This window comes from Pectinophora gossypiella, chromosome 23, assembly GCF_024362695.1.
Source record: "Pectinophora gossypiella chromosome 23, ilPecGoss1.1, whole genome shotgun sequence".
In the NCBI taxonomy this organism is placed as follows: domain Eukaryota; kingdom Metazoa; phylum Arthropoda; class Insecta; order Lepidoptera; family Gelechiidae; genus Pectinophora; species Pectinophora gossypiella.
The window spans coordinates 3,093,407-3,165,495 of NC_065426.1; the positions used below are offsets into that span (position 1 = coordinate 3,093,407).

Sequence of the window (72,089 nt, forward strand, 5' to 3'; positions counted from 1 at the left end):
CATAATTTCCCTCCAATTTTGACAGTCCATTGACGGAGCGCCGGCGGTTTATTTTTTCGGCAACGAGTCGCGTGCGTTATGCCGCGGTCGGGGCACTTTTGACGCGGCCGCACCGCTTGGCGTGAGCTTGGTTGAAGGCGTGGCGAAACCCCGCCCCATTGCTTTTCGCGTCTGACGTGAGCCCCCAGACAGGGGGAAACTTCGATTTTGGGTCAGCTGTTAAGCGTCCGTTTTAAGCTTTAATTTGTGGCATTACGCCGCTGTTGCGAACCCACCATTTAGAATAATGACGTCGTAGATTTTGCGCGGAATTGAAACGGTTATTTCGCTTTTCGATTACAGCTTTCAATGGTTGTCTTGGTTTAAGAAATGATAATAACAAGATGGAAACCACTTTATTTTACACCTCTGGTTTTTACTTTGTACTTACCTACCTACTCTACAATATCTTCAAATGAAATTCTTTTATCATGAATAATCATGTTAAACAGGTATCGGAACTTTATTTAGAAAAATATTCATCGTACCTAATAAGAATTCAAAAAATATGAATATGCAATAAGCTTCAGGAATTATCATTTACAGGTTTTAGTTTTATAACCAAAAGTTTTTTTTTTAATAAAGCTCTATGTAACAATCTTCACGAATATTACACTATATTTAAATGCTACTAAACATAGATACGCGATACCAATCACCAGAAATTCACAAATAAATACCTCAAACACATATAAAACATAATGACATCTGATATTTCGTCCAATGGCGGTTCGCGAAGGGCGTGGTTCGCGTTCTCCCGCGAAAAGTGACGTCAGAGAGGAAAAGTCAACAGTTTTCCCGCGCTTTCATTGGCTGACTCGTGACGTTGATGGGATGAATTCATATTTGGAACTTGGGTGTAGGTATTTAAAATTGACACGTTTATTTTCGGTAAATACCTAGCTACCTATGGTTTAATTATTATAAATAATAAGTTTCAATTGGGTAAGTGTTATGTTAAAAGCCGGTGCTATTAAGTACCTTTTAAATACATTTTTATTTTGAATTAAAAAGCCGTCATTAATTAAACGCGAATTCAATAAGTATGTTTGAATACATTTTATAAAAGTGGTAATTTAGTAAACTGTATGTAAGTACTTAGTGGTATCTCGAGTAGCATTTACTAAGTATAAATACTTAATGGATAAAATTACTCGTATTAGCATAACTTTATTTTCATTTCAAACTCATTTGCCATCGCGTTTTAAAGACCTAGTTATAGCATAGCAACATGCTACCTTATCACTTTTACAAATTCCACGCAACCCTGCAAAATAAAAGGTACCTAGGTAGATATTTACTGGAAATTTTATGCTCCACCAATGCGCATTCAATTTATTATAAAATCTCATTATTTCATTCTATCGTGTTACAGAACTTTCCCAATCCTAATAAAAATTCATGACATGAAATCGTACAGCTCAATACACGGAAATCCTTTTGCGAAATCCCTTTGAAAGGAACCCCAAAAACTACCCACAAGTCAATCGCCAAACTCTGTTCTGTGAAACGGCTTTTCCACCCACCCCCCTGAGGGGGAAAACCCCCACAACCTTTTCCAACCCCTATTTGCCCCCGAATTACCGCTCGTCCCCTTAACCGCGGTCTTCAGTGACAGTTCAATACAGCACAGCGACCAATCGTGGCAAACGTCGCCCGGTATAAGCCAATAGGATTAACGATACACACGTCTCGTTCTAACTCCCGTAGAATTATATATCTCCGTCTACTTTCCTCTTATGGATGGTGGATTTTTGATTCGATTGAGATTGAATTCTTTATTTGAATTTTCTTTTGTTTTTCAGTTCGTTGAGCGGTGTTCGTTATTGTTTATCGGTTAAGTACCAATATTTGAATGTTCTCCCTATTTAAGGATATTTGTTGTTTTGTATCCCTTTAGATTGGAAAGGTAATTTTAAAAACTCGCATGTGGTTTATACTATTTATTTTCTTATTCATTCAAAGTAGGTAAAATGAAAAAGAAAATTACTATATTCCCTTCATCACAGCACAGCACAAGTCGTAGGAAGCGCACGTACATACCTAACACCAAAATGTAGGTAATTGTACTTTACATTTTTTCTTATTGCAGTCGATAGACACATAGCTCACGACTTTATCCTAATTGGGTTAGTCAGAGGTACATCCATCGCAAAATGAACTAAGTACCCACACTTCACCAAGCTGTATGTCATTATGCGTATTTACGTTTCTGGCGGTAGAAGAACGTAGAAGCTCAGTGCCTGATTCTCTTTAATATAATCCTCTCAGAAGACGCCCTGAGGTGAGGTATGCTCCCAACTGGAGCTTTTGTAACGGATGAGATCCCGCTCAGCGCTCCCCATTTGTCCGGCCAAGTAGTTAATGCCATCTGAGGTAGACAGTAAATCACGTCAGAAAAGTTAATCACTTAATAAGTAAAATAATAAATCGGCAGCAGACATACGTCATAGCCAATGCTTATTTTAATCCAGTAGGGTGAATAGAAGTAATTGGATAATGGACTCGGCAGGCGTCGCGGCGGGTGGCCGCCATGTTGTAGACAGGTGACGTTTGTACTGTCATGGCGGCGGATTTGGCGGGAAAATGATTTTTTTTTTTTTTTTTTTTTTTACGTGACTTATTGTAGATTTGCCGCAGATGGCATTAACTACTTGGCCGGACAAATGGGGAGCGCTGAAGGCTCTCACCCGGTACAACGTTTAAGACAACAGGCCTGAGGGTGCCCAGTTGGGCGCGAACCTCGGCTCAGGGCGTCGTCTGAGAGGAAGAATATTTGAAAGAATTAATCGACCCTAGTGGGTCGATAGCGATAAGCGCTGAATGAGGGAAATCGTCGACCACGCCGGCGGGGTCGGTATCGGGGTCCTGAAGTGTTTGGTGTCGCGAGCTGATTGGCTGCCTCTATGGCTAGAGTAATCGGGTCGTCGGGATCGTATATTACGTCCTTCGGACGCCGATACTTTTCAGTACCGTCCCTAAGCGGGATGTATTCGGAAGCCGCAACTACCAGGGGATTTGGGTGGTGCGGAGCAGAATCGAAAAAACGTTTGGAAGCTAATTTGAGCCATTGGGCAATGGTTGGCAGACCTAGGTCAATGTGCAGATTTTCATTGCGAAGGAACCACGGAACTCCCGTGGCTTTCCGCATGAAACGATTTTGTATTACCTGTAGACGGTGGATTTGAGAGGGACTCGCATGAGCGAAAACTACCCCTGCATAGGTCATGATCGGACGGATGCAAGTCGTGTAGATTTTGACCTTATTCCTAAGGGACAATTTACTTCGCTTGTTAAGGAGACAATGAAGACGGCCCATTACAAACGCGGCGCGATCGCGCACACGTTTGATATGGGCCTTAAAAGTAAGACGTCTATCTAAGACTACGCCGAGATATTTGATTTGCTCCTCCCAAGGGATCGGCTTGCCAAACATCTTAATGATTTTAAGTTGACGGCGTGACCGTGGGGTGTTATAATAGCCCTTTGAAAAGTACACCGCTGCACTTTTCTCCGGGTTTACCTCGATTCTCCATTTGCGAAACCACTTGCCCAAGGCATTGGCCGCGCGTTGGAGGAGCGGGAAAATGAAGATCCACTGTTTTATTAGTGGAAATAAAACGTTATTTGGTTCTCATTTGCAGTTATGTTGTTGGCAGACAGTCTCACGCAAACATAACTCACCCGTATGTGGTGGGCAGAGCAGGTCGGCTTGCTCCACACCTGATAGGTAATGAATTTTCATCAGGGGCCTTTGTGGCGGCTCAATAATAACCCTGACACCAGGGTTAATGGGGTTGGTACTCCACCTCACAACCCATATAATTGAAGAAGACCTATCACCATCCAGTTCATCATAAGTATCCATCATAGGACTTCGTGTCAAAAGTAGCTGTAAGTTGTCTTCCGATCACTATAGCTCTGTAAAGCCAGGAACCCACGCCCAAACGTGAGTTTAATAAATGTGAATATAATATTATTATATATTATGTAATTTATGTGGCAAAACAGCCTTCATGGTGCAGTGGTTAGAGCGTTAGGCTCACGATCTGGAGGTCCGGGTTTGATTCCCGAAAGGGACATTGTCAAAATCACTTTGTGAGACTGTCCTTTGTTTAGTAAGGACATTGCAGGCTTGCGAATCACCTGATTGTCCGAAAAAGTGAGAAATATTCTTTATAAATCCAAACCCCATTGTTTAACTATTGTGTCTGGAAATCTCGGTCTTAAGAGGATATGGCAGATCGCGCAAGAAAGGATCGTTCGCCGCCAATCAGCTAGCCTGGCTGCTGGCTCACTCGACAGTCGACTATTCTGTTATAATTATAAAAAACGGCCTCCGTAGTCCAGTGGTTGAGCGTTGGGCTCACGATCCGGAGGTCCCGGGTTCGAATCCCAGTGGGGACATATCACAAAAATCACTTTGTGATCCCTAGTTTGGTTATGACATTACAGGGTTTGGCCAGGGTTGATGAGGTTGGTAATTCACCTCACAACCCACACGATAGAAGAGAGAAGATTACAGGCTGATCACCTGATTGTCCGAAAGTAAGATGATCTGTGCTTCGGAAGGCACGATAAGCCGTTGGTCCCGGTTACTACTTACTGATGTAAGTATGTAGTCGTTACATGAGCCATGTCAGGGGCCTTTGGTGGCTCAATAATAACTCTGACACCAGGGTTTATGAGGTTGGTATTCCACTTCACAACCCACACGATAAGAATTTTAAAAAAAATGTCCATGTCATCACTTCGTTTCAGTAAATGTATGTAATGGATGCTCCTAGTGGTCCACTCCAGACAACGACACGGCCCCACTAGTTCATGTTTGTGGTGATGACTATAGGTCAAACTATCACCCTCTCACGTAGAGGGCCGATCATCTCAAATATCCAGGCCGGTTAGTCCATTATCATCAGACAAAAAAAACTGTCTACCTAACTATAATTACGTATATTACCTACCATTTTTAGAGAGTGAATGGATGTATTATCTGGTACCTTAGAGGTAAGGTACCTTACAAACTTAAAAAATAATTTAATATAGGTACCTATATTAAGGACCTACAAAGCTAGTTTCTCTTGCCCCAACAAGAATATTTATAAACTATTGTCTCGTCTCGTAATTCTACTGCTTAATCATTTGAATGGATGTGGAATGCCAAAACAAAGCAGATTGCGTCGATTTGCACCCAATACAATATCCATTGACTAACTAACAACGGCCGAACGATGCACAAATTAATCAAACGCTCGTTACATCTGAGTAAGTTGCTCACAGCGTAGCTTTGTGGATGCAATTGCATAATACCGGCCGGTGCATCGCGCTCTGTGTGCACAATGTAACTGTATTCCGACCCCTGGCCTTAGGTAGACCCGCGGAGGAAACACAAAATAAACCTTTCTCTACGTAGGTATCAGACTACCATAGAAAGAGTAAGCGGATTGTCAACTTCAACAATGAAATAGCTTTTCAGTACCTTCTTAAACAATACATTAGGGCACGCAAAATACAAAATTGTTTTGAAAAACTATAGTATAAGCTGCCATCTATTAACAAATTTCGTTAACAACTATTTATAAAAAAAAACCAATAGATGGCATGAATTCCTTCACAAAAGTTCAGCTATTAGCCAGTAGATGGTGCTAATAAATATAATATTCAAAAAGTACAAATTACAACACAAAAATTCCGTCATTCACAAGCCATATAATTTGTTCATTTTAAAAAAATAATATACACTTCTCATCAAAAAAATCGAAACACTTCCGTTTTCATTGTTTCTGTCCGAATTTAACACAAAAAAGAATTCATACGATGAAAAAAAATACATAAATGTATAGCTGGCAGTTTGGCCATTACAGTAATAAGCGAAAATTCTAAATTCAAAATTAGAATTTCATTTGTTTATCTTATAAACGAAATGAATCACTGTTTTGAGACAAATGTGTGTTTAGGGTTGGAGTACATTTAGCGTTTAAAAACTAAAAATTGGCGCCTATCCTTAAACTTTTTGTTTTTTATTTCAATACTGTGACTTTGGGACGTCTGAAAAAAGGTTTTTTTTCTAAAACGTATGGATACTTCGCCCACAGAAGCCGCCCAAGTTGTGGCATTGCTGGATTCTGGCCTTAGTCAGCGTGTTGTGGCTGCAAGACTGCATCCAAGCCTGTCATCTGTTCATAGAGTCTATAAACGTTATCGGGAGACTGGTTTGTTCACGCGCCGTTCAGGATCTGGCAGGAATCGGGTCACTTCTGAGCGAGATGATCGATTTATTGTAACAACTTCTTTAAGAATTCGACGCTTTAACGCTTTTCAACTGCAGCAGCGGCTTCGTGTTGTACGAAGGGTGGCTGTAAGTGACTCTACAATTAGAAGAAGGTTGAAGGATCGTGGACTGGTACCGCATAAGCCAGCAAATGGGCCGAAATTAACTGCAGACCATCGAAGAGCGCGCCTTAACTTTGCACGTGAGCACCTAAATTGGTCATACCTACAGTGGAGCAAAGTTCTCTTTTCTGATGAGTGTAAAATTATGCTGTATGGTAACGACGGAAGGAACAAGGTCTACAGAAGAGACGGAGAACGCTATGCACAATGCTGCATTGAAGAATAGGTCAGCTATGGTGGCGGTTCGTGGACGGTTTGGGGAGGAATCAGCGCCGACGGTAAGACAGAGCTTGCTTTCGTGTCTGGGCCACGTCTGCCTGCACTAAACTGTCATCGGTACGTCGAAGAGTGTCTCGAGCCTCATGTGATGCCCTATGCACATTTTATTGGCAACGGCTTCATATTCATGCACGACAATGCTAGGGCTCACACCGCGGGCGTCGTACGAGATTATCTTAACGAAGTCGATATCTCTATTATGGAATGGCCAGCAAGAAGCCCGGACATGAATCCCATTGAACATCTGTGGGATGAATTAAAGAGACGAATTCGAGCAAGAGATCCTGCCCCAGAAACACTTAGCCAGCTGCAAGATGCAATCCAAGAGGAATGGGACAATATACCACAGCATGTGATCGTGACTCTCATCCGATCGATGAAGAACCGTATGGAAGCAGTAATTAGAGCTCGGGGAGGGAATACAAGTTATTAAATAAACGTTTTTTAGCTTTTTTTTTCATTTACGTGTGTTGTTTTATCCATTTCCTTTATACTCCATACGGAATAAAAATGACTCATTTAACAAAATACGAAACCTATGAAAAATTCATTTAAATTTAGAACATTAACATTAAGATTTGATAAGCTCATATTACTCACTATTAAACGACATTTAACATTTATTCCTAAATGTACACATTTTTCTGATAATCCTGACAAAACGTAAACTTGCAAGGTGTTTCGATTTTTTTGATGAGAAGTGTATATTTTTTTCATAATAAAAAGTAAAGGGCGGGAAATTTGGAAAAAATCGCATTGCTTGCTTCCCTGCACTTCGCACCAACTGGACTTGTTAAAATTATCGAAGAATAATATTTCGGGTATGTGAATTTTAGTCTTTAATGTTTGATTTTGATAGTTATTTTTTGAATCGTTGTGGATCGTGTTCTTTATACTGAACATTAAAGAAGATTATTGCTAGACTTTCATTTGTTCCATGAATAAAGACAACACTTACTAGCTACAAGGATTAATAAAGTACCTATTTTGAAAAGTGATGATTACTTGCAAGGTAATCATAATTTAATTACTTTTACAAGAAATGCACTTACAATTACTTAAAAGAAATATTTTTGTAGACAAAACCATGAAATTCCCGGGTCAACAAACTATTGCGTTAATTGCGTTTTTTTGATTTAGATAATGCAACATCGTTATTTTAGAAAGAACCATCTGCCTTTCGGTCTTGTTTCGGTCTCATACAGAAAATATTATTGGTGACTCTTGTGATTTTTGGTTATCGCCCGCGGTGAAGACATTTTTTTATGGTATTTATTCGTTCTTACATTCGTTCTCTTGCGTGATTGATTGATTTGATTTTAATGAAGTCGAGTGATAAGCTGAATTTTTCGTTTTCGTTTATTTTGTTTGTTTTAATTTCTTTTCTACCTTATAATGACTGAAGTGAAAGCAAGTGTGAGTAAAAACAAATTTAACAAATATTATTGTGTTTATCTACCTTCGGGAGTGGTTGTGATCAGAAGTTGGTAACCTACTTTGTGTTTCAGGAAATACCGGATTTCCAGGTGTTTACGACGGTAATAAGGTATTGTTTACTGATTATCAGCATCCCTGTGCTATCCTTCTTCCTTGCGAAGCTCGTGTTATTTGATGGGATCTTGAAATTGGAACCGATTACAAGCAGCGTGTATTCGGCTGTTGTAGCCGTACTCGTTCTACATATCGCGCTAGCATTATACATCTACAGGGCTTATTACGAAGCTGAGAGGCCTCCGCCACCAAAGCCCGTCAAGAAGGACTAAGTCATATCTGTCACAAATTATTATCAAAGACACAAAATGGACAAAGCTTACATAAAAGGGGAGTTGTTACAACTCCACACTAAAGATTCTGAGGTAGTTGAAGGACGTTTCTACAGCATCAACAGTGACATGTCCAAGATATCGCTGTACAATGTGAAGGAATCACCTCAAGGCGATAAAAATGAAAGCATCTGCCATTACTATAATACTGAAGTGAGGAATATTGTGAAACTGCCCGATACAGGTGAAGTGAAACAATTGAAAATATCACAAAAAGAATGTGAGGAAATTGTAAAAGTTTCAAAACAGTATCAATATGTCAATCAAATTGATACAAAATTCCATGAGGCTGTTAATGATTTGAACGATTACGAATACATAGCTCTCAGCACAGATGGTGCTAATATGGGGCGGAAATGCAAGATGCCATTTTTAGTGCTATCTTCTCCTCACCAGATCTACATTTTTGACATCCAAGTGATGCAATACCATGCATTTGATGCTGGTATCAGGAAACTCCTTGAAAGTGAGAGTCCAAAGAAGATTGTACATGACAGCAGAAAGGTGTCAGACTGTCTGTACCATAAACACAATGTTAAGCTTAATTCTGTCTTTGATACTCAGGTAAAATTGCTTTTTATCAATATTAAATCAATACTGCTGTGTTCATATAAATTACATTTACAACCTTCATTTAACTTTTTTTCCAGGTTGCCGATATAATTATCACTAAAAACAAGACTGGCATCTTTCCTAGTACAGTGAAGCCTTTACCAGAATGTCTGAATTCCTATCTTGGTCTACAACCCAATTCTGTTGATGAAAAGGTAAGACATTCTTGCAACACATCATAATACAAATATTTAAGTTAAATTAATATAGCACACTTGAACTCAAAAGTATCTTTATTAATTAGGTAAGATAGTACACTTGAAATCGTTATTTTTTTATGTAAATATATTCTATAGATCCAATACCATTAAGAATGCTAGTTTAGAGTTAAATAAGGCCTAATAATTATTTGACTGTTGTTCCCATGTAAATGACATTGTACTGAAATGACTGATAGTGATAACTGATAACTGCAATAAAATCTTGAATTGAAATATATTATTATTACGTGCAAGTGTTACCTAGATAACAAAAATTTAAACAAGGTTACTTATCCAACAAGTTATCAATGAATTAAACTAATGTAAATAATAAAAATAATAATAATGGAGGAAATGCTGCCAGTCTTTTGGGCACTTTGCCTCGGTGTGATGCTTTGGAGGAGTTTTTCTATTTGCAGATAACTGTATCTTGTTTTGTGTTTAATAAATAATTTATTATAATGTATAGAAAAAAATATTATCACTTTGGTTTCTGTTTTAGCTGGATATAGTAGAATGCACTGAGCGCCCTCTGTCGGTGAAGATTAAAGAAAATCTTGCAAAGAACATTGCATTTCTGCATTGTCTCTCTGAAATAATCCATAAAGAGATGATGTTGCCTTTCGTCAGAGGAGTCGAATTCTACATCGAGCATCTTCGTTCATGTGATGACTTCAAAGCATGGGAGCTTTGTGGCAAACATCAACAGCTACCAAAAGACTTCAAAAGCGCAATTGAATATTAATCTACTCATTTCGGTCACATTCCACACAAAAATTAAGTTAGAGTTTTCTAGTTGAGTGTTTTACGCTTTGAAAGTTTCATCTAGTCTATATTTGAAAAACCGTAGACAGTATTAAAAATGTCCTAATAGATTGTACAACTATTTTCTCTCATTGTCTACGAAAACTTGATATATGCAATGTTTAGTATTAAGAGTAAATAATTATGTATTTTGCATTGCTTCTGCTCACAAACACATTATAAAGTATACTATTTATATCCACATTTAGAGTAGTGGTTGCTGAATGTTGGTAAACTAAGAAATAAAATGTTAAGTGGAATGAAGTACGGTAAAAGAAAGTTGGGCTCTTTGTCATACTCAAATGAAATAATTATATCAATGCTAAGGCTTCAGTTTATTGTATCTGTGATCGTCCGCAAGTGTCTGAATAGCATTGTACTATTTGAAAGTTAAGATTATTTTTGTATAAATGAGCAATTCGGAATGGATAACAATCATAGAATAGAAAAGTCTAGAATAAGAAAATTGGATTAATAAATCCAGTTATTTTTTACATTTTTCAAATCTTTCAGTAGTATATTGTAACAAGTGTTAATCGCAGCTAATCTTCATATCTAATAAAAGTCATTTGTATGTAAACCTAATATAACAGGTTTTTGAATAGGTATGTTATGTACCTATTGCATATTTTAATATTGTTTGTTATAGGATATTTTGTGAGATGGTTTTATGAAAGATAAACAATCTGTAAGTGCAATATTACTGTAGAGCCAAGCTATAATAAGCTTTTGTGACTTTTGGGAGCCTTGCTTTTCATAAATAAAATGACAGTGCTTTAATATGGCTTTTTAAATTTTCCCTGGATACAGCTTTTCTTGTAAGTATTTACTATTTTACCAAGTAGCGTACACAGGTACGTACTGTTTCTACGCCAAGTAGGTATTATGAATGAATGATGGTTTGTATAGACTCGAGCTAGATGGCGCGCCATCTTGGCGGTGCAAGCAAAGTTAGCGTAGCGTATAAATTTAGGATTAGGTAAAGAATTATGAACGGAAATCGATAAATAATTAACTTATTTCATGTATTTTTTAATGAACTCATAAATTCTGTGCGTAAAACTAGTTTTTGACAGTGAATGAATGAATGATTTGGCCTAAAAGTTGCTCAAAACAGTAAGTGTCCAAAACAAGCTAAAAGTTGTTAAAAAATCATTGCGCGAGTAGTAGCACGTATTTATACACATGTAGGTCAATGAAAAAAATGGCTTAGCAGTTCATATGTACCGTGGCAAGGAATAATTTTTAATTTAAATGGCCTTCAGTGATTTATGTCACATAAGTAATGCGTACAAATCCGTCGAAAATGAACCAGACCAGGTAAGCAGCAAGTGTTGTGTAAACTTGTGCCATTTTCTGGGTGTTGTAAATGTCCAAATCGAGCTGTCAATCTGACCCAAAATCCGGGAAAATTCTCTAAATAACAGTGAAAAGTGTTTGTTTTTGTGAAATAACATGGTTTATTGTGATAGTTGTTGGCTAGAAGCCTTTAGTTGCGGCGACTGTTCCAATAACATCTCACAGAATTTTGGCTGAGGTGAATGATGACATCTGAAGAATGCACACAATATTTTTAGAATTATGTAGATTGTGCGTTAGAGGACGAAGTAGCATGGCAGTGCTGGTTAAGGGAAACGTATTATTGAATATTTGTGACATTAAATTGGTTACATTTCAGTACAGTAAGATTCCTATTAGACAAAGTTGCTTACATGATATTTGCAATATGTTAAAGGTTGGGCCTACTTTCTGTGTAGATTTTTGTCTATTCAATGTCCTTCACAATGCAAATTCGCTAGTGTTGACTACTTTTACTCATTAACCTTTACATTTAGTTATGAAAACTTACTGTAATGTTTTATACATACAATTCACAACATAGTTGTGCTCTTATTATGTTTTAAACATATAATTATGACTTATAATCTAAACTAAAACATACATTTCCAAGCAATGTATTATCATGTATATTTTATACACTAAAATCTATATATTAATATTTCTGTTTCAATTCTGTTTATTTATTTTATGAAGGACATTAACATGAAGAATCTATCAAAGTCTTATTATTTATTTATATCCTCCTAAGGCCCGGATTTCCAGACACAATAGTTAAACAATGGGATTAGTACTACTAGTAGGGCCGTGGGCCTTAGGAGGGTAAGACAAATGTGACTTTGTTTGTAAATGTTCTGTATTTCTAAGTTGAGAAAAGCACAGCTTTTTTGAAAAGATGGAATTATGCCTGTATAAGGCTAGTATGATGTCATAATCTAGGTAATATAGGTATTCTTTGAAATCAAGCCATTTAAAACCTTGATACAAAAGTGCAGCACTGAATAACTGTCAGAAATTAACAATCTTAAGTATATTTTATTTTATTTCTTGCTTTAACATTTCTAAAATAAGCACAAAAATAATTATTCAATAGGTATAATGTTTTACCAAGCTGGGCCGCTCAACAAGTCAACAATAAAATTATTGTAATTGTTTATTATTGAGAATGTGACTGAATATAGAATTACAATTACAATTGGGAATGAAAAGGTTGAACATGTTGGGTACTATGTTTACAAGGGTTGGTAAATGTGATGAAGATAGAGAAAGGAGAGTAAAATTTGGTAATTTGTAAATGGGGAATGCATGCAGTTGTTACTTGTTAGTAGTCAATGTGTCTCGCAAGATGCAAGGATGGCTGTGCACTGAAGTTCTGAAGTATCACATAAAATATTACTCAATCTCCTGCATTCTTATTTGTATAGATAGTGCAGATAACTCCTTATCTGAAAGGTTACTCCAATGCTATTTACATTACAAAACAAAACAATTCAATGTGTAGGTATCTACCATAAAAATAATAAAGGCCAGTTTAAAACATCCTGGAACTGATCGCGGTATGTACGCCTAGGCCAAACCGTATTGCTATTTAAAGCTATTTATTTAAGACTACCTTCAAAGGTGTAGAATCTGTTTTGATATTTTAGTATATGTATGTTGATATGTATGTTGATGTTTGTTGAGAATAATATATATTATTCTGTCGAATATCAACATTAAGGAGCTCGGTGGCGCAGCGGTAAAAGCGCTCGATCTGCGATTGTTGAAGTTAAGCAACTTTCGCTAAGGCCGGTCATAGGATGGGTTACCAGAAAAAAAAAAAGTTTTCATCTCGAGCTCCTCCGTGCTTCGGAAGGCACGTTAAGCCGTTGGTCCCGGCTGCATTAGCAGTCGTTAATAACCATCAATCCGCACTGGGCCCGCGTGATGGTTTAAGGCCCGATCTCCCTATCCATCCATAGGGAAGGCCCGTGTCCCAGCAGTGGGGACGTTAATGGGCTGATGATGACGATGTTGATATTAGGTGGAAGGCCTATTTTTCCCTAAAAGTAGCAAGGAGAATGCTACACCGATAAATTAGTGATAAGAACGACATCACTGCTCAAGGGTTGATTTACATGTTTGTTGATAGATGCCAAATATTGATTTAACCGAATATTATTCTGTTTGAGTTTTAATGTTTCCTCACATCACTGATTTAACCTCTCATCCTCTCTCAACTTCTCTCTCACTGAGATACCAGACACAATAGACTTTATATTGTGTCTGGTGGAGATCTGCGTTGATGTAGCATTCTCCATGCTACTGTTTAGAGAAAAATGCAATACCTATGTATGCTTCCTACCACACAGAAATATGGATGGAATTGTTCCTATTATCGCTTCTGTCTTAAGCTGGACAATTTATATAAAAATCTTATTCTTACCATATGCTGCTTAACGCGTAAGTGTGATCGAGACACACTCCGCGTGCTTCTCCCTTCTTCCTTAGCAGCTTACGTCCATTTAAGACTTAAAGTAAGACCCAGAGGGGGTGAGGTTGGCGCCCCAACGTAATTGGTGCGGGGTGTAGAGTTATCGTTCCATATGTAGCATTATTCTTTATAGAATGCTTGAGCTTAAGCCTTAAGGAGAATGCTATCTAACAATATACGTATAACAGTACATCAATGGTAAATCAACCCATTGCATATGTATTAGGTTCTTGGTATACTTTAGGACGTTTTCTAGTGGACTTCGCTTTTGGAACCAGGTCACTGTAGGTTGGACTGATGGTGACGAAATATACATTTTGATTAGGTACCCATTTGAAAACTAAATTTTTTCAGAAGTTGATGTGGCCCTTTCAGTATTGTTTGGTGTTTAAAAAATATTAGACTCGGCATCGTACAAATATAAAATATAGAAACATACAAACAGGACCTTAGCTGGTTTTACCAAATACATATACAATAATCATACTTATAGTATTGTGAAAGTATTTTAGTTTGTGTTATAATGACATTAGACATAGTGACTAGCCATAATTTACATCGAAAATGAGCTTTAGTTATGAATAACAAGTTTTATTTTGGCTTTCAGGCTGTAGGAATTTGTGTGAATGGTGATGTCTCATAAATATTTTTGTTTCAGTCGGAACGCATTATGGAAGAAAACTCTATGGTCCGGGATCTCATCACAAAGATCCTTGATGAGACCGGACCCACAGAAGGGAGCAGGTGAGTCTACTTATTTCTACTTCCCATCAATTAGGCAAGGCCCTTATCATAATTATCAATAGGAGGCTGTATGGAATATTTCGTATAGTGTTGCCGAACTATCGATAAGAATAGACTATTGATTGTGGTCCTTGAAAATCATCTATATGGTCGTAAGGCCCAAAGTCCTTTTAAAATCCAATTCCCATTGTTTAACTATTGTGTCTGGAAATCCGGGCCTTACGAGGATATAATCGATAGGACGATACAACGACATATAGGTCGATGCAACGACATTACTTTGATCTAAATGAGTTCAAATCCCTGTAAAAATCACTCTGTGATCCCTAGTTTATTTAGGACATTACAGGCTGATCACCTGATTGTCTGAAAGTAAGATGATTCATGCTTCGGAAGGCACGTTAAACCTTTGGTCCCGGTTACTAATTACTGACGTAAGTAAGTAGTCGTTACATGAGCCATGTCAGGGGCCTTTAGTGGCTCACTAGTAACCCTGATACCAGGCCTGATGAGGTTGGTAATCCACCTCACACTATTGTTTGTTTTTTAAACATCGATCCCATCCGCGTCAGACAGAGTACTGCGGGGTGGAAGGCAAGAGGGAAACCAATGCCCTATTTTTCCTTAAAAAACGTAGCATGGAGAATATTATAAGAGCGTGGCTCTCAAGTTGATGATGATGAAACTATCGATAGTCGCCTATCGATAAGCAACACCAATTAGCACCCCCCTGGCCTGCCACCCCCTTCTCGCTTCCGTCCACATTCCCAAATCAGATGACAAATTTGTACGATGTCCTGAGATACATATGATGAACCGTATGGTAATCAGTCCAAAACCAATATTTTGCGGCCCGTATTTCCAAACACAGCAGTTCAACGATGGACTTAAGACTCTGGGCCTTACAAAGGTCCATCATTTTATAAAATACACAATCCCTCTGTCGGTTGCAACATGTCCGGAAACACAAGATGCAGAATGCATTCTGCTTTTTCTTCGTTCCAGCATAAAAGTGCTACTAAATGTTAGATTTCGATCAATAACTTCGCTGCTATAAATAAACCTCCAACATCATCTACCAATAAGCCCCACAAATCCTTGCACAATAGGGTAGTTTCTAACTAGTCAAATCAGTTACTTTTTACTAAACGTCAAAACACGAATTTACTATGAAATTTGTATGAAAACGCAACCTCAGACGTCATAGAAAAACGTGACAAAATGTCGCACTTATTATATTACACATTTTTTTATTAAAATTCATAAAATAAGTTCTTCTCTTCTTCTTCTATCGTGTGGGTTGTGAGGTGGATTACCAACCCCATCAACCCCATTATATATAAGTTAAATAGGAAAAAGGAAACGTTTTGTGACACCTTTTGATTGGCCTTTATTTAGTAATCAGAATTTCTTAATTTATCTTGGATCTAGGAAACTACCCAATTCTAAAAGGGTATTGAAACAAACCAACAAAGTTCCTGAACTTTGTAAATAAGCTTTGCAATTTCTCGAGAATTTTTTTAGCTTCACGCTCACGCTCGTTTATAAAAATAGCTTAGAAATCAATACAACTCTCGGCATCCTGGATGTAAGGAAGGACTTACTGACGGACACTTTACGATCGCGTTTCGATAACCCAACATATTATTTCATATTTATTTAAATATTGGTGTCACACTATTTAATGATAATGAACCATAAACGATTGGATTACATCCTTTATTTATTACGTTATTATTTGACGTGTGGTTGCGTTTTCATTGCTTTCATGCCTTATTCAAGCTTCATTGGTAATCAATTTAGCCTCGTCTATATTTGCTGCAGAAAACACATTAGCCTGTAGTCATACGTCATATGTCCCACTGCTGGACAGACTCCCTCCTCCCCCAACATATTTCACTGCGTAATGGTACAGGTGTTTGTTAACTATACTACATGCCAAGAAATTCTCTTACAGCTCTGTACAACCACCGGAAAAAGCTGTAAACAGTGTACCAAACCAGTATCCCAAAAATGACACCGCGACATTTCCACCGCCAAACTTTAACTATCAAAACAACATGTTTAACTTCCAAAACGACCAGAACGGATTCAATTACAATCTGCAGAATGGTTTTGGAAACGGTTTTGTCAATTATACCGACAACGACGTCGGCTTGCTTGGCGTGGACACTGTTGACGCGGCCACTGACGTCACACCGGAACAACTGAACCTTCTGAGGCTGGCGGCGCAAGAGATCGGAGGCGCCCAATTCACAAGCCCCAACAAATTCGACGACAAATTCTATAATTACTTCGAACCGAGCCAAAGAAACTCCCTGCCAGAAACAAACATGTTCCCACTGAACAACTTCAACAGGCCTAACAGTCTGAACTTGGAAATGAACTACAATTCGAACTTCGAAAGCCCTTTCAACAATGTGCAACAAAGATTTCCGAACGCATTCATGAAAGATCAGAGTCAAGAGTCAGCTGATATTCTGGCGTACTTGAACCAGCTGAACTTATCTCTGGACCGTAGGGACGATGTGCCCAATAATATGGACTTTAAGATGCACGAAATGAATGGGCATTACCAGAACGATGACTTTAATAAAATGCAGGAGCAAAAGATGTTCTTTAACAGGAACTTCCAGCCGCCCCCAAACAAGAATTTCAATGGAGATAACTTCTTCTTGAATGACATGATGCAGGTGAATGATCGAGGTTTGAACCAGAACTTCGATTTTGCGAATCAGACGCCAGTTTCGGGTCCTAACTCGATGAATTTTAAGCCGAACGGATTTCACCAGAACGAGTTTATGAGGCGCGATATGGGGCAAATGCCTCGAGAAGGGTTCCAGCCTAATGGGACTATGAATGAGCAACGAAACTTTGACAATTCCGGACGAGACAATATGCAGCAGGCTGCATTGATGAGGCAGAACCAAGAGCTGGCGAGGCAGATGAGCTTATTGATGAGGAATCGTCCACCGCCAAACCAGTTAAACGTCGATGTCTCCTTTCTACATGAGAATACACCCTTTAATCTCGGTAAGAATTTTTGTTTCGTTTCAATTCAGGTTAGAGCTTCACCAAGCCAACGAAAAGTTTAAACACCTACTTAATTTACTTCTTTTTACTCTCCTTTTGTAAAGTAATAACCATGGTTTGCTATAATAGTAAGACACTCATGATGATTATTTGTCTGTAGGTCTTGGAGCATTGCTAGGTCCCAGCCCACCTGTACCCCCACCAGTTTTGCCGTCGCCTATGATGGATATGCCTCTCTTAGCCCCGTTCTACGCTATTAGGAATATGAGGTAAGCACACATACTAAAGGTTTAAAGGCCATAAAGGAAAACCATGCCATATTGGCACGAAACCCTAATAGAACGGTCTTGAGTCGGTCATCGCCCCCTTGATTTTTAAACATGAAATCTCAACATAGGGTTTTTGAATAATGTGAGTATTTATAGGTAACACATAACACTTTACTGACTATCAATATTGGATTGTTATTTACTATTATGTGATTTTGTTCACAAGTGTGCCTCTATTTCCGTTGTCTCTCACTTTTAGCCACCCACTGGGGGAATGCTACTATTCCGAATGGACCTATTTTTTATACATGCTATCTGTACGTACTTGTATGGGGTGTAAGTGACATCGTAACGAATACTAAGGGTTTAGCTCATTATACTTAGTAATATCAAGACGGAAAATTCCACTTGATATTAACACAGAATCATGGTCTGAATTATCCCTCCCAATATTCGTTACGATGTCACTAACACCCTGTGTAGTTTTGGTAATTCATACACATATTTGTACATCCATAGGAACTATACTTGTGTTGTGTCGAAAAATTGGAAAACTACATTTATACATGACTTCCTTAGAAAAATGGGGACAATATCGCCTTACAACTTTTATTTACATTGGTGAATAATATGAACTAACATTTGACCCCACAGGGGCGCGGCAACCTCCTCTGGGATTCTCCACGCGCGCCTCGACGCATGCTACGAACAATGGCGGCAGTTGGAACGCGAGAGGAAACGCACAGAGGCTCGCTTAGCCCTGGCTTACCCCGGTCGGGCCGTGTCATCATCAAACTCTATACCTGTACCAAGACTGCCCCCGTGTCCTACTAGAGTCGACAGGCTTACTGTGGACATGCTGCGGGAGCATACCAAGGTTTGTTCACACCACACTAACCCAGACATGACTCACCCTGGAATACCCCGACTCGCCGTGTCATCATCAAACTATAACTGTACCAAGTCAGCCCCCGTGTTCTACTAGAGTCGACAGGCTTACTGTAGACATGCTGCGGGAGCATAACAAGGTTTGTTCACATCACATGACTTAAGTACCCTGGAATACCCCGAAGCGCCGTGTCATCATTCATTCAATTCACACAGGTTATTAATTATATTTTGAAACGCGTGACTTAAATCACAGTATCACGGGTTCGATCTTTAAACCACTGAAGTCGACTCTATATGTTTGAATTCATGTTTGAATCATAGATAATTGGTATACTTTACTTTATTGCACTTAACAACTAGTTACATCACAAACATGAAATGGACATTATGGACGTGAATGGACGTGGACGTGGTGATATGACGTGGTTTCCAGGATTTGTGCCCGGTTAAAGGCAATTGACTCGCCCTATTACATGAGAATTAAACATAGCTGGTGAGAAGTGGGTGTATATAGTTACATCTCATTTTATACAGGCGTGATTATATGACCAAAATTTCTTTCTTGCCAGGTTTTAACCCTAATGGGCAAGATGGAGACTCTACGAGCGAGCGTCTGCGTAGCTCAGAACAAGAAGCCTAGTAAACCAGAAGACGCAAAGATCACAGTATTGAAGAGGGGTCAAGAGAATGTTGCTAATGAGAAGGAGAAGGACAGTGGGGTAGATCCGACATCGTTTGATCCGACCACGTGGCGTGAGGACGTCAAGAACCTTTCTGAGATGTGAGTTTTGATACTTCATATTTATATATCTTCGCCTTATAGTGAAGCCAAGAAGAACCACGTAAGCGCCTTTAAAAAAACACACTTTGATGTGAATTTCTTCAACAAAATCTATTTCTTTCAATTAATTTGATTCCGGGTAAATGTTGACAAATTAATTAAAGCTATTTTGTCTACTGCGTAGCTATTAGCCTATACACACCTCCACCAACCCGCATTGGAGCAGCGTGCTGGAGTATGCTCAACCCCCCCCCCCCCCCCCCCCCCCCCCCCCCCCCCCCCCCCCCCCCCCCCCCCTCATAACCCCTGCAAGGTGTAGTTAACAAAAATCGCATCCGCATTTGATTTTACAAAAAGGTGGTTACTTGATTTTCACTATAAGGCATCAATAAGGTAAACATATACAGCAGAACAGAAGTGCAATAGCAATAGGGGCCTTTGGCGTCGCAATAGTAACCCTTAGTCCCCGAGGGTTGATGAGGTCGGTCATAACGGTCTAACAACCCACACGAGAGACGACTATAAATCCTAAGGGGGGTTAAACCTAGCTCAGCCGCTGGTGGGAACGAAGAGTTGCCGTTCTATAGATAGTATTATTTTATTGTGTTGTGGTCTTCTTCTTATCGTGTCGATGGTAAACTAAATAGTATCGGCCCAAAACTGCAGAATCAGAATCAGAATCATTTATTCAACGTAATTATCATGGATAAACTTGTTGAAGGTCAATGTAACATTTTTGAATTTACGTCATTTCGCAAGGTGTTATGGCTGAGGAGAAGAAATGACAAGAAACTGCAACAGCAACACATCTTTTAAATCAATGAGGGTACATTACAAGTTATTTAATAACTAGAGGAACACATTCAATACCAGACATTTTTATCATTTAGGTAATCATTAATCTTATAATAGGCTTTTTTACATAAAGTAAGCTTCACGTGAGCTTTAAATTTGTTCTCTGACAAATTTAAAATATTATCTGGTATTTTATTGTAAAAACGTATACATAACCCCAAAAAAGATGAATTTAATTTACTTAATCTAGAATTTTGAACAACAATTTTATTTTTATTCCTTGTATTGTAAGTATGCCTTTCACAGTTTCTCGGAAGGAGAGATACATTTTTACGCACATACATAATGTTTTCATAAATATATTGACTTGCGACCGTCAGTATATTTATTTCTTTAAACAGCTCCCTTAAAGAGTCCCGACAACGCAGATTATAAATAGCGCGAACTGCCCTTTTTTGAATAATGAAAATAGTTTCTACATCAGCGGCTCGACCCCACAATAAAATACCGTAAGACATTATGCTGTGGAAGTAGCTGAAGTAGACAAGTCTAGCAATGGGTACATCTGTGAGTTGTCGGATTCTTCTGACGGCATATGCTGCTGAACTTAGCTTGCCCGCTAGTGATACAATATGTGGGCCCCATTGAAGTTTTGAATCTACAGTAATTCCTAAGAAAACGGTGTGTTCAACAAAATCTAGTTTCTCGTCGTTAATTTTAATGTTATTATTTACTTTCTTTACGTTTGGTAGAACAAATTTAATACACTTCGTTTTCCTAGCATTTAGAACTAGGTTATTTACTGTAAACCAGCTTAGAACCTGCGACACAGCGGCGTTGCGTTGCTTTTCAGTTGTTACTGCAATTAGGGCTTCTCTATGTTTACCATCAGGCACAGTTGAGCCTACATACTTGGCCAATATAAAAAAAAAGCAGGACACGATGTAAGATGTTCCATCGTTTGGGGAACAGTGTCGCACTTGCACTTAAAGCCCGAGCCATCCGAGAGACCCCACCTGGAACCCGTTGTATGGTATTGTGGTGCAAATAGTATGTGTTGTGTCGGCAGCGCCCCGCACAGTGAGGTGGAGAGCGCGATGCTGTCGTGGCGCAGCGCCGTGGGCGCCGTGCAGGCGGCGCGGCGCCGCGAGCTGGCGCCGCACGCCGCGCACGCGCCGCACGCGCGCTACGTGCGGCAGGACCGTGAGTACACGATTTTTTTTTATAAGGGTTATGGCCTGGAATCAAGTCCTTTGGGCCAAGTCTTCGTTTCATGTCTTTTAAATTATTTTAGTTTGTACGTAGCACAAGCACAGCACAAATATGTTTAAAAATTCACAATAGTATTTTTTATGTATTTATATAGTGGTACGAGACACTTTTCACAATGTAGTGTGAGTACACGAGCAGCCCTGCTGGGGTTGCTGCTTTAAGCTCAAATATTTGTTGTTCCGTCACAAGAACATTTTTGTTGCGATCACGCCGAAAATGTTTCAAGTCACAACCATGTATGTTTACCTGACGTGTGCGGTGGTCTGCAGCGATCCTGCAGCTGGCGGAGGCGGTGAAGCAGCTGGGCGTGTGCGCGCGGCGCGCGCGCTGCGCCATGTGGTGCGACCTGACGCTCACCGTGGCGCTGGCGCCGCCGCACGCGCGCGCCGACCCCGCCGCCCACGCCGACGCCGCGCCCGCGCCCGCGCCCGCGCCCGCCAAGATCTCCGTGGTCAGTGTTGCCGCCTAAATTCTCCTTTTTGAAGCTAACATATTCCATGTCGAGTAGTTTGCTTTCCTAACCAGTCGACACATCTCTAATTATTGTTTACTCTATAACTTTTAATCGATTTGAACCAGAACCCCATTCGAATCAGGATTAGTCGATCTTCTTTCTTTGCTAACTGTAAGTAAAAAATATAAACATAAGCGACTTGCTAACATTGTTAACATGATATTTAACAGAACGAGCTTAACCACAGTCCGAGTTCCCACCACAATGCGAAGCAACCGGCACACGATAACGTGGCCACATCGAGTCCCAACAACTCGAAGCAGACGCATCATGATGCTAAAGAGGTAATATTTCACTTTATTCTAATACATCAGGGGGTTAAAAGGGCCACATCGAAGCAATTCATTAAAAAAATAAATATTGCAATTTAACATTTGCGCATATAAAAATAAGTGCGCAGTGCAAACAAATGTGATTATGACATTTTAATTTCATCCATTCTCATTAAAGCCTTCATATACGGCGAACACGTACGTTTTTCTTTATAGACTAAAATAACCATTCCTTTACCAGGACAAATCTCCCAACGAAACAAAAAGCGACACCAAAACCGAGACAAACAACAACAAGACGTCGACAACAAACAAGCAAGTCGACAAACAACAAGACAACAAGAATCAACAACGTCGCACTCAGAACTACAGGAAGCTCAACCAGGGCAGGAATGACTTCTACCAGAAGAACCAAAGGTACGACAATAGGTTCATGCATAATAGACATCCGTACTACTTGGCCACCGGCCCTATAAACTAATTTGACCGTCCGGAAATTTCTAGAACGTTCTAGAATTTTCTCGAACTGAGTCAACGATCGTAGTTGTTTGTTAATGTTAGAAAAGTCGAATGTAATCAAGGATTTTAGTATGTCTACGAATTTGTAACACCCCCAATGTTTAGGAAAATTGGTAGCGTTTGCAACTTTATGTATTTAACTAAGTAAGACTTCAGCCATTGCAAAACAAAATGAACCTTAAAAGCGTTTTGTTTTTGTGGCACTCACCCGTGCTTAGTGAAACTCATAAAGAGAAAATGAAATCGAAAAATAGCGCTGCGGGTTCAAGTCCCGTCCGAGTCACATTTTGCCGATTCTATTTTCTCTCAAAAGCGTTATCAATTTTCCTAAACTCTCTACAAAATAGTTGTGAAGTTGTATTAGCCTGCACGTTAGATAACGTGTTTTCTACAGCATTTATATCACTCGTATAAAACGCACTGACGATGTGAAATTTAATTAATGATGATGATTCATGGCTTTGGAAACCATGTGTTGAAGGCCGTCTTTTATAGGTTATGGTTCATAAAATATTTAGGGATACTATGACTTCATTTTAAAATACAATTGCATGATATAACGTACATAAACAACCATTGTTCGTCCCACTGCTGGGCACAGGCCTCCCCTCAATCAACCTGAGGGGGTATGGAACATTTTCGTACACTCCACCACGCTGCCCCCTGCGGAAAACTTCCTGCAAAAATATCAGAGCATTTAAGCTCACTAGGTATAACATATACACCTGTAACGCTCTTGTTAGAGGGGAGCTTCTATAGGCAACACTTTAGGCAATTTTCACGTAAATAACTTCTAATACTTGGAATAAAACATATGGTTTCCATCACTATAAAATCTTCCTCATAAATTTCGACTATACGCGTCTTTTTAAAATATTTGTCTACGTTTTTAACTCTGCATTTTACCGCCAGTATGTATGTTATAATTCGGCTTAGGATCGGTGTTGTAATACAAGTTTATACGGAATTATTAGGGTATTGTACTCTGTACAACTAAACGAAATTGGGTTTTAAGATTCCTATATATACATATATACGTTGTTCGGAACCGTTAACAGGTTTACTAAAAGATTTTATTAGAATTGAAAATGGAATGCTTCTTGAATTAAATTCGGAATTTATTTCAGGAATTGGGATAGAAAATAGAAGTAGTAATTTACGAAAATAAAAATCATTTGTTACTGTTTCGTAATAGTATATATTATGGCGTAAATTACTGGCTGCTTGTGCATATATGATTTTGAAAAACGAAATAGTTTTTATTACTAAAATTATTTGCAGCTATTTACAGGCCGAATCGGACGTATTGATAGTAACCTTAAAACAAAGATGTTTGGTTGTAGAAGGGTACAGCTATAAAGATTTTATATCATTCGCAATTGGACAAAAAATCTTAGCAAATAGTACCTATACATATGCTAATCAATTTTTCAATAGAAAAAATGGTTGTACATCAGCTTACAAAAGTAAAATAAATAGTAAGTATTAAAGTTTCACATATAACCGTGTTCATATTTTGGCTTTTGATGTTGTATATTCTATATATGTCTATATTCTATACATATAGTTATATTTTATCTGAAAAGAGTTGTTGTCCAAATGCGAACTAAATAGTCGAATTAGACCGGATATACATTCCTATCCAAATTGACCTTACAGGTCATAATATTTGTACCTAGGAAATTTAGATACCTGAACTATACCTAAAATGATTTAGATCTTGTTAGGATTCGACACAATTCTAGAAAATTCTAAAAGAGGGGTCGGTGCAATCTCTAAAGACGTGTAAAATTATCATATCAACAATAATATAAATAATGAAATAACGAGCACTTTTTATAAACTGTGCATTTACTTTAAAACTTAGTACTGTCGTCGACAATTACTTGTATTCTATGTCAAACGTTTGGTAACGCTTTTCGAATTGCAATATTGATGTTAGACTGACTTTTGAATCTAGTAGACGTGTACCTCTCACTCATACTTACATACAAAACGCGTAAGTGCGAGCGAGACGCATAATATTTCATTAAGCTACGCGTGATTTAAACATTTTCCTTTGACATCTAATGCAAGTATTCTGATCACCCAGTTACATTTTTAAATGACTTTATTTTAACCTAAAAATATCCGCGAGTCATTTAATACGAGTATGTACCAAAAAATACTTCTTCGTAAAAGTATTCGTAATAAGAAGACTTGACACAGGTGAAACTTGAGACCACAATTATTATAATATTTAAAAAAAAAATGGTATATCTAAACACTAGAAAGTGTGTAGGCTAGTTTGAATGCCAATCATGCGTTAACATAATCATGCTTGGCTGGTTATCTAATAATAAAGTATTATTGTCTCGACGTTTATGGACGGTGGTTATAGGGATAGCTGGATGAGACGTGATGGGCGGCGCTGGGGCTTTTGACTTGCATATCTCTAAATGTCTCTTTTGGAAAGATAAAGGGCAATGTTTTCATCCAAGAAAAATACTTGGCCTTACCATCTTTATATATGGGTACGTTTTGAATAATATATTGAATTATTAGACATATCCATTACTCAAACAAAAAGCTATGCATAAAGTACGCCAGGCCGTGAAAAGTAGAAACATTTGCTACCTCAATAAGTCAAGAAAAAAAAAACTGAAAAAGTCCCCAGCGCCATCTATTGCCTTTACAAATGTTGATTCCTTCCTTTAAATTGGCTAGTTTACTGATAATACTTGCCAAATTCCTTTTTGTTTGGTGTGAGCGAACTAAGCGATGCCTAGTCTAACTTTGTTAAAAATATCTATTTATTAACGCTTCTTAATGTGTGCTATATCGTTGTTGTCAATGCACCTATTACTCTGAACTTCGACCTTAGGTCGATAGCCAGAAGATATAAAATACGTACCACATAATGTGCTTAGTCTGATGATAAATTCGGTGGTTATTATAAGCTCAATTTGGATTGAAGTCGCTTAAGTGTCGGTCCCGACGTTGACCACGGATACGCTAAAGGATAATTATAAATTTTGCTTCCAATTTTCGCAGTACCATCTTCTAGTCAATTACATCTGACATGCAGAAGCAAAAATGTAACCCGACTGAAAAATACCAAAATGGAATAAATAATATCGCTCACATCAAAACAAAAAAAAACCCTTTTTAATAAAAATGTGATGTTTCTACGTTAATACTAGTTGACACTATTTTAATATATCACATTTCGTGCAAATAATAACAAAAAGTATATAAAATGAAGTTATGAACTACTAGCTTATAAGTGTACCAGTTTTTATTTATTTTGTGTTTTTTTTTTCAAATGAATTTTTATAGTTAGTTCGTTTAGGCTTAAAGGAGGTGGTATATGGAATTGATCGTTCGATATAGAGTGTGTATACCGTTAGTTGGATCGGCTAGTTTTTGTCAATTCTTAATTTTAATTTGTACCACAAATCAGCGTTTCCCAAACTGTTGAGAATTTTTGCCCACCCAGTTTACTATTGTCCTTACCAAATCTTAATTTCAAAAGACTGCATTAAAATATGTACGTGTGCTTCGCTTGAGAAATGTAGTGTCCCATGCATTTGCAACATTCGTATTCGAGTCATAAAATTAAAAGACGTTTGTATGACGACTTTTGTATGCCTACACATGGACGTGCTCAAAATGTAACTTTTATACACATGCGTTTTTATTCAGAGCTTTGCGAATGTGTTTATTTACTTACATAATATTTTAGAGCCATTTTTCTTTTACTTCTCCCGTGTAAGCGGAGGGGGACCTTGTCCCATTTCAGTTTGGGAAACACTGCGCATGTAGAAGATTTAATTTGTGGTGCGAAATATTATGAACTTAGTAAAAGCACTTGTGTTCTATAGTACGGCCAAAATGTAGTCGATTTGATACATAATTATAGTCAGTTCCTCACGAAATAGTTTAGTTAATTTTAGTCAAATAATTTGTGCATGTAACGTCGAATCGCTCATATCTGTGTATTAAAATAATAATAATTCGTAAAAGTGGGGTGTTATGTCATAGTTCCGGGGCCGCTTTTAAATATCGCTTTAATTTATAATATGTCTTCTTTGGTGCACAAACTCTTTCTGCCTCGTGCAGGATTAAACCAAAACAATTAATAGTAAACTAAACTTCCATCTTAAGTTCATGTTAGTGTATAAGGAAAAATATGGTTAGAGATCGTTATTATTTGTGATTCATTTTGATTTAACTCGCCTCTGTATATTATGGATATTCGTAATCGCTTGGATGACAAATAGCGTGGATAACTAACGTTCGAAGTGAATTATAACGGCTATAAGGTTTTTTTAGTATTCGAAGGTAGTGCCTTTTCTATGTGTGCATGCATTCTGACGTCCTGTGCAATTTTCGGGGTTTTTTTGGATCTGCAGATGTGGTTATTTGTCTTTTTTGACAATCACCAAACTTTTTTGGGAAAATCTAAATTCAAACCCTTGCTTTTGATTACATAGATGATATAAACTCTACTTCCCACCAGTACTAAATAATATGTATATTATTTTCTCTCCCATAACTTTAGGCCTAGTTCTTTCCTGAATAAATTGGTAGTGAACAGACAATGAGGATAAAAACTAGAAGTTCAAAAGTAGGCAGCAGCACTGTTGAGTGTTCCTAAATTCTGTCAGTTCTCGATACTGTCCTGCTAAAATTCGTTATAAATTGCTAAAAAATGTAAAGCAACTTGAAGTGTATCCCGTCTAAAGGATGAGTTACGAAAAAGAAAAACAGCCAGTTGGAAAAAGGCAGTTTTTATTGAAAACAAGTTTTCTTCTTTCCAATCTTTAGGGAATAAATATAACATGATTTTGCAGTAAAATGCTGCGCAAAGGGTTATAGTGCGAAAATGTAAACAAAACAATATGTTTGTTTACTCAAAAAGTATGGGGAACTGTCAAAATTTCACAACACTTGACAGTAGCGACACCTGGTGGGAGAAACACAGTTTTGTACCCCATTTGTCAGTGATTTGTAAAATGATTCTCCAATCGTCGTATATATGCTTATTTATGTACTTTTAAAACCAAGTTCTTTTTTACTTTTTTAAATCTCCTCACCGATTTAAAACAAATACCATACCTGCAAATCTAACTAAACCCAAAACAAAAATAAATTGCGGTGTCATGTACAAAATTCGAAGTGTTGTTGTTTAAACGTTGATTTTCTAGATTTTAGTTTGCTGATATTAAGTTTTATACCTTTCACATGTGATGCATTTCCTAATGAATTAGTATATTTATTGATTCGTGTAGAACAGATTGGGCGTCGCGTTTAAATGTGGGGTTGGTACACAAATATAATATATAAATAAATTGAATATATACGAAAATATAACACTCGCTTCGAGGAATTGACGAATTATTTTGTTGATACTTTTATCAATTTTAATTCTTACTATTCTAATGATGCTACTGCCTACCGAATGTTTTTTGTCATACTACAATAGGCTATTGGGTCAAATAATTTAGTTTAAATATAAAAATGTACCAGATATTTCTTCTACCGGACAACACTTTGAATAAAGCGCTTATTTAGCTAGAAAATATAAAACCTAGTAACTGTTTAGATGGTCTAATAGGTGATTAAAATGAATTAGAAGGAGAAAGGGTAAAAATATATTGATATGAATTTATTTTCATAAAAAATAAAATATAATAGACTACATTTAACCAACCCCATTCGTCGTATGCTTCCATATATTGATATATTTAAAGAAATATTAGTACAATCGATTCGCACTTAGAATATTTTAGCGCGTAGTCAAAGATATATCCAACTTCGTAAACAAATATTTAGCACAATGAAAATGTTTAGTTTCATAGCAAATTTTAATAGTTAGTTATTTCTCTACTTAATCGTATTCTATCTTCAGTGTTTTCCCACGTTGCCATATATTGTAACTATTTACCTCAGGATATTCTTGCATTGAATTTGTTAGCCAATGTACCACTTGCGCGGTTTTAAATGTAACAAAATGTTGCTATTTAAAGTTGTTTTTTCTTAAATATAATTGGTTACAGCAGTTAGCTAATAATTTGTTGGAACAGTAACAGAATTGTTAGTGCAACTGTTCAAATGGTACTACAGTTTTGGTTATACTAAAAAGCGATTTCGTTATTCAGTGTTTAGGACGTTTCTTCTTATAACGGTTATTTAGTTTCTTTTCTTCGGAGATTTAATTATAAGTCCAACATGAATATAGGCTCCGCCACTTTATTATTATTTTAGTCACTTTTTAGTGTAATCACAATTTTAGGTTGTTGTTTTTTTCTATTTATTTAGTTTGGATTTGACACAGATGAATTTATTTACTTATTATATTTTTACATTATATAAAGTATATTACTAAAAGACCATTTATTGAAATGAATTTTCCGTGGCTATGAAATGGTTGACCTCCGTGTAGGATAAATAAATTGTTTATTATAGTAATTGGAATAATAAGTGCCACAACTAGCTTCTTTTAAACTAGATCGTATCGATGGGAGCGTTGCTTTGAATTCGCAAAGTGTTCGACTTGCGTCGAGTCAAACGTCTAAAGAAATGATGTAGGTATAAATATCTCGAGTTATAAAGACGTGTTATAAGGGCCTACCGTATTACGCAGAGCATATCAGCTTTAATGTTAGACGGCTGTGAATAAGAGAGTAATATAGTATTAGCTAAGCAACGCTCCGGTCACAGCTCACAAACAGAAGCGAATAAATTGTGTTAGCTCAAAAATATCGTACCTTCCGTCCATGCCAAGTGGAATTTTCGCATAGAATAAGCTTGTCCTAATGCATTTGAGTATCCAAAAAAGTTTCATACCAACTGCTATTGCTTCTATCCAACTTGAATACGTTACTTTTAAGTTCTTAAGCGTAAATGTCAAATACTAATCGTAATTATTTCATATGAAAAAGTAATTTCTGAATTTCTATATGACCAACGCTTAAAACAGCATATCTTTATAAGAATACGTGTGATATAACCTAATTATAATTGTAATTATATCCTTACTTAGTCCTAATGCCTATGTAATACGTGAAAAATTTCTAAAAATACCAAATCTATTCAGTACTTAATTTAAAGCCAATAATGAACGCTTATGGTGGCAAACGGAATATCTATATTAAGTGTAAGTGAGTGATCTAAAATTCCTAAAGTTATCAGTAATTCGTCCTCTCAATGTCTACGATCTCAATGCGCTATCTACCTCTATTACTAAATAAAAACACTTAATTCAACACTAAGACAAGGTGCTAGTTTAAAAAAACGTGTCTAAAATACAATTTCAATAAATAACTAAAATATTACAATAGATTTAGGTAGCGCATTTTAGCATGTGGTGCTGTGCTTAGAAAACGAAGTTTTTATTTAAATTCCGTATACTGGAAAGTAAAAAAAATAAATAAAGAGATGTCGAGGAAAGTTTGTATCAAATTTTATTATAATAACCTTTGTTTATGTCCGTATTTTAACATTCTAAGCATAGTACCATTGCGGATCGATACAATATGCATAACATATTTATTACCTAAGAGAACATAACGAACGCTAGACTCTAGATAGTAAAATGCATGGGTAATTTCATATAGCTATTGTTGTTTATTTTTTGTTTTGTTTATTAGTCAATGTTTTAGATTTGAGATTTATAGTGGATTTAGACGTTCACTAACATATTTTCGTACAAGGAGTTGCTTCCAACTCGACCGCTGAATTCCTTCCGGTGGGACTGTTGCTCCAAAAATCCTGAATGTACAAAAAACAAGTGACACCACGCTTGTGTATCCAGCTAGTTTGTGTTAGGAAGTGTTAGTCAAGGTGGTATACCTTTAGTAAGACTGGAATAATGGTTCTCTTTATTGTTTTCGTTGTGTATAGCCTCTGTGTGCCGCAATCTCCGTGTTGTTGGACTTTTAAGGAACGAGTAGGGAAATGAGAACGGTAGGTTCTCCTTGTATCGCATGGGTTCTTGCTAGTGTCTGAAATCTGAACTACAGATTCTACCAATAAACTCTTCCAGTGCGGAGCGTAACATAAAAACAAAAACATGTGTTACCACTTCTATGATAATAACCTACTGTTCTCTTTTTACTATGCCATGGACTAAAGAATAATACTATGGATAGAACGGACACTCCGGCCCGCACCAATTCGTAACGGTGCCGAGCTTATTTACCTCGCTAGGCCTCACTTTCGTCTAAACAGCCGTAAGACGTTAAGGAGTAAGGGAGCGCGCGTGGACTGTTTGTTTTGCTCGCACTTATGCGTTAAACGGCACACGGTAATACCGAAATTTTTCTATGGAGTGTCCGGGCTGTGACTAAGGCGAAACCGTTCCCAAAAGTATGAATTAGTTTTATTTATTAACAGTTCCTTAACGATACAGATGCTTCAGTCTCAGACCCGCTCTGAGATTTAATTTATGTGAATGTGGATCAATCTTAGAGCTTTATCGAATTTGATAATAATTTACGGATGAATATTTATAAAAAAAGAAATATGAACAAGAAAAAAATGGTAGAGAAAATTGATAACTCACTGTTTAGATAGTTAATCCTGCAAGATTGTGTATCGTAGTTGGTTTTTTATCTATTTTAACTGATGCTAGTTGTGTAGTAGAGTTGGTACGAGCCTTTGCCATTAGGTGAAGTTAGTTGTTAGGTGGATACGGCCCTAAAGCTTATAGTACGAATCTAATAGTAACATGTTTTAATATAACCGTGCATGGTTTCAAGAATTCTCGTTTAGAACAAAGTAACTGTTTAGCGTTATCGATGTGTCAGTTCTCAGATTAGGGTTAAAGGTGATGGTTAGGTTATTTCAACATGTTGATAAATGTTGGTGTCTTATGAGCCATTAGTTGCCCCGCGTTGGGCGCCAATTTGTACTTCGCATCGTGTGCACAAATACTCTATTCTAATTAAAAGTTTTAATCACTGTTTTTTGATACTAAGATGATGTAGTCGGGTGGAAGTTTTTAAGGCTAAAGGGATGTTTTATATTAGTTGCAAGTGTTAGTATTTATATCGGAATGAGTGGACAATAACGGTGGGTAGTCCTGTTTTAACGTATTGTGATACATTCGGGCAGTGGCTGCGCGGTCGGGTCTACCACCACAGTTTTTAATCTTACTCTTATTATTATTAAGTTTAACATTGCTTCTACGAGGTTTTGCCGTAACACTAGGCAGATTTTTTTCTATTGGGTATTTAGTGGATTTGATTATATTTTGAGCCATTGTTTAGTGCATAGTCTACTAATATTTTTGCTATACGCCAATTCGCAGTGAATAGGTCTGTCCAGTTTATAGGAATGGCATCATGAATTTTTATACGTGAGGACCAAATCTGGTTTTTCTATTTTATTGTGAGTTTGAAAAATGTAAAGAAAATATGGAAAAATACAGGATTTATTTTGCCAGTTCCTCTTAAATGTAAGTGAGAATTTCTAAAATATTTTTATAGTTGTAAGTGTTTTTAGGTACTGTGTGAGTACGCAAGTATTACTCAGGTCTGCGAGGTTTCGTTTCAGTGTTCTCTGTTCAACATTGTGCGGTATACTTAGTCGCCGTCTCATGAATTTTGTACTGCATACGTATCCGAATAGTTAAGTTTTATTGTGGTGCTGAACTACATTGTTTTTGTCGACACCAATAAATGTATTTCTATGTTATCCTTTAAGTTGTAAGTGACTGTGACAGTTGATTCTGTAAGAAACAATCGGCAAATGTGATGGGATGGGTTTTCGAGTTATTTTTGTCGAAATTTGAAATCTCACTACATTTAGTCCGTCATTCAGTGATTTGTTCAGTTGTTTGTTGTTTTATGTGGGTTACCATTACATCATCTAGGGATAAATATTATAAACACTTATTGTAACAAAATAATAGTTGACATATTAAGGTATGCGCACACCAATATTCTAACAGCGGAACTTCCACACACTCTAACAATAATACTGTAAATTCAACACTTAATTTTACGCACACTGTTAAGAATTACTTGTCTGCTTAATATTTTCGAATACACGTCGAAAAATAAATTAAAAACTTAAATTAAATTTAAGGCGTTCCGCTGCCAAGCTATTGACGTTCGTGTGATCCACATAGGCCAAATAAAGTTATCAACTTATTTTGACGCGATGGTAGCTCACGTTTTTTCGCACATATTTTGGTCGAACATGTTTATCATTACGTAATCCAAGTTAATAAGCATAATTTATAAATTATCATGTATATGAATAACACCAATGATTTATATGAATCTGCTGTAACTCGGTAAGCTTGAAGCATTTTGTCTTTGCGTCACTGCCACTACAAATACCCATAGACATGTGTACTGCATTCAGTTTGTATGTTTCTTGTTATTTTTGTTTTAAGCATCGCTACGTAGGTGCCACACATATTTTTAAATAGTTAAATGGAGAAAATTCGCTAGTCCATAATATGTAAAACTTTGGATCTGTCTGTTTATAACAAATACTTAGGTGTTTTTAAGATACTTAAATATATAGGACTCGTTTGAGTGAGCGTGTTGCTTATGAAATTAAATTATATTTAAGTAAATTACTAAATTCTTTTTAAATAAAAATGTAACATGAATTTTAATTTCAAGTTGACAACTGTTTGTAACATAACTTATTTTGTATACCTTTCACAGCATCATTACATTTTCTGTCAATTGTTTAAAAATAAACCAAAATTATCCGGGAAACCTTAATAACATAAGAACAAAAATGTTTTCGAATAAGTCTGTTTTAGATTAAGTGGCAATTATGTTTAATGCGATTAATTTGAGCATATTATTCGTCTTTAATAGAATTTAAAATCGAACTATCATTACGGAACTGACTTTGTACTCTAAAAATAAATTCTTATTGCCAAAATGACGCTCCCTCAAGCGGGTCCCGATACAAAAATATACTATCTGTGGTGAATATCGAATTTTATGAGCTTATTAAAACTTAATTCCGTGGTATTGCGAATTGTTGTAATGGTGTGCTAAAGTTGTATCGATATTGTGCATCTCCAGACTTCTCTTTTTACTTACCATTATAACCATAATGGTGCTCCCACACTGAGGTTATGAATTTGTTATATAAAAATGCCGAAAGTTCTTGTTCCGAACTTTAGGAGTAAAATATCGTAATGTTACTTTCCATTAAAAACAACTGGTTGCAGCGAACGATAACTTCAACTGTGCACTTAGTTACTATAAAATGTTATATTACAATATGCTAAAATCAGTTTAGGAGTGTTACAAGCCATAATAATAATTGTGCTAAAAGTATTTCGCATAAAGAAAGATAAAAACCTTTCGATTGGCATGATCTTTACCGAACCTGCCATTATTTTTACTTAGATATACTATTTTGTAAAAGAGTCGAACGGAAATATGGTCGGGAGGATTAAGTTCATCAGACAGTAAATAGATGTTACTTTGTATTTCAAATAATATTTAAGACGTTAAAGCTAAAATTTGTAAAATTGTGGCTTGAAGATTTAGGAATTACGGATGAGATGAAATATGTTCAAAATTTTAGAGTATGCTATTTGAGGATTAGTAGCTTTACATTAAAACAACAAATTTTCGATTATTATCTCATTATATACGTCATAAAGACATTGATTTTTAGTTTTTTTGAATACTATCAAGAATAGTTATTTAAATACGTCATATTAATAGCCATAGCCTTCCCCACTAACTGAGGTAAGAAACATAACCCACCACGCTTCTCCACTCCGGGTTAGTGGAGCAAAATTATTTAAAAAGTACTATTGACATTTAGTTTAAGTATATGACACATTAATTTATGAGTATATTTTAATAATGAATAGTGAGATGTGCAATATCGATCATAAGGGCGGGTTTCCACTGACGCGGAGATGGGCGGAGAAGAGCGGAGATGTGCGGATTTGACCAATCACAGCGTTCGAGAGAGCGAAAAACGAAGACGCTCTGTTACTCTCTCCCTCACGGTGATTGGTCGATTCCTGCACATCTCCGCTCATCTTCGCACAGCTCCGCGTCAATGGAAACGCAGCCTAAAGCGGGTACTACACTAAAAATAAAGAAAAAATGTGTTTTCAAAAAAAATGTTTGTTAAAAAGCTAAATAGTATTTCATAAGATGCCAAGCTATCGCATTCGGACCAAGGATTATTGTGTAATTAAGTGTAGTCACTTCACTTGCTGAGTACCTCTAGCATTTTACATAGATGGAATTGTATGGGGCTCGAGCTAGGTCGAAATGGGTTAGTAAAATGTATTGTGAATATTACCTGCTGTCATGAACATTTATATGTATACACTTTACGACCATGTTACATTAACTTTTTTGACAAATTGAACTGCAAGTCTCACTAAATGTCATAATATGTTAATGCGACAGAGTTCTAAAGTGAGTACATGATATTGCTTAAGAATGTAGTATGCTCCCCAAAAGCGATGCAATGATGAAAATGAATAACATGTTACATTCAATTTATATGTACATCGCTAGAAATTTTAATTGCAATATCGATATCGAATATTATTTCGCTTTTCAAATCAAGATCTACTCAATTATCTATTATGTCAAAAACAGTATTATAAAGTCGTGAGTTAATTCAGTTTCCAGAATCGTAAGGGACAAAATCTACTTATACAGGGTGTTCGTGACAGTCGCAAAAGTATGGAACTAAAAATAATGAAAAAAAAAACAGTAATTTTTTTATGAATTTTCCGACAGGAAATTCCACTTCATATCAACTCAGACCCATGGGCTGAATCATCCGTCTCAGTATTCATTACGGTGTCGGTAATAGTCCCTAACAAAAAAATTAATTTCCACTAGAAATCCCAACGAAACTTAATTCTATTAAGCTAAACACGTTTCGACCTAACGCAGCGACCATTTTATATAAAAAAAAGTTTATAATAATTAAATATTTTGACAATGTCTTCAGTCTCTTCATAATAGATCTATGTATGCAATATTTGTGATCAATGTATGTTAGATTTCACGGCATGACAGACTGATTTAAAGAGCAGGTTGGTTCACTTGGTCACTATAGAATCTGCTCTGGCAGTATTAAAAGAGGTTACGTGCAAAAGTGTGGGTATATTGAGCAGTTTTTCGAGTCAACTATTGACTGTTTGAAGTAAAAGTATATGATATAGCATAATGAGCCACGTCAAGGCCTTTGACTGCTGCAATAACTCTGACATCAGGGTTGCCGAGGTCGGTCATTGGTATCACAACCCAAACGAAAATTACGGCGTTGTTGATATGCTAAAAAATAGTACAGTCATCAGCAATATCATGTACCCACTTTAGAACCATGTCGCGCTATCATATTTGACATTTAATGAGGAATACCTACGGTTTAATTTGTCAAAAAAGTTAATGTGACATGGTTTCAAAGTGTATACTATTAGTATTCGTGACCGTACATTTAAAATTGTATTAAATAGTTAAGTTTTTGAAATACCCACATAAAACTTGGGTCATTAAAAATGTCCTGGTTGTCAACTTAATTCGGTTTTAAATGTTGTTCCACTGATAATAATAAAATAATAAAAAGGTTTCCACTTAAGAAACAAAACAAATTTTCTTAGTACGATGTGCTAACCTGACGATGTAAACGGCTTTAAATAATAATAATTTCATGACTCGAATACAAAATTAAGATTGCAGAGATGACAAATAACTTTTGAGTGTTTATGAAACTTTTGCACGTAACAAACTCGAAAGATTATAATGTAGCAAAATACAATAACCGTTAAACGTATTGGTGTTATCTAGTTCAAAAGGAGATGGGGCAATGCTCAGTTTGGGATATTTTATTGTAAAGAAATGTGGATGGAACTGCTACCGTTTTAGTAGAAAAAGTTAGTATTGCCAATGTGTAGGGATTTTTTACATATAAATGTCTGTATGTCTTGAAGGTTTTGTTAGTAAGGCATATGTCTGTTAATGTTGTAAGTAACTGAGCTTTTACTATAGTGTTACTCGCGATTGCCAGAATTTTGTGATGATATTTAGACTGTTGTATTTATCGAGCTATTAAAGGTAGCAGAACCATTGTAGTATAAAAATTAGACCCAAAGTGCCCCATGTCCTTTATTTAATGAAAATAATTAGCGTACGCCAACTGTCTCGTTCAAATGTTGTGAATTAAGTGTTAAATGTTGTCCTCCTATCAAACCGTATAGGATATTGTTTATCAGATTATTCAGTAGTTCATGCTAGATGCAGTCTTGATTTTTTCTTACTACTAATGTTTTGTTACTGTTTTGGCACTGTATTAATTACCTTCTGACAAAAAATATATAATGAAATAAAAATGTTTATGAAGTTTTATTGATTTTGTCCTGCTACACACACACATAAACTCACGCCTGGGTCTAACGTGTATGTAATGATGTCTATTGGGGTGGGCAGACGACATAACCACAGGTAATCAGAAGAGTTGTCTGATACTTGAAATGATCAATATTAATTACTTTTGAACGCGTACAGGGGGGTTAAAAAGGGCTGCTCTTAAGTAAGCCGGCAACAAAATATATTTCATGTCTTGATATAGGTACCCACAATTTGTACATTTGAAAAATTTGAGGTACAGTAAATTAAATACCAAGTAACTAATTCTATAATTACTAATTGACTAAAACTCTACATCGCTTTTACGACATAGCAGTTGAACGTGTTCTGGGTTTTGAAATAATTTGCTTGAAATAAAACAACTTAAACTATCAATAAGTTATATTACACAACATAACTAACAAGTTATATACACTATACTATAGTGTATAGTTATATACAAATCACTATGTATAGTTATATACACTATAGAAATATCCCTATTCATATTTCATAATAACCTTCCCAAGTTTCCCTTTAGGCACGTCTATGGAAGGCAGTGTGTCAGTCACAATCCCGGTTGCTACCGTTACATTATTTTCTCTGATCGTGAACGGTTGGCCTTGAGTCATCACCATGCCTTCTAGAAGAGTCAGGTATACTTCGCCGTGGTCACCAGGCATCATCATGTTCATGGAGGGATCTGGAAAGAAAATGTAAAAATTGCACATTGTTAGGAGAGGGGTGTAAAGTTTCTAGTGACTGTCAAGCCTGGTTGTCTAAGGCTGAGATAAAAACTGACAAACTGCCAAAAACTGACTGAAACTGACTAAATTTAATTGCAATTCGTACAAACAGTATGATACAGTAGTTCAATGGAGTACATGAAAATCGGAAGTGACGAGACAAATGTTGTCATAGTAATAAAAATATAAATTTAATGTTGGGGTTGCTAACACATATCAATACTTATACATCCTGTCACATGATCGCGATGAGCGAGGATCTTTATAATGCCATTAACTGGACACAAATCTTGGAAACCCTGTGATATTAATTATCTATGATCTAAACATGAATTCATGAAGTCATAATAGCCCGAGCCAGTATCGAACCCGTGACAACGCGTTTTTACGACATTCTCGTAATGATAAGCAGCTGTTTATTTACTCATTCTAGCAGGAAAATATGTACCTTATTTATTATTTGTGCCGAAATATTCATTACCTCTAAACATTCCCTACTAACTTGCTAACATCTAAACCTTACCTAAGTCAATCCTGCAAGCGATATTCCAAGTCCCGCTAAACATTTGCTGGGAGTACTTGGAAAACACCGGTTTCTTCCTGCCTCCTTCGTTTCTTGTCAGGAAATATATCTTGGCCTTATAATGGTTGCTTAGTTGGAAACTCTTGGCTGCACAGAGTAACATACCCGTTTCTACGGATTTTATTCTCATGCCTCGAAGCAGGACGCCTACGTTGTCGCCGGCTAGGGCCTGTAAACGAAAGAGACTTCATGAAAAAGAAAATACAACAAGAAGGACAATGAGGGACTCCAGAATATAGATGGCGCTGTACAGATTTTCCTTCGTTAAACCTTCTAAGTTCATAGATAACAAACATATATTATACATCTTTTATCTTTGTTTTTGGGTAAACGATGACCCTTTTTATTACATTGAGAACACACGCTAATGAGCGTTGAAAAAAAAATTACATCCTATTCGCCCAGTAGTTGGGATAAAGATATCCAAAATGGAACAGAATCCAACCAAAGTACCCAAGTATGGCAATCAGTTGTTAACCAGTCATCGTAACTCAACTAGGGAATGCAATCTCGATCTCGCGAGAATTCGTCTAACTTTTCGGGGTCAATCTCGAAGCATAATATGACGAGATCCCATTCGAGATTGACGGGATTGGGCGAATTTCCTTGAGTTACTTATACTTTTTGTTTCGATTATGCTCATTTCCAAAGACAACTTAATTATTTAGTAAGTAATATTGAAGAATAAAGGTCTTTGTTCTCTTTCAAAAAATATTTTGTTTTAATTAACCTCACAAGTAATTTTCATCGTTTTCAGCCATCCTAACTTTACATTTTTTCCCGTAAATTTCGGGATCTCGCGGGATTGATATGTCTAATCCCGTGGGATCTCGAATTTGCGATCTCGAGTCGGGATTGCATTCCCTAAAATCACATGTCTAGGTACATCGAGAGTCAGGTCCCTTTATTAAGCCTTTACTTTGTACTCCAATCTTACCTCAGAAACACTCTTTTTAAAGATCTGTATGTCCGACAGTGTAGTCTTGATATTATATCCGAACCCCATAAGATCAGCTTCATCATTCTTCTTCATAACTCCCCGTTTGATAGTGCCTACTACCACGGTCCCGCGACCAGGGACTGTGAAGGCGTTGTCTATGGGCATTAGAAATGGAGACTGCAGGTCTCTGACTATTGGTGGTATGTATTCGTCCATTGTATCTAGAAGTTTCCGGATTGAGGGCGCTCCTGAAAAAAAAAACGAGTGTAAGCACAAAAAAGAAAAAAGGATGTGGTAACTTTTTATTCCGTGAGAGTAAGTATGACAACAATGTTATGTATTGTCTGGCATGGTATAACTTCTTCTGGTCTTCACCAGCGGGCTTAGCACCGTAAACGCGCGGCTCTTTCTCGCCTCGACATACGTCACCCGTCACTCTCTCACAGTACTGCACAGAAAGAGACAGACGATCTCTGTCACGGCGAGAAAGAGTCGCGTGTTTACGGTGCTAGGCCCGCAGGTATACTTAATCCTGACAAGCTAGCCCATTGATGACGTAAGTGTTACCATGCAATTGGTATCTCCAACATTCTAAAGACGTAAATTTTATTATTTAAAATTAAGGGAATTACTGACTAATGTATTTAATTACTATTATTTGTTACATACCTATATAAAAACATTAAAACTTTACGTAAATCTATTACTAAAAGTTCAAAATTTCCTGGCAAGCTATGGATAATTTATTTTTTACGAAATGGCAACGAACGCAGGGTCGGATGACGTCAGCTGGGCTAACCTTGAAATGCTAGCTGTCAGTTTTGAGCATACCTGGTCTTCTTATACACCCGTGTTCTAAGATATTCACTCGACTCAGCCTCAGCTGAGCAATTTTTTACCATACAATTCTGCCAACCCCTTTGGGGATACAGGCGTGATGCGTGATGTGTTGTATTAGAAAAGAAAACGTTATAAATTATAATTTTAAACTTACCGTATTCACTTTCATCGCCGTTCAAGGCTTTCAAGGCAGAGCCACATATCATCGGTACTGTGTTCCCGTCGTAACCAAAGTCTGATAACAGCTCTCTCATTTCAATTTCTACTAGTTCTAATAACTGAAAAAGGAAAAAAGCTATGATTAGTTACTTTACGCTTATCTGAAAGGTTGGCCGGAGCTTGCGCAGAGTCGAGAAGAGTGGAGGAATCAAGGGGAGGCATCGATTCATATAAGTCCACTTGATCTCAATCAAGTAGACTTAGATAAGAGATAATTAGTTACTTTTATTTGTTTGTTTGTTTAGCCTATATTGTCCCACTGCTGGGCAAAGGCCTCCTCTTCATCCTTCCACCCTTCACAGAACGCATCCTTCTTTTATTATTCATGAATGTTAGATAGATAGATAGAATCTTTATTTAGGTTAAGATGACTTTGACGCGGGGACGCGGAAGGTTAATAGGTTTCCGAAAGCGGTATATAAGGCGAAGGTTGTTGGTAAGGCCGGCAGAGGGAGACCTAGACGGACGTACATTGGCACGTTAAGCTGTTAGTCTCGGTTACTAGTTACTGATGTAAGCAAGTAGTCGTTACATAAGCCATGTAAGGGGCCTTTGGCGGCTGAATAGTAACCCTAACAGGGTTGAAGAGGTTGCTACCCCACCTTACAACCCACACGATAGAAGAAGAACTCCTATATTCCACACCTATCCGTATTTATTTCATACATATGTATGTACTAGCTTTCTGCCCGCGACTTTCCATCCCCCTTTTCGGTACGTATGTCCATCCCTTAAGGGATGATTTCCGAGATAAAAACTATGCTATGTTGTTCCCTAGGTCTCAAACTATCTCTCTGCCAAATGTAATTGAAATCAGTTCAAGTGTAAAATAGTAACAGACAGAGTTAGTTTCGCATTTATATTACTGGGAATTTAATTTCAAATAGTGCTAGGATACTTGCAAAACCATTCTTTTTGTAGGAACAAAAGGGTGGGAACCCAGTCCAACTGTGTAGAGACTACTCACTTCATTATCAACCAAATCTGCCTTATTTATGTATACCAGTATGTGCTTTATGCCAACTTGTTTAGCCAATAGTAGATGCTCTCTAGTCTGTGGCATAGGTCCATCGTTTCCTGCGACCTGTAAGAGGAAAAAGAATAACAATGTTTTTTATTAGATTTTAGTGCTAGCAGAACCGCATGGCTAACATTTAAAATAAGGACCAATTCTCCTAGGCCTTGTCAATGCCTTCTGGCAGGTCTTCTAATCATAACATAATTATACTTTATTGCACACACAGGAAATACAAGACACAAAAACAAAAAATAAATGAAGAGATCAATAGGAGGCCTTATTGCTAGGAAGCAATCTATACCAGGCAACCCTTGATGATAATAACAATGGATAACTGGGAAAATTGCTATGGTGTATAAATAATAATGATGAGTAGAAATAATATTGAAAATAATATTATTAATATTACCACTAGCACTGCAGCGTCCATCTGTGAGGCCCCAGATATCATGTTCCGAATGTAATCTGCATGTCCAGGGCAGTCTGTGTGAGCGTAATGACGGAGCTTTGTACTATAGCCAACATGGGCAGCATTTATTGTTATACCTGAAATGTGAGATTTTTTTTTCAATATTTCAAACATAATATAAAAATAACTTAATTTAGCATTTCCTTGTTCATGACATGTTCATTTTAATTTTATTTTGTGTGTCATGTATGTTAAGTAATTTTAAGAGAAACTTTGTAACAGCTGTGGATTTTTCTGTTATGTTACAAATTATATTTTTTCTAAATAAATAAATGGGAATGTCTTACTTGCTGAAGTGTCAAGGATTAGTATGCTCATCAGCAAAGAGGGCATACCTACCTAAAGAATCATTTAAAATATTGTTGGATTTGTTAAAATTAAAATGAGGAAACAAAAAGTCAACAAACCTCTAGCTTTTTCTTCAGGCGCTTTGTCGATTTCGTCGTAGGAAACATACTGTGCCAGTCCATCTTTAGCCAGAACCTTCGTTATGGCAGCAGTCAGCGTGGTTTTACCATGATCAACATGCCCAATAGTCCCAATATTACAATGTTTTTTCTCTTCAAACTTTGAATCAGTCTTCGTACTAAACTTAACACTGAGAACACTCAAATTTACCCGATTTTTTGACAGTACATTGCACGTAAACGATGGGTTTTTACAAAATGTGTATTGGTACGCCCGAATTATTAGTCTCCCATTCATTTTGTTGACAATATTCAGAAAAAATTGTCTTTTTCATTTAAAGTTGAGAGAAATGAGGTTATTTTTGGCAATGACAGTAGGTGTCAAAAATTTATCGCTTCGTTCAGGAACTCACGTAGCATATGAACTGCTAAATAAACATAAAGCCTATTCGTTGGTTATCATAATGAGGCCGGTCCACGGGAGGCCCGTGTTGCTCTACTGACCTCTTTCATTGCTATTTCATTTTACTGCGATGAAATGAGGGACTTTCCAGGGTTTTCCAGGCTACGTTCCCCTAAAAATAAAGAGAAGGCGCTGCCTAATGCTGCTGCTGGATTTGCCTTCGTTTAACATTCTGATTTCATGGATAACAAACATGCATGTTTTATCTTTGTATTTTGGTATAAATAATGACCCTTGTTATTACACCCAGGCGCAACACATCTTCCAACCATTGTTATTCTGAATCTGAATAAAATAAAGAGAAGCAATATAGGTAGCAACATGATTCCGAGTAATGAGAAAATAGGTAATTATCACGTTAAATCTGTACAATGTTATCTATATTGTTTTAAGAATAGAAACTTTATTTTTTTTTATATAACTTTTTTTTTGGGAAACGTAGCCCGAAAAGTCCCCCATTACGAATAGAATGGTCTTATACACATATCATGCCTACTCCTTCGGGGATACAGCCATGACGCTTTATTATGCTTTTTTTAAAATAATAGAATATGGGATTAAAGCCTCTTATCAGATTAAAAATTGTAAACATCTCACAATCTTAGCTGATAAAAAAAACCTGATTTATAATCTATAACTATTATAACAAACATTCGATATTCACCAATAAAACAAATTCTCCAGTTAACAGTATTTATTTGTAATTCCATACTTCCACGCTATACAAGCATAATTTTCACAATATGAGAGAAATATAAAATGCTTCAATTATTTCGCAACGTTTGCACATCATAGAACAACAAATGAATCAAAACTAGACAATAAATACATAGAAACACTTGAAGCATTTCTGTATATCCTTTACATCTATACATGCCCCCAGCACTTTGTAAATCATTTCATAGATTCAACTATTTATATTAAAAGTGATCAAGCACAAAATATCAAAATTACTGACAAGTTTATTACATCTTAGGATCTCGTATCAAAAGTAGCTGCAAGTTGTCTGTTAAGTTGTGGCTCTGCCCATCCCATTGGGGATTACAGAATTAAGTTTATGTACGGTCACGAGCATTAATATCTATACACTTTGGTACCATGTCACATTAACTTTTTTGACAAATTGAACTGTAAGTCTCACTAAATGTCAAATATGTTAGTGCGACAAAGTCCTAAAGTGGATACATTATATTGCTCATGCATGCATGACTATATGTGTACTGGGGGGTTAAAAAGGGCACATCAAAGCAATTCACCTAAAACAAGCAAAATAGCTATTTGACATTTGTTTGCATTGCGCACTAACTTTTATTTGCGCAAATGTCAAACTGCAATATTGCTTTCTTAGGTGAATTACTTTTATATGGCATTTTCAAAACCCCTGTTAGCCTAAGCACGAATTTAGTACGGTATCATCATCAAATTCCAGTAACAATGTATGGGTATATTAACAGCTATTCGGTTTTGCTAGCCACATTAGAGCCTATCATAACATCGACCTGGGATAGACATTTAGGAGTCGCCGTCACCGGACACGACTTGGATGATATGATGATGATGACGATATTAACAGCGCCGTCATGGGAGTAAATAGAACTAAGGAATCTTCCATACATCGGTGCCAATTCGGGCGCAAACATAACCTAATTTTAGTTTGACAGCTCTTAAATTAGTGCCGTCCTTTACTTACAATACGCGCAAGAAAGAGATGCAGCTAGTTTAAGTCGAATTACGTTAAAATTAAGTTGGTGCTCGCTCGAATTGACACCATTTTCACTAGAGTTTAATGATGGCGAATATTTATGACGGTATGATAGTAGTCGTGCTTAAACCATTGTTTAAATATTTATTTACACAAGTCCAGGAGGCGTTTCCATTTTTCGTCGTAAACTTAAAATATTGATCATAACTTTGCTTTCAGCTAAGCGAAAACATACATTTTATAAACATCTTTTTAAATACAGGACTGGTATCGATTATCTTTACTTATGGGCCAATATTTGTGAAATAAAAAATGTTTAAGTTGATATATACGTGAAAAGATTACTCGACCAGTAGAAATGTCATACGCCAAATAAGGGACTTTTCAAACGGCGTTCCCCAAAAACACGATAGATGGCGTTGTTAAGGTTTTTCTTTGTTTAAACTTCTAATTTCATGGATAACAGACATAATACATCTTTTATCTTTGCTTTTGGGTATAAATGATGACACTTTTTATTACACCAAGGTACAATTACAACTTCAACCCATTATTATTCTGATCAAAATAAAGAGAAGCAACATCATTCTATACATAATATGATCCAAATATCAAGCAGCAATTAGTTTTATATATGCTTCTGCCTTACATAACATTTTTGAATAATTATATAAGTACCCCAGCAATGAGAAAATAGGTAATTATCACGTTAAAAGTGAACAACGCCATCTATCGTGTGTTCGGGGAACGTCCATTGGAAAGTCCGTCATTGAAAGTAGGTATGTTTGTCGCAAACTTCTTTTAATTTCTTTTAACAGTTATAAAACTAATCCTGCCTCATTCTTGTACGTAAGAGAGGGGCGGTATTATTATAGGGCTGCCAGAGTAAAAAAAAAATGCATACCTATGCCGATATAAGCACCGTTGCAGAGAAATCCTTTTTTCATGGTTATCGGGCCGTCGTGCGTTGCATTTATGAATACTGTTATTATTAGTATTTTTATGATTTTAGTTTTTTGTTTTTTTTTTTCTAATAATTCTTAATCTAAGTGTTCTTTTTTATTTTCTGTCCTGTGTACCTGTGTGTGTATGTCTGTGGTGTCCGAAAATAATAAATGTTTCTTTCTTTCTTTCCTTTTCGAACACAATCTTTTTTGCCAATATGAATATAACGTATTCGTGTATTTTTTATATATTTTGAATTCATATAAAATACTATTACTATCGAGTAATCCCTTCATAAACGAGAGACCAACAAACTTTACATATACAAGCGATCCCCAAGCACCTTTCTATTATAATTGATATCAAACATTCACAATATGTGTACAAATTTTAGGCAAGAGTATACATTATAAACGTCACTGAATGAAGACTAGTCATCTCGCTCACGCATTTTGCAATCTTATTACAATTGTCAGTATCTATCCCGCTCACACTACCCTTTTAACATGAAAGCGTTCTAGAAGTTATAAGTTGTCAACGGCATGACAGGTACCAATCGATTATCGATAGATGGCGCCAATCGATAATAGAATCGAACGATCGACGTCGATGGTCACTTGTTAAACTAATCATCATCATCAGCCCATTAACGTCCCCACTGCTGGGGCATGGGCCTTCCCTATGGATGGGTAGGGAGATCGGGCCTTAAACCATCATGCGGGCCCAGTGCGGATTGATGGTTATTAACGACGGCTAATGCAGCCGGGACCAACGGCTTAACGTGCCTTCCGAAGCACGGAGGAGCTCGAGATGAAAACTTTTTTTTTGTGGTCACCCATCCTATGACCGGCCTTTACGAAAGTTGCTTTACTTCAACAATCGCAGACCGAGCGCGTTAACCGCTGCGCCACCGAGCTCCTCTTGTGTTAAACTAATAGCTGACGACAACTGTCCTATTATATTATCGATCGACGGCAGCGATCTATTGGTATGGTAGTCTAAGACAGATGTTGACAATTAATAATGCAGTAAGGAACAAAGACGAATCATAATTCGTTGTATGTGCTACATTATACAGACACAACTGGCACAAAGTTAAACAGTTAAATACAGCCTTTGAACAATACAAGTTCTATCCGCCATTTTGTTCTAGAACAGTCGATCTTGTACTACGTTTACTAGTGGCGCCAATTAATTAATTTCATTATAATTTCTAGGTATCTAGAATACCTCGAATACTAATGTCTGAGAACACATTCGATTTTATTAATTTATTAAGTTGGCAACATTGAATCGTGTTTTGTGATTGGACGATTGTGTTGTGAAGTTTTAATAATGTTGCCAATTTATAACAACAAAATTACTACCTATTTACCTATTACATGAAGTAGGTACGATACGATACGCATTTACGTGGAATTATTCTTGACTTTGTTGAATCAAATAACTATGAAATCGGAACGGAACAAAACTATGTATATAAGTATCACTATTAGTTGATTATTAAGAGTTGAACCACTTCTGGAATCACCTCATAGCACTTTCCTAAGCTTCTATACTTTTCAGAGCGAATAAAATTGTTATTCAAAACTCTAGATTAAGAAAATTTAATTCATCTTTTTTGGGGTTTTTACGGTTTTACAATAAAATACCAGATAATATTTTGAATTTGGCAGAAAATAAATTAGCAGTTTAAACAAAGATTTAAAAAGTTTAAAAGTAAGTAAAAAAGCTTATTATAAGATTAATGATTAGCTAAATGATAAAAATGTCTGGTATTAAATGTGTTCCTCTAGTTATTAAATAACTTGTAATGTACCCTCATTGATTTAAAATGTGTTGCTGTTGCACTTTCTTGTCATTTCTTCTCCTCGGCTTCAACACCTTGTGAAATGACGTAAATTCAAAATGTTACATTGACCTTCAACAAGTATATACGTGATAATTACGTTGAATAAATGATTCTAATTTCGAGAAGAGCGATATCGCTTCGTCGATTCTGCAGTGTGCGGTCGCTCTCTCTCGTTCTAGCAAATGACGGTTCAGAAAATCGGAAAAGGATAGAAGTATAGAAAAGTGCGACAATGTGGTTTGACCCTAAAGTCTAAAGCAAAGCAAAATAGGTAACTTAGTACTTTATATCTCACTTTGCTAACTTGGGCAACAATTTCAACCATTTTTAGAAGATAAAATCTTTTACACTTCACTTTTACTTTTCAACTTCTGTGTCTTATATAAAAACTTATACAGTGTTACTACAAAACAAAGACTAAAAGATAAACTATGTTTAAAATATAATCCGTATACGAAAGAAGTCCCGAAGGCCGCGGCGCTACTGTCGCAGATTCTGCATAGAATTATTATGACTTGTTAAGTTAGTTTCATTAAAATCCGCCGAATTGTTTCGTGCCGCGAAATACTATTTCAAACCTAGTTTATTCTTAGTTTGTGTTATTTAGTAACACTGATAAAGTTTGTTAACGTAATACTTCTTTTATTTTATTTGATGACAAACGACATCGTAATTCCGTTTGCTCATAGCATCATCTTTATAAAACGACAAGGATCTTTTGGCAAGTGGCCATAATGGGAACTAACGCGGTATTTTATGGAAACGTCATTATTGAAAATTGTTGTAAATAATGGTACAATAAAGCAAGGTATGCTCAAAAGTGACAGCTAACATTTCAAGGTTAGCCGCGCTGACGTCATCTCTACCACCATTGCCATTAAAAAAAATACACACGTCTAATTCACTTTGCAAGGCAATTTTGAACTTTTACTAAAAGATTTACTTACAGTTTTAGTGATTTTTATGTATGTGACAAGTGATAGTAATTCGGTTAATTTTCAATAATAAAATTTACGTCGTTGGAATGTTGGAGATACCAATTTAATGGTAACACTTACGTCATAGGCTTAAAAATCTACTAGGCCAGAGTGGTTAAACCCTTTCCAAAAAAAAAAACAAACGGCTAGCAATGGCGGCTTTTCATAGGATTGACCTTACCTTGTTTTATTGTACCATGTGTTATAAATGGAGAATGTATGGAGACGGTGCACACTAGCTCCTGTCAATGTCATCAAACTGCCACAAGATCCTTGTCAACCTATATAGTCGCCTTGTAGTGAAAACCACGTAAGCGCCTTTTTGAAAAATCGCATTCAGATGTCATTTTTGTAAACAAATCAACAAGTTAATATATGTGTTCTCAATATTTACCAAGGAATAAAGGATATCAAGGCTTTGATCAACGATTTTTCAAAAAGGGGCTTACCTGATTTTTACTACAGCAGGATCTGCATGACAACCGCGCCGAATTATATTGAGCGCTTCGACCAATAAACGATACGAATGCTATCTGCGTAGATGGACGTCAAACGGCTTTTGGTCGAAGGCCTCGATATAATTAGCGCCGCGCGCGGCGCGGTTAGCGTGCAGAGCCTACAAGACGACTATAATGTAAATGTAAATAAGATAGTGGCGCCACCTAGGTTAAACATGATTTTATTCCCAGTTTTAGTTCTTCACAGAATTTGAGTTCAGTTCAGTTTTTAAGTCACTGGTACATACATCGAAAGCTGCAGTACTTCCCAAATTGGGCCTTCAAGTTTCATTGTTTGAGAACTCTGTAGTGCAGTGTGAACTCGACATTGGACTTCCAAATGAAGTGCCTCACCGTCCGCAGGTCCATGTTTGGGTCTAGTACCTGAAAAAATAAATATTGTGTTAAAATTATTGTCCTCGTATACCAAATAGACTGAGAAAGAAAAAAGAAAGCAGTAAACTTAAAGTCAGAACGGGATGGAAAGGAGTATGCTGAGTGTAAAACTGTGAGACAAGTGGACCATGTCGAAAATAAGAGACGTAACAAAAGTCGCAGATGTGACGAAAACAATAAGGAGACTCAAATGGCGTTGGACAGGACACATGGTGAGGTCTAGAATGAAAAAGTGGACTAATGTCATCACAGAATGGTATCCCAGAGATGGTAAAAGGCGAAAAGGGAGACCAAAGAAAAAGATGGGAAGACGATCTAGCACAAGGTTGGCGGAGGTCAACAGGCGACAGACAGATGTGGCGCAATAAGTAGGAGGCCTATGTCCTAGGACAGCCCGACATATAAGTAAACATATAGATAATTAAGTAATAAAGTGAAACTATGTAATAATGTCGGTGAATAAAGACTATTTTTATTTATTTATTTTATAACAAATAGACTAACAATAGCGTGTAACGACATTGTATAACCAATATTGCACTTTATTTGAAGAGCTCTGACATCTTAATTTGAGGGCATGAACTCATGTGGGTTATGAGGCCAAATAACCTTATTAACCCTGGCCGGTGTTAGGGTTACTATTCCACACCTGACATGATTCATGTAACAACTAGATACTTATATGTATAGGGCTATACATGCCCGATCGGTATGTGTGGCGGCGGCGGCTGCCGAGCCTGTTGGCGGTGCCGCGCTCACGCACTAACCTGCTCGGGCAGGCGCCGTTCACACGCGCATTGCGCAATCTTAACACTGTAGCAGAGACAATTGACTTATTCTGCTGCTCTCTGAGTGAATTCGCAAAAACCATCATGTTTGTGATTTGTTATCAATGATATTATGTTATTGTAATAATGTTTAGTGTTTAAGATAGCTTCACTGTCGTATTGGTTACATACCTGTAATGATAGTTGTAAGATTGAATAAATAAATAAATCTTCAATAACATAATTGTACTTCAGGCGATGGCTGTACCATCCGATATGTCTCAGTAAGTTTCTATGGCATCTGATATAAGCACCATTGCAGATATTGGGTAATCCTTTTTAGACACAGTTTTTTGGGCTGGTTATAATAATAATGATAAGCTATATTGAAGACTATAGACAACCGGAGAGGAAATATGATTGGCCACCTGATACGAAACGATTCATTTATAACAAACATTATAGAAGGAAAAATTGAAGGGAAGAGAGGAACGGGTAGACCTAGGATAAAATTTATGAAACAAATAAAAGAGAAGGTGCAGGTCGTGTCGTGTCGTATCGGGAGGTGAAGGTTTTGGCGAGAAGAAGAGAGGAATGGCGATTACTCCACCGACAAGAGCGCAGCTCCTAAATAGATAGAGAGAGAGAGAGTGATAAGCTACCTGGTCCAGGCACAGCAGCTCGACCCGCTCCTCGACCTTGTCCCCGCTGTCCTCGGAGCGTGTCCCCGCGCTGGCTCCGTTCACATCCCCGCCACCCACAATCTTCTCCACCACATGTTCTGCAACCTTACGGCACTGGATAAAGTCGTTCGCTACCAGACGGTCCTGGAAAGGAATAAAAGAATAAAAATAAGTTAGAATACTACAGGACTTAAAATAAGTTTTCCCTGTAAAGGTATTGTAAAATTCTATGCAAAAAAATAATTTGCTTGTTACTTTATTTATTTGATTTCTCTGGGCGCCATCCCACTCGCGTCAGACAGAGTATTGCGGGAAGGCAAGAGGGAAACCTCTGCCCTATTTTTCCTTAAAAAAATTGCATGGAGAATGCTACACCGACAAGAGCGTGGCTCTTATGTTAGTGATGTGATTATTATTTATAAATCGAGACCCGGACTTTTGGAGGGCGTGCGTGGGGCCGAAGCCCACACGTAGAAGCTCTCTAAGACAATTTAATCTAACTATGGTGTGACACCAACCGGCGATTATCCCCGTATGCACTATGGGAGTGCACCCAAAGACTGTCCTCGGTTTTTGTAGGACTATTGCGTATTATGGAAAGAAACGGGCTATTGGGGTGGTGGTTAGTGGACCGTGATATTATTAAACAAATAGAACATTCATTAAATCATCTTCATCCTGTCCTTATCCAGTACTCCGTCACTCCATGTATTTGCGCGCGTTATTTGCCTACTACCATTCGTATTCGGTCCTGGTTACTACTTACTGATGTAAGTAGTCGTTACATGAGTCATTTCAGGGGCTGAAAAGGCTCAATATTAACCCTGACACCAGGGTTGATGAGGTTGGTAATCCACCACACAACCCACACAATAGAAGGTTCCTATGAGCGTTCAGGAATCGGCGGGCCGTTCCGCGGGGTGCGAAGCGATAACAACTGTGCGCTTGAGCGCCTTTGACTACCCTTTTTAAAAATTCGGTTGTGAGTTTATATTACGTTGTGCCAAATGAAACCTTAAACATACCTTCTTCTGCCGATCCTGTTTGCTCTGGCAGCTGGAATGTGAGAGTAGATAGAAGGGCAGCTTGTTGAGCTTGGGGGCGGCCATCTCTATGGCAACGTCTACCACCCACGAGGGTACCGTCTCCATTAACAGGTTGCCCTCGGTCTCGCCGCCTGCGTCACCAACCTGAGACAATAATACCGTTGAAGTTTAGATTTTTAGTGTTATGTAATGGTGGATAAATTCGTCTGGATGCAGAAGGAACTGCCCCCCATGTAATCCTGGAAAGCACGGGAGTGTCAGCACAATGGGTAAAAATCCTCAAAGGAATGGGGTCACTCCGTGAAACCTGTGAAAACCCTAGGAGGCTTCTGAGCTTCTGGAAGGAGTTAGGTTGGCTTACATAGTCAACAATTACATGCATAATGGGCCATCTTAGAGTCTAAATGTGGAAAATAGAGCCCATTAACATAACATAACAATGGTGGATAAAGGGTGGATATATGATTGTAAGGCAGTAATGAGGTGTCCTAGAAAACAATAGATAAGCTTCGCCTAGAATTAGAGAAAGGATGACGAGAACTAGAATTAGAGAAAGGACGCGGTTGTTGTGCGAACCCTGCTCCAATCAGCAGTGGAACTAACTGAATGTATAGATTTTAGTGTTCTGTCTTCTGTGGACCTGTGGAGTAGCCCATAGCATAGAATTATATATATCTCATAAAAAAAGAGACACTTCCGAACTTTGGTTCAACAAGAGATTAGCGAAATTTTAAATTTGGAAAACATTAAGAATTAAATTTAAATATGTTATAAGTAATTATGAATACCTTCTGCAAAATCATATTGCTTTTTTATTCTCTTAAAAGACATAATTATTATTATTCTGATAATCCTTACAAAACTTGTGTGCACTGTGAAAGAAATGAGTGAAAATATGAATTAAAAATAAACATGGCTTTAAAATATTTACCTGTAGCCTATAAAGTGTCCTGCCACCAACTTCACTGAAGATCAGTGGTGTATGCAATGGAACACTAAAGAAGTTATTCCCAATAACCTTCTGCCCCGACTCGTTGACTCTATTTGGATGGTTCCAGTGCTCCAACAAAGCTTGAAGCAATAAAGCACCAAAGTTGACTTTCTGATCATTTTCCGTTGTCAATCCAGCCTCTTTCGCACTCACCCATGCACTTAAACAGTCAGTCTCATCTTGTCCTAAATGAATCGTTAACATCCCTGTTTTCAAGTCAACGTTAAACCAATTCGGAACGAAAATCATTTTGAATCTTTTCTTCACTTCTTCATCGTAGTCAACTTCACCTAAATCTTCAACTTTACATGCTTTTAGTACATCATATAATGCTACGTTATTGGCTGTGTCTTTTGTTAGTATGTGTCGTTTATCATTTAATACTGTGTAGTGTTTGATTGCCGGTCCACCAGGAATATGGTGAATCGGTTGAGTTTGATATACATTGTTGGTGTTGTAGTTATTTTGGTTATACATATCAGAACTTAAAGAATTCAACGGAGGCAATTTCCAGCTTCGTATGTCAGATTCTGAGGTTGATACCCACACTCCTTGTTGGTCAGCTGTGAAGCATAGTTTCAGGATTGGGGCGGTTTCTTCACACACAATCATGAAGTTATCAGGGTTCCTCAATTCGGTTATAATGACTAGTCGGTCTCTGCCTCCAGATATAATGTGTGTGAAGTTTTCTGTGGCAAGTAGAGCCCAGACTGCTTCTGAATGGACTCGAATTGTTGACACACATCTTTGCTGTGATAAAGACCATAATTTGATGGTCCCGTCAGAGCTGCCTGAGACACACTGTGAGCCATCCCGGCTCACTACTAAAGCTTTAACATTATCTGCATGTCCTTTAAGTTTCATTAGTCTAGAACAGTTTCTGGGGTCCCAAACTCTGAGGACTTTCTCTGTGGAACCACTGACGAGTATGGTGCCTGGAGGGTTCATAGCGAGGCTGTATATAGATTCCTTATTACCAACAAGACTAGAAGTAGTAACCGTGTTGTTGCTAGCTGTCAGAGCTGTTAAAGTGTTCACGTCCCATAGAAATATGGCGCGGTCTAAGCCCGCGCTGGCGACTTGTTCCTTGTCTTTAGCATATGCCAGAGTACGTACGTAGTCTTTATGGGTCCTGAGTGTCGACATGCAAAAGCCTTTCGGCGCATTCCAAACTTTGACAGTCGTATCAGAAGATGCACTAATAAGATTTTTCCCACCACAACATAGCACTATATCATTGACCCAGTCGGTGTGGTGCTCCATGCTCTGGATATACCTGTCCTGGACTCCCGTCCCCGTGTGCCAAACACGAATAATTCCATCACGCCCGGCGGAGTATAGCCTTCCTTGTATAGGATCAAGTTGCAGCGAACTAACGCCATTTTTATGCCGCCTTTCCTCCTCGTCGCGGATCACGAACGATACTTGTGTTTTTTTACGCATATTGGAGCCCATTTTCCGACATTTTAGATTGTAATTAAATTTTTATTTCGCGATAACTAGGCCCCAGTTTGTTTCCGATTTGCTTGACGTTTCTATGTTTTCATTGACGTGAAGTAGCACTTGACGCAAAATGCCGAGCTTCTGGGTTTTGATTGGCTGTTACTAAAACTTGGAACACAACAACCAATCAATGTGTGTTGTAAACGTCAAGTAAAACAGTCTGATAGTTATGCTTTCGTTCAGAAATTGACGAGAAATTGTAAATTTCTTTACTTTTTTTTATGAATGCGTTCTATTATTTTTATTCTAGATTCTCATTTTATTATCGTCAAAATAAAAATACATCTAAAGAAATTAATGTAGTATTTTAATTGGATTACACTTCGTAGTCTCTTAAATAAATATTTACAATGGAATCCTTAACAACTATCGTGCATTATCATTATCAGTATTATATCACATCATGACGACATTGAAACCGATCCGGTCTCTCTCTTCACAGTTAATCTCAACTCTACACAATTTTCACACTTTTATGATTCGCATCAGGAAGCTCCAACTTAAATGAAGACGTATAAATTTCCACAATAAACCTTAATCCTGTACTTCTTTCACTTTGTAAACGTATTTGCACAAAAAACTGTCCGACCCCTCCTTCTGTAATAGTTGGTGTTCCACTTTTATTTGGCGAAAGATCCAGTATGGCTATCCCAGTTATGTTAGTGCCCGGTGGATAGACAAATGCTAATGTCTCTTCTCTTTTGAAGAATAGTAGACCATGCTTTTTCACTTCTGTATAAGACATGCGAGCACCAAAATCGTATCCTTCATATAAATCGAAACAGGAATTTTCGCCGACAAATAAGAGAAAATACAATGGTATTACAAAGGGAATATGTGGCTTCATTGCACGGTTATTTACGTTAGCTTGCAGCCTCAGAGTCGTATTGCTCACTGATAAGTTGTCAATCGATTAAAAAGTATGCAAAGATGAATGAGTAAACAAATTAAGGTCATGATTTTTCTTCTCTTTAATATCATCATCAGCCCACTAACGTCCCCACTGCTGGGGCACGGGCCTTCCCTAAGGATGGATAGGGAGATCGGGCCTTAAACCATAACGCGGGCCCAGTGCGGATTGATGGTTATTAACGACTGCTAATGCAGTCGCGACCAACGGCTTACCGTGCCTTCCGAAGCACGGTGGAGCTCGAGATGAAAACTTTTTTTTTTGTGGTCACCCATCCTATGACCGGCCTTTGCGAAAGTTGCTTAAGTTCAACAATCGCAGACCGAGCGCATTTACCGCTGCGCCACCGAGCTCCTCGGTGGCTTACATTTTTGTAGGTGTTTCCCGTTCGTGATACTTATAGGCACAATATTAATGCTCGTGATCACAGATGCCTATAGAAATTTACAAAGAATACCTTATATTTTTTTATTCGACTTCGGCGAAACAGAAAGGAGGGTTATGTGTTTGACCGCTATTATTGTTAAATAGAACAGAGTTTCATTAGAGTTTTTTTTTATTAGACTTTCAGATTTTCAATAAAGTACTGTGGAGTATCTAATTAACAAGTAAGTGCATTCTATAAGTTTTATTTTTCCTATGCTGCACTATCTCGCTATATTATAATAATATTAAGTATCTCCTGCGCTGCCCGATCGTCGTGGAGATCCTTGGGGGAGGCCTATGCCCAGCAGTGGGCGTCGTACGGCTGACGATGATGAAGTATCTCCTATACTCAAAGAAGAAACTTAGTCTGGAAGAGATTGTTAATTAGCAATAAGACCACCTATTGTATTGTTTTTATTTCCCTTTTGTATTGCCTGTGTGTGCAATAAAGTATTTGGTATGTTATGTTGTGTTATGTTACAGGTATCTGCGAAACAATAGTATAAAATTACGTTAGAATAAATCATTTTAAACTAGGACAGCTTCTCTTTAAGCGATAAATTCGTGTTAATATGTTAATGTCAAGTATAAAAACTTGTAAACACTGATAAAGCGGAAGATTACGCAAAATGTTCTCAATTATATTGTACATTATGGTTGGCTAACAATAGTCGTGTTATCATAAAGAAATACCATTTCTTACGCGTCATTGCGTACATACGTACTTACATATAGGCTTATTTCCCAATAGGGTAAGCAGAGACTACTGAATTCCACTTACTATTTACATAAGGAGGAGCTCGGTGGCGCAGCGGTAAACGCGCTCGGTCTGCGATTGTTAAAGTTAAACAACTTTCGCAAAGGCCGGTCATAGGATGGGTGACCACAAAAAAAAGTTTTCATATCAAGCTCCTCCGTGCTTTGGAAGGCACGTTAAGCCGTTGGTCCCGGCTGCATTAGCAGTCGTTAATAACCACCAATGTGCGGATTAGCCCGCGTGGTGGTTTAAGGCCCGATCTCCCTATTTATCCATAGGGAAGGCCCGTACCCCAGCAGTGGGGACGTTAATGGGCTGGTGATGATGATTTACATAAGATACATAACACAAACAGCCTATAACGTTCCACTGCCCCTCAATCAATCGAAGGGGGTATGGAGAATAATTTACCACGCTGCTCCACTGAGCAGGCTCCGTTGGTTTGGGCACGTAAAAAGAAGACCTCCAGATTATGTGGGTAATGTTACAGCCAATCTAAACATACCAGGGCTTAGACCAAGAGGACGACCAAAAACAAGATGGGCGGATGTGGTGAAAAAGGACCTGTGTATGTGCAATGTCTCCGAGAACGACACGTCCGATAGAGCGAAGTGGACGAGAAGTACGAAGAAGGCAGACCCCACCATCAGATGGGAATAATAAATGCCAAGGAGGAGAGAGAGAGCTACTCCACTGCGGGTTATAGGATGGGTGACCACATAAACAAACTAATTTATTTATAAAAAATCTAAAAATAATGCTAATTAAAAAGAGCTATTATACTGTAGACGAATTTTTAAATGATAAGTTTTAATTTTAATACACACTTCCTCTCTTCCCTTCAACGTTGCTGTGCCCTATAGGGTCCATGTTTTAGTTCCTATCCTATGCCTACACCCCATTGTACTAAGTACATGGAATGCAATAAATATTTGAATTTGAATTTTGAATTTGGGTTGGTGGAGGTATTTGGGCTAGTAGCCCGGGCCAACGGCTTACAATGCAGACATAATTTTACTGTTACTATTTGCTTACTAAAAAAGCCGCCCACGCAGCATATACAGTGACCTGAGAGTGCAATACAACAATGCGTTCAGGGCGCTGCTGGGGCTGTCGCGACGCTGTAGCGCCTCCGGTATGTTCTGCGAGGCGCGTGTAGACGATTTCCACGCGATCATGCGTAAGCGCTGTGCGTCTCTGTTGCGCCGTGCGCGTGCCAGCCCCAACACCATCATGAGCGCATTGGTGGACCGGTACGACTCGCCGCTGCTGAACCGCTGGGTGCGATTGCACGCTGTTACATAGCTGCCCGCGGCTTCGGTGATTCGGGCCGGTCTCATGTGTTTTATTTTTATGTTTTATCGTCTTTCGAATCTGTTACTAATACTAGGTTAAGCTTTTTGTTACTAACTAAATATGGACTAGTTTCCGAAATAAATATTTTGAATTTGAATTTGAATATAGCCGTACCGAGTGGAAAACCATAACCTGTGGTCGCGATCCTCAGCAGTGGGGGAACGACTACTAAGTACTCTCATACATTTACTCATTTACTCTCGTATGTGTCTGGGGTCATGGTAAAGGCTCCTGACGGGGGTGATAACGACTACTTATTTAAGTAAATACCAGTCGACCGACTGCTTACGGTACCTTCATCAATCTGGCGATGAAGATTGGACTTATATCCTAACAAACTAGGGATGACAAATGGATTTTCGTGATATGTCCTCAACGGAAATCGAAGCCGGGACTTTCAGATGAAAGAGACAGACGCTCTGACCAGCACTGCTCGGAATCGTAGTCTTTTTTTATTTTAATGAGGCTTTGAAAACCCTATATCTATCACTTAGACAGGGGATTGGTCAACCAGATAATATACCGTTAACTCTAACATCATGTTATCATTATCATTAATGTAGGGCCTTGCGCTACATTAATGATATAGCGGAACGTAACTACGAGGTTGACTTATTTACTTGTTCGGTGGTGAAATTCACAGAAAGGTCGCTAAATTATTTCAGTGGGTACTAGATGTTCTTCATACTTTGATTTATAAAATATTTAATCCCATTTATGTATCGGTATCGCATTGGGTATACCTGTAAAGACATTGTTTAAGAATTATGGAAATAAAAAAAAATGTTCTTTAATTATTGTATTTGTTCGAGCATGTTGCAAATTGGAAGCAACGATGGTGAATGTCGGTGTACGGACAAACCAAAGTTGGTTTTTGTTGCACCGTCAATTGTAAAAAAATGTCATCATCATCAGCCGTATGACGCCCACTGCTGGGCATAGGCCTCCCCCAAGGATCTCCACGACGATCGGTCCTGCGCTGCCCGCATCCAGCGGCTTCCCGCGACCTTCACCAGATCGTCGGTCCACCTTGTAGCGGGCCTACCCACTGAGCGTCGTCCAACACGTGGTCGCCACTCCAGAACCTTTCCGCCCCATCGGCCATCGGTTCTCCTCGCTATGTGTCCTGCCCACTGCCACTTCAGCTTTGCAATTCTCCGTAAAAAAATGTATTAAGTACTTATTTTTAATAAAAATAAAATAATAAATAAATAATCAGGCATAGTGTGGTCGGTCATCGACCCGGAAGACGTCATATGTCTGACTGACGACCCGATTACTCTAGTCATAGAGGCGGCCCCGCTGATATAGTCATCAATTTCTCTCATACAACGCTTATCGCTGTCGGCCCACTAGGGACGATTAATTCTTTCAGATAATATTATAATCTGGCCTGTTGTTTTAAATTCTATAAATTCTAAGCGTCCCCCATTGTCTGGCCAAGTAGTTATGCCATCTGCGGAAAATCTACAATACTTAATTCACCTGAAAAAAAAGAATGGATCTCAATCATCGACCTTCAACCCACACGACAGAAGATTACTTTTTATGTATTCTCTCATAGTTCAGCGGAAAAGTTATTCATGAATGAAAATGCTATTATTCCCTCGGCAACATCAACTTGTGTCATTTGTGATACATAATGGAGCAAAGTAGTTTGCCGTGAAAAACAAAAAACCAACTCAGTATAATATTTCTATAACTAAGGTGATTTTTCAAGTGAGCTCTAGGTATTGACTGAAGTAAGCTTTTAAGGAGTCAGTATAAAATGTTATGTAAGTATACGATACTCGTAGCCAAAGCAATCAGAAAACGATGCATCAAAACTGTCGTATGGAGTATAGCCGTCTATGGATGTGAAACGTGGACGCTGACTCAGAAAGACAGAGAGAGACTCGAGGCCTTTGAAACGTGGTATTGGAGGAAGATAGAAAGAATAAGTTGGACTGAAAGAGTTACTAATGAGGAAATTCTAGTAACAGTAAGGGAAAAAAGGCAAATATTGAGAATTATTGAGGACAGAAGAAGCAAGATGATCGGACACTTAATAAGACACGACGAATTTATTAAAAACGTAATAGAAGGGAATCTATAAGGAAAGAGAGAAAGGGGAAGACCAAGAAGAGCTTACATGGAACAGATTAAAGAAAAGGCGAACGTCGTGTCTTATAAGGAAGTGAAGGAATTGGTCTTTGATAGACAAGAATGGAGAATGCTACACCGACAAGAGCGTGGCATTTAAATTAGTGATGATAGAATGTTACTTTCACGCTGGACAGGCAACGAATAAAAAACGTGGAACGCATTCATATCCCAGACAAACATAACATAAGCTTATGACTAATATGGGATAGTCAGAGGTACATCTATCGCAAGACGAAAAGTAAGTACACAAACTTCGTAGACCGACGCGATAGATGGCGAGCCGTATCGCCGTCTATAATGGTCGATCAGAAGACTATTTTCCGTCACTTTTGATACGAAGAGAAATTAAAAAAAAAACCGAAATGTAATGTTACGTACTTTTTATATAACTTCATAAGATAGTCGCCTCATTACCTTGGCTTCTAAAATTACCTTTTTCTGACCATTCCTTACTGCCAGCACTGCCTAGAAGAATATTTCTCATGCAAATTCTATCGAGGAAAATATACAAAGGGCGGGAGCGGTACTTACATTTAGTCGGTTGAGTGAATCAGGGGGTATTTTGCAAACGAAATTGAGCAAAACACACTCAGGTAAGAAGGAAGGATAAGGAATATTTTTTTGGAAAAAAAGCGGACCCCAGCCTTATTTGATTTGGCTATAATAAAGTCTTGGATTTTGAATTGTGCGTTACTTCAGCTCGCTTGCAGGTTTCTTCAAAAATATGTAACGTACCTAGACGTGCCTACCTCTAGACCTAGGTGTACCTATTGTTATGTCATACTACCCACCTACGTACCATATACCTATACGTATATGTTATGTGTTAATTTATTCACCCACTAAGTAGATATGTGTTAATTTTCTAATTAAATACGAAATTGATTTGTGGCTTTACAGACTAATTTAATCGCTGAATAGGTCTCAAGTCTGAATGCCTTTCAGTTCATAGTAATTATAATTAATTAATATTAACAATTAACGGAATTATTATCTGGAACAACATCGGGTCAATAATCTCAAATGTGAAGAGAGATAAATAAGTTCGTTAGATATGTTATTTTGGGATGATTTGCATTATGTAATGACGAAATTATGCATAAGTATATAATACTCTTATGATTTTGATAGTTGGGAAATAAAATATCTCAATAATTACGAAATGAATGTTACATATTATATTATTGTTCTCAGAAAATGATAAAACCTTACAATTTATTATTATTTACTAATTATTTTCACGTTCTCAACTCCTGATTTCGAATGGCTGAAATACAATTTTTCGACGAATTTCGATTCTGTTTTTGACTGTAAGTAATTTAAAATTATTTTAAATTTATTTTATTCTTATTCTTAAAAACGCATAATTGTAAAATATCTTATTGCTGTTTATTTTCACAATTGAGAATATTGAATAGGGCACTAAATACCTACGTATTTACGTTTTATAAAAAATCTAAAATAACGTAAATAACTGAAGTTACTCATAAAAAAACTCATAAACTGCCTATATACGTCCCACTGCTGGGCACAGGCCTCCCCTCAACCAACCGGAGGGGGTACACTAACTTTGGGGTTAACTGAAGTTACATTCATCATAATTTTATGACGTGCGAGAGAGATTTGGCAAAAGTATATTACATTGATTCTACATACTTATAGGTAATACTTGGTTGGGTATACATCGTTGTTTCCCAGAATACCTCCAAAATAGATTATAATTAAGTAATAAGTCCAAAAGTAGGTAAATACTTTTGTATTTTTGTTATCCAAGAAGATCCTTATCGAATTACCAAAGGGGTTAGTGTGTTATTTTAGTTGTGAGATTTGTTTTTGTCATGTACTTGTAAAAAGAAATAAAATGAAAAGGGTGAATATATTCGTAATTGTTTTTTTATAGATTGTTTATTTCTCTACTGCTGAAAAGGGTATTTTATTATGTTATTTCGTGTTGCCCGGTATTTTATTAGCTAAGGTGTGCCATTACGTAATGCATTAGTTATATCTAAGGTACACAGTGGTCTAGTAATTAGACCGTTCAGCTTACGATCGGCTTTGGGTTCGTGTCCGGATGGGAACATGTAGGAAATCAGTCCGTCTGTAAAATCCCTAAAAAGAAATAATAATAATTCTACCACATAATACTTAATGACCTCTGTTTGCAATTCTCGTAATATATGCCACACATTATAAACAGAAAAAAAAGAAAAAATATAAGTGTCAAATACCTATGTTAAATACTTATCAGCACATTGCAAAATTGGTTTCTAAAAATCATCATAATGAAATAATGTCGTCCACTTTGATAAACACGCAATTCCGTAATGCGTGCCACGCATTATAAACTATCGCCGTGTTCGCAATTGCGTGGGGGTTGTAAATTATTTCACCTGACAAACTATGTTATTAGAGCCTTGACTAATTGAAAAAGACTTTCCAAATTATATTAAATACGCAAAATACATAATTATCAGTATAGATACTTACTTGTTGCATTTTATTTCTAAAAGATCAACCATAAAGTATAATAATGTCGTCCACTTTGATAAACACGCAATTACCGTAATGCCTGGCACGCATTATAAGCTATCGCCGTGTTCGCAATTGCGTGGAGGTTGTAAATTATTTCACCTGATAAACTATGTTATTTAGAGCCTTGACTAATTGAAAAAGACTCCAAATTATATTAAATATGCAAAATACATAATTATCAGTATAGATACTTACTTGTTGCATTTTATTTCTAAAAGATCTACCATAAAGCATAATAATGTCGTCCACTTTGATAAACACGCAATTCCGTAATGCCTGCCACGCATTATAAACTATCGCCGTGTTCGCAATTGCGTGGGGGTTGTAAATTATTTCACCTGACAAACTATGTTATTTAGAGCCTTGACTAATTGAGAAAAGCTTACCAAATTATATTAAATACGAAAAATATATGATAATCAGTATATATATTTACTTATTGCATTTTATTTCTAAAAGATCAACCATAAAGCATAATAATGTCGTCCACTTTGATAAACACGCAGTTCCCGTAATGCCTGGCACGCATTATAAACTGTCGACGCGCCCGCAATTGCGTGGCGGCTGTAAATTATTTCACCTCATAAAATACGCGTGATGTACGCCCCTCGTAACTTCGATTGCGATTCAGTTTTGATGAGATTTCTGTTCGAAACAATGGAAATTGTTAAATTGTGCCATAATTTTCCATGCGTGGTCTAGTTTAGGGTAAATAAGATAGTTAATGTACCTACGTTGTGTACCTTTCTGTTTAATAGTATAGGGTCATCGTAAAAGAGGATCTTAGGGTGGTATTAATAAACTAATCTCAGCTGAGACTGCCCTCAAGATCATGCTCAAGTCCCTGTTTTTATATAAAAACTGTCACGTTGACATGATCTTGAGGGCAGTCTCGAAGCTGAGATTTGTTTATTAATACCACCTTTAATGTTAGTGAGGGTGGTGGATTGATGGTGGCGTTAAGCCGTTGATTCCGGTTATTACTTACTGATGTAAGTACGTAGTCGTTACATGAGTCATGGGGACTATGCCGGCTCAGTAATAACCCTGACACCAGGGTTGATGGGGTTGGTAATCCACCTCACAACCCACACGATAGAAAAAGAGTGGTTTCCAACATGATTCAAATTCAAATTATTTATTTCTTTTACTCAGCGGTTTAGGGCCATTTAAGACTAAAGTAAGATTCAGAGGGGTAGAGGTCGGCGCTCGATACAAATTGGTACGGGACGGGGAGTTACCGTTCTATACGTAGTATTGTTCATTATTCTATTTATTTATTTTATGTTTATTCGAGGAGCTCGGTGGCGCAGTGGTAAACGCACTCGGTCTGCGATTGTTGAAGTTAAGCAACTTTCGCAAAGGCCGGTCATAGGATGGGTGACCACAAAAAAAATTTTTCATCTCGAGCTCCTCCGTGCTTCGGAAGGCACGTTAAGCCGTTGGTCCCGGCTGCATTAACAGTCGTTAATAACCATCAATCTGCACTGGGCCCGCGTGATGGTTTAAGGCCCGATCTCCCTATCCATCCATAGGGAAGGCCCGTGCCCCAGCAGTGGGGACGTTAATGGGCTGATGATGATATTTATTGAGAAACCCAACAGCATTATAAAAACATATTTAACAACACTTATTATCTAAACTTAAGCTATCTACAGGTTTCCCTAGAGTTCTGAAACATCGTTATAAAATGCTTAAAAGCGAAGCTAAACGAAAGAGGTCAGAAAATTAAAATTAAAATATGAAACATATTAGCATAGTTTAAGGCTAGTACTCAAAAATAATAATAATATTAAATTGGGAGTAGTGTGTGTCCGAGTGTGTGTGTGTGTGGTGTTTATATATTAATTGTATTTCACTATAGCTTAATCAATGTGATTCTAGCAGCAGCAGTATCTTAGCCATTAATAAAACAATTGATAAAGCAAAAGAAAAACGCAGCTAGTTGAAAGTTTTAAGGATATGTGCTTTTTTAAACGGGCTTAGAGAGAGAAAAAATGTCTATAGAATACTATGGCGCATACTATGGCGTAGCATTAACAAATAAACACACAATGATATGAATATCTCAGTTGCACTACCGCAATTGCGGGCTTACGTTGACAGTTCATAATGCGAGTAACATTTCACTCTGCCCAGACGCGTATGTGTGCCTCTACTGTTTACGTATCTGCTATGCACAGTGGCCCCGATTCCTGCAGATACCTCCTAATTTTATTTTAAGTTACATAACATAAACAGCCTATATACGTCCCACTGCTGGGCACAGGCCTCCCCTCAATCAACTGGAGGGGGTATGGAGCATACTCCACCACGCTGCTCCAATGCGGGTTGGTGGAGGTGTTTTTACGGCTAATAGCCGGGACCAACGGCTTAACGTGCCCTCCCAAGCACGGAATCATCTTACTTTTTCGGACAATCAGGTGATTCAAGCCTGAAAAGTCCTTACCAAACAAAGGACAGTCTCACAAAGTGATTTCGACAATGTCCCCATCGGGAATCGAACCCGGACCTCCAGATCGTGAGCCTAACGCTCTAACCACTAGACCACGGAAGCTGTTTATTTTAAGTTATACCCGTAATTTTCTTATTCGCCGAAAAGGAAAGGGACGAGTAATCGACAAGCATAAAATTTATGGAACATAATAATATGTCAATTTTAAGCACCTATACACCTTTGCCTCATCATCATTAAATTAAGAGCCACGCTCTTGTATGTGTAGCATTCTCCATGCTACTTTTTAGGAAAAAAATAGGGCAGTAGTTTCCCTCTTGCCATCCTATACTCTGACTGACGCGAGTAGAATGGCGCCATACTAGGAGTTCGAGGCAAGGGTTCTACGTTATACCCCGTAGGTATGGGTCCCTATCCGAACTCAGCCACCATCTCACTCCAGCCTGGAAAAGTAAGAGACGCTCACCCCCGCGGCTAAGACGCGCCGAACAGGAATTCAAATTCAAATTCAAATTCAAAAATATCTTTATTCAGTAGGTAACATAGTTACACTTTGAATCGTCAATTTTTACATAACGAACGTCTCATCTGCCTAAAACTACTGCAGCTTCTCACAACCTGTATAGCCGGGGAAAAGAAGCTGCAAGAAAATCCTCGGTACAGGGCCCTAGACGTTCTTTAAATAAATAAACATAAAATATTTATACAATTGAGTAATTTAGCTGCCTAATATCAGTTCTCAGACAGTTAATCCCATGCATTCATATCTTCTAAATAATCACTAACTTTATAATAACCTTTTTTGTAAAGTTTTTGTTGAATTGCCCCAGTGAAGGGGCAGAGAAAATGATTCTGAGATGATATTAAGTGGAATTACCTATCGGAAAATTCATGAAAATTTTAGCGTTTTACAATTACTTTCAGTTCCATATTCTTGCAACGGAAAATTCCGTATGATATGAATCATGGTCTGAATCATCCCTCAAAGTTTTGGTTACGATGTCACTAACCTATATACCATGTAGTGTTATTTAGTATGTCTAACATTAGCAGGACAAATAATCTGTTTATCTTCGTATAAGTATTAAACTCCCTATCATTTAACTGTTCAAACATCAAACAATACTGTTTGTTCGTAGGTAGCACAAATATTTATCACAATTCGACTGCGGATTGATGAATGTGGAGGAAGCAAGAGAAGTGTGTCAGGATCGAAGCAAATGGAATTCTATAGTCTCTGCTTACCCCGGTGGAAAATAGGCGTGAGTTTATGTATGTGTATGTATGAGTCGACTGCGCATGTAGGTTTGAGTTTACTATTAACTCGCGCGTAATGGATTTTCATACACTTATTTGTATGACAGTCTTTTTCTATCGTGTGAGTTGTGAGGTTTTACCAACCCCATCACCACTGGTGTCAGGGTTATTATTGAGCCGCCAAAGGCCCCTGACATGGCTCATGTAACGACTACTTACTTACATTGGTAAATAGTAGCCGGGACCAACGGTTTAACGTGCCTTCCGAAGCACGGATCCTCTTACTTTCTGGACAATCAGGTGATCAGCCTGTAATGTCCTAACCAAACTAGGGATCACAAAGTGTTTTTTGTGATATGACCCCACCGGGATTTGAACCCGGGACCTCCGGATCGTGAGCCCAACGCTCAAACTACTGGACCACTGAGGCCGTTTGTATGACAGTAATATCATAGAATAAAGAACAAATACTACGTACATACATAGAATATGGTAACTTTCCGCCCCGCATTAATAGGCTAATTTCCAACTAGTCAAATCAGTTACTTTTTACTAAACGTCAAAGCACGAAATTATTATGGAATTTATATGAAAAAGCGACGCGATTTATATGAAATGTCGCACTTATTATTACTTACATTCGTTTTTATTAAAATTAAAAAATGGCTGAAATACGCACAGGACCGTAAAAATGGAAGGAAGAAAGGGAGGCCTTTGCCCAGCACTCAACACAGAGGGATCTTGTAGGCTAGATTCGATTTGAAAAATCATAAATAAGTTAAATAGTTAAGGGTTCGATTCCCGATGGGGACATTGTCGAAATCACTTTGTGAGACTGTCCTTTGTTTGGTAAGGACTTTTTCAGGCTTGAATCACCTGATTGTCCGAAAAAGTAAGTTGATTCCGTGCTTCGAAGGGCACGTTAAGCCATTGGTCCCGGCTATTAGCTGTAAAAACACCTCCACCAACCCGCAGTGGAGCAGCGTGGTGGAGTATGCTCCATACCCTCTCCGGTTGATTGAGAGGAGGCCTGTGTCCAGCAGTGGGACGTATATAGGCTATTTATGTTATGTTATGTTATGTAAGTTAAATAAAAAAATAGAAAACGTTTTTTTTACCTTTAGATCTTGTCTTTTTTAGTAAAAAGAATTTCATACTTTATCTTTGACCTAGGAAAATACACCATTGCTCCTAAAAACGTAAACGTATCGTAAACAAGTTTGTTGTCGGCAAACGAATTTGCTTTTAGAAAATACATAACCTAATAAGAACAAGATACTTATAAGCAAAGGTCAAAATTTCACCTATGATCCCTTACCTTGTTCATTGACGTTGGTTTGTCCAGGATTGACGCGTTAAGATCCGGATATCCGGGGATTTTTCCGCCATCTTGTACTGAGATAAGAGTTTAGTATAAAACTGCTGGCTTGTAGCGTGTTATGATAATATGACGTGAGTTATATTCGTTATACGTTATATTCCGGCTCGCAACATTATGTTTTTTTTGACGTGACTTATTGTAGATTTGCTGCAGATGACATTAACTTGGCCGGACAAATGGGAAGCGCTGATGGCTCTCACCCGGTACAAAATTAAAGACAACAGGCCTGAGGGTGCTCTGTTGGGCGCGAACCTCGACTCAAATGATACACCGGCTTGCTTCTCAAACGGAGAGTGCCGGTTTCAACCCCGGTACCGTAGTTGCACCAATGTCTTATTAATTTATCTTAGGTGCAGCTTTCGCTAAGGCCAGGCGCGCACTACGAGTTTTTCGCCGCACGGCTGAAAAAAGCAGCGGCATAATGTCGCACTGTAATCCTGTACCAAACAGTTTTAAATTGTATTGCGCGCACTTGACGGCAGAGCTACCGCAGCGGCGCGGCGCAGTATTACAGTGCGACATTATGCCGCTCCTCTTTTCTGCCACGCGAAAAACTCGTAGTGCGCGCCTGGCCTAACACAGCTGGTTCGACCATTATAGGCGATACGGCTCACGTATCACGTTGGTTTAACAGAAAGCTCGGTGAGGTGTGGGTATTAAGTTCATTTTGCCTACCCCAATGGGGATATGAACGATCTCCGTAGTCCAGTGGTTGAGCGTTGGGCTCACGATCCGGAGGTCCTGGGTTCAATTCCCGGTGGGGACATATCACAAAAATTACTTTGTGGTCCCTAGTTTGGTTAGAACATTACATGGTGATCACGTGGGTGATTGTCTGAAAGTAAGATGATCCGTACGTCGGAAGGCACATTAAGCCGTTGGTCCCGGTTATTACATACTGATGTAAGAAGTAGTCGTCACATGAACCATGTCAGGGGCCTTTGGTGGCTCAATAGTAACCCTGACACCAGGGTTAATGAGGTTGGTACTCCATATCACAACCCACACGATAGAAGAATGGGGATATAGTTGTGAGCCGATGATCTGTCTTATGTTGTGTGCTTGTGCAATGAATCATCTGATAAAGATGTAAAGGCCTGAGATGATGATGATGATGTTCTAAAGTACACAATAGACGTGACCCTACCAATGCTACCTATCAATACGAGTAAGAATCAAAAACACATTCAGCCGCTCTGTAACATTTAAATAAACCTGCTATCTCTTATACAAACACAGATAATGAAAGTTTAAAAAAACCGTGTTACAATGCACTGAAAATTTAATATTCGCGCGCTGCTCCAATTCCACCGTGTATGTTTTTCATATCTAAAATAAAATTTAACAGAATAAGTTTGTCGTTTGCACAAGATTTTCGAGTGAAGCGGTTACATTGCGTTTATAGTGATGCGATGAGAGAGGAACGTCACTAATCAAGTGTGGTTTACATGTAAGCACACCCGAGACACTTCATTCAAACTACCTCGTTTTACACAGACACTACACATTGACGTTAGTGTACACGCGTATCTGTGTGTGTGACTTCTGACGCTATACGATTCAAGTCTAAACTATGTTCGAGGGGGGGGAGGTAAACCTAGGTCAGACGCTGGTGGGGAGCGGAGAGTTGCCGTTATAAGACCGAACGTTCTTTTAAAATCTAAACCCCATTGTTTAGCTATTGTGTCTGATAATCTCAGAATCACTAGGATCATCATCATCAGCCCATAACACGTCCCCACTGCTGTGGCACGGGCCTTCCCTATGGATGGATAGGGAGATCGGGCCTTAAACCATCACGTGGGCCCAATGCGGATTGATGGTTATTAACGACTGCTAATGCAGCCGGGACCAACGGCTTAACGTGCCTTCCGAAGCACGGAGGAGCTCGAGATGAAAACTTTTTTTTTGTGGTCACCCATCCTATGACCGGCCTTTGCGAAAGTTGCTTAACTTCAGCAATCGCAGACCGAGCGCGTTTACCGCTGCGCCACCGAGCTCCTCTGTATATGATAATCACTAGGATATTAGGCGGTTATTACATCGCGGCAAGGAAGTTTTGAATAAGGAATAATATACTACGTATAGAACGGCAAGTCTCCGTTCCATACCAGCGGCCGAGCTAGGTTTATCTCACCCCCCTCGGTCTTACTTTAGTCTTCAATCGTATGAATGTCTTACGTCTCACATACAGATGCGCGTGTCAGATAATGTCAATGTGTAGGTTCTGTGTAAAACGAGGTTTTTTGTATGAAGTGTCCGAGGTGAGCACCGCCTAAGTTAGGCGGTGCTTCTTCTTCTTATGAAGAAGAAGAAGTTAGGCGGTGCTCACCCGGGCACTTCATACAAAAAACCTCGTTTTACACGGTTGGCGGCGCAGTCAGGCGGTAGGCGGGCGGTTCTTCAAAAGAAGAAGAAGACCGCCTAACTGCGCCGTCGACCGCGTCGTGTTATAACCGCAGACCCCAGCTCTGGTTGATTGAGGGGAGTTTTGTGCCCAGCTCTGGTTGATTGAGGGGAGTTTTGTGTTTACACATACATAACATAAACAGCTTATATACGTCCCATATAAGCTGTTTATGTTATGTATGTGTAAACCTTATCAACCCTAGTAACAGGGTTACCGTTGAGCCGCCAAAGTGAAATGGCTGATGTAACGACTACATACTTCATAATTCGACTATTTGTAATAGTAAAATACAATGTCAGTGAACTTTTAAAACGCTCCGCTCATGGCTATAACAGCTGCCTTACCTTTCCCGTCTGCTTCCACGCGTACAGTGCTGTGCAAATTCGATTTCGCACACAACAGCTTATAATAAACGTTGTTACCATTATTCGATTCGGTGCATTCGTTTTATTTCGTAATTCCCGTTAAAAATTGTAACAAAGGCTGCAAAACTTTTCAAATTTACAAATATTCTAAATTTCATACATAAATTCACGCAAATCAAATGAAATATATAATTTATTGCATCATCATCATTAATTTAAGAGCCACGCTCTTGTCGGTGCAGCATTTACCATGCTACTTTTTTAGGGAAAAATAGGGCAGTGGTTTCCATCTTGCCTTCCGCCCCGCAGTACTCTGTCTGACGCACACACTCTGATACTTTATTGCACTGAACTAAATTTCAACAATCACACATGAATACAGTACAATTTGGGCGGCCTTATTGCTCTAGAGCAATTTATTCCAGGCAACCACTACCAGGAAACATACGTTTACCAAACTTGGATGCGGCATGGAGCAACAAGAAATAAATACCTAAAAGTAAAATCACGCCTGTTTTCCACCGGGGCAAGAGACTATGGGATTCCATTTGCTTGGACCCTGACACGCTTAATTAACTTTTAGATTCACGCTTTTTAGTTTACATGCTTATTTTTTTGGTAGCCGTTTTTTGAAGACTTTACAATGACAGTCAATTGTCATTGTGAGGTCGCACTTTTTTTTATAAAAATGTTTAGTGCGTTTGAGCATGATCCAGCGTGGTCCTAAGCAGCGTTGTAGTTTAAGATGGAGCACGCTAACTCAAATATTATCTATTCACTCTTGACTTGGAAATCCCCAAATTATATGTATTGGGGAACAACGACCCAGGAAGAGAATATATTTTGTATGTAAGTATGTTTTATTTTTTTCAAAATTCATTATTGTGTGAATTATTTATTAAACACAAAACAACAACATTAACAACACACAAGTGCTTCTATGCTGTTCTGGGAGCAAATAAAAAACAAATTCAAATTCAAATTCAAAAATATCTTTATTCAGTAGGTAACATAGTTACACTTTGAATCGTCAATTTTACATAACGAACGTCTCATCCGCCTAAAACTACTGCAGCTTCTCACAACCTGTATAGCCGGGGAAAAGAAGCTGCAAGAAAAACCTCGGCACAGGGCCCTAGACGTTCTTTAAAAAAATAAAAATAAACATAAAACATAAAATATTGGTATACAATTGAGTAATTTAGCTGCCTAATATCAGTTCTCAGACAGTTAATCCCATGCATTCATATCTTCTAAATAATCACTAACTTTATAATAACCTTTTTTGTAAAGTTTTTGTTTAACTACTGTCTTAAAACAGTTGAAAGGCAAATTCTGAATGTCAATGGGAATCTTATTGTAAAAACGTATACATTGCCCCTTAAAAGATTTAGTAATCTTATGTAATCGACTGACTTGTAAAGCAAGTTTATTTTTGTTCCTGGTATTAACAATGTGCCGATCGCTATTTTTTGCAAATAATCCTATATGTTTTTTTACATATATTAAGTTTTCAAAGATATATTGTGATGCCAAAGTTAAAATATTAATTTCTTTAAATTTATTTCTAAGTGACATCTTGGGTCCCAATTTGTAAATCGCCCGAATGGCTCGCTTTTGCAGAACAAAAATGCTGTTCATATCTGCAG

The 72,089-nt window shown here is 37.7% G+C and overlaps 5 protein-coding genes across 5 annotated transcripts; 3 read left to right on the forward strand and 2 right to left on the reverse strand.

Annotated features, from left to right (window-relative positions):
- Nucleotides 1–7,973: 7,973 nt before the first annotated feature.
- On the forward strand, nt 7,974–8,474 carry LOC126377430 (vacuolar ATPase assembly integral membrane protein VMA21 homolog). Its single transcript, XM_050025172.1, has 2 exons — nt 7,974–8,127; nt 8,220–8,474. Exons 1-2 carry the CDS (start codon nt 8,107–8,109, stop codon nt 8,472–8,474), a joined length of 276 nt encoding a protein of 91 aa, XP_049881129.1. The 5' UTR covers nt 7,974–8,106.
- A 36-nt stretch (nt 8,475–8,510) lies between these two features.
- On the forward strand, nt 8,511–10,930 carry LOC126377394 (piRNA biogenesis protein EXD1-like). Its single transcript, XM_050025126.1, has 3 exons — nt 8,511–9,098; nt 9,185–9,301; nt 9,849–10,930. The coding sequence occupies exons 1-3, from the start codon at nt 8,511–8,513 to the stop codon at nt 10,089–10,091; spliced, it is 948 nt and encodes a 315-aa protein (XP_049881083.1). The 3' UTR covers nt 10,092–10,930.
- Nucleotides 10,931–11,316: 386 nt separating this feature from the next.
- LOC126377336 (uncharacterized) lies at nt 11,317–37,388 on the forward strand. Its single transcript, XM_050025037.1, has 10 exons — nt 11,317–11,470; nt 14,620–14,705; nt 16,663–17,738; nt 17,899–18,007; nt 18,662–18,884; nt 19,468–19,679; nt 21,544–21,677; nt 22,016–22,197; nt 22,431–22,544; nt 22,774–37,388. Exons 1-10 carry the CDS (start codon nt 11,405–11,407, stop codon nt 23,011–23,013), a joined length of 2,442 nt encoding a protein of 813 aa, XP_049880994.1. The 5' UTR covers nt 11,317–11,404; the 3' UTR covers nt 23,014–37,388.
- A 398-nt stretch (nt 37,389–37,786) lies between these two features.
- On the reverse strand, nt 37,787–42,991 carry LOC126377362 (elongation factor Tu-like). The gene is made up of 7 exons (XM_050025085.1): nt 42,625–42,991; nt 42,158–42,294; nt 41,698–41,814; nt 40,666–40,789; nt 39,669–39,919; nt 38,672–38,900; nt 37,787–38,105 (listed from the first exon to the last, which is right to left on the reverse strand). Exons 1-7 carry the CDS (start codon nt 42,920–42,922, stop codon nt 37,903–37,905), a joined length of 1,359 nt encoding a protein of 452 aa, XP_049881042.1. The 5' UTR covers nt 42,923–42,991; the 3' UTR covers nt 37,787–37,902.
- Nucleotides 42,992–43,763: 772 nt separating this feature from the next.
- LOC126377341 (WD repeat-containing protein 48 homolog) lies at nt 43,764–54,539 on the reverse strand. Its single transcript, XM_050025046.1, has 4 exons — nt 52,884–54,539; nt 51,932–52,096; nt 50,886–51,050; nt 43,764–49,444 (listed from the first exon to the last, which is right to left on the reverse strand). The coding sequence occupies exons 1-4, from the start codon at nt 54,396–54,398 to the stop codon at nt 49,349–49,351; spliced, it is 1,941 nt and encodes a 646-aa protein (XP_049881003.1). The 5' UTR covers nt 54,399–54,539; the 3' UTR covers nt 43,764–49,348.
- Between the last annotated feature and the right edge of the window lie 17,550 nt (nt 54,540–72,089).

Coding starts and splice junctions, on each gene's coding strand:
- LOC126377394 (XM_050025126.1), top strand. CDS start 8,511: ATGGACAAAGCTTACATAAAAGGGGAGTTGTTACAACTCCACACTAAA. Junction 9,099..9,184: donor ATTCTGTCTTTGATACTCAG/GTAAAATTGCTT, acceptor CTTTTTTTCCAG/GTTGCCGATATAATTATCAC. Junction 9,302..9,848: donor CCAATTCTGTTGATGAAAAG/GTAAGACATTCT, acceptor TTTCTGTTTTAG/CTGGATATAGTAGAATGCAC.
- LOC126377362 (XM_050025085.1), bottom strand. CDS start 42,922: ATGAATGGGAGACTAATAATTCGGGCGTACCAATACACATTTTGTAAA. Junction 42,295..42,624: donor GCCTGAAGAAAAAGCTAGAG/GTTTGTTGACTT, acceptor CTCACATTTCAG/GTATAACAATAAATGCTGCC. Junction 39,920..40,665: donor CGGCGATGAAAGTGAATACG/GTAAGTTTAAAA, acceptor TTTTTTTTTCAG/GAGCGCCCTCAATCCGGAAA.
- LOC126377341 (XM_050025046.1), bottom strand. CDS start 54,398: ATGGGCTCCAATATGCGTAAAAAAACACAAGTATCGTTCGTGATCCGC. Junction 52,097..52,883: donor GGACACTTTATAGGCTACAG/GTAAATATTTTA, acceptor TTATTGTCTCAG/GTTGGTGACGCAGGCGGCGA. Junction 49,445..50,885: donor AGCTGCTGTGCCTGGACCAG/GTAGCTTATCAC, acceptor TTATTTTTTCAG/GTACTAGACCCAAACATGGA.
- LOC126377336 (XM_050025037.1), top strand. CDS start 11,405: ATGGCCTTCAGTGATTTATGTCACATAAGTAATGCGTACAAATCCGTC. Junction 21,678..22,015: donor GCGCTACGTGCGGCAGGACC/GTGAGTACACGA, acceptor GGTGGTCTGCAG/CGATCCTGCAGCTGGCGGAG. Junction 22,198..22,430: donor CGCCCGCCAAGATCTCCGTG/GTCAGTGTTGCC, acceptor GATATTTAACAG/AACGAGCTTAACCACAGTCC.
- LOC126377430 (XM_050025172.1), top strand. CDS start 8,107: ATGACTGAAGTGAAAGCAAGT. Junction 8,128..8,219: donor TGACTGAAGTGAAAGCAAGT/GTGAGTAAAAAC, acceptor TTTGTGTTTCAG/GAAATACCGGATTTCCAGGT.